The sequence below is a fragment of the Triticum aestivum genome, chromosome 4A, assembly GCF_018294505.1.
Source record: "Triticum aestivum cultivar Chinese Spring chromosome 4A, IWGSC CS RefSeq v2.1, whole genome shotgun sequence".
Lineage (NCBI taxonomy): Eukaryota > Viridiplantae > Streptophyta > Magnoliopsida > Poales > Poaceae > Triticum > Triticum aestivum.
Window position 1 is genome coordinate 394,794,197 of NC_057803.1, and position 72,089 is coordinate 394,866,285.

Consider the following 72,089-nt stretch of genomic DNA (forward strand, 5'->3'; position numbering starts at 1 on the left):
TTCAATCTTGTTCACATGCCTGTGCACAGTCTAGGCAACAGACCTAGGGTTTGTTGCACTGACAGAAGCCCCCGGGCCTGCCCTGAACATGCTGTCGAGCGTCGTCGGGGTAGGGCCTAATAAGTGCACAGGCAAGGGTTGCTAAAGAGGTTGGTCTCTTGAGGGTCTTCTTTCCTTCTTCATTAGCCATGATCCCGGGCCAGTTTCTGGTTTCCCCGTGCGTCGCATAAAGCCAATAGTGGTGGGGTCACTCTAGTGATGGCCCGTGAATGACTTCAACGCACGGGATAGAAACGGCCAATTCACTCTTCCCACCACGCCCTTATCGTCGGCCATGTATGCTATATGCATCGCGCGGGGTAGGTAACCGAGGCGCATGGCGCGGGAGATCATCAAGGAGAGGGCCCGGTCGTGTTGAATTGGTGGAGGAGGACGGTGGCCGCCTGTTGATGGAGTAGCTCCCCCCTCGCCCTGCCTATAAAAGGGAGGGGCGGAGGAGGGCAGAGTCACTGATCTTCGCATTCCTCCTCTTCTTTTCTTCTGCTTCTACCCACTTATGTCGAAGGGAAGGGCCTGGGGCCAGCCCTCGGGCCCTTGGTTGGGTTTAATGTCGCCACACGTTGGTGTTGATGCTCGGGGAGTGAGCCTGGTCCTTGTTGTGGTGACCTTGTTGGTTCCTTTGAGGCTTGGCCGGGAGGCGGGGCTAGAGATCGTTGGTAATCCCAGCATTGCCCCTCCCAGAAATCTTGTGGCTGACGACGACGAGAGGGGCACCTTCCTGCCTGCCAAGGTAGGGAGCAGTGCGCCTCAAGCTCCCTAGCTGTCTTGCCTGCTCGCCATCTCTTCGAGGGAGGTGCCGGACTGGAGTCTCGGCCTTCTCCTGGAACGGTGTTGATGAAGAGGAATCCAGGGGAGAAGGAGAAGATGGGGGGTAGGTTGTCCAGTAGGAGAACAACCACATCGACGTGTTTGTCTCGTAGTGGTGACTTGCTGCCCGTCTATCTGGCTCTTCCCCCCTTTTCCTAACGCTATCATCACCATTTCTTCCTGCCGCTGGGAAAAGGCTTGTCCCCCTGGGGCTTCCGCCTCCCCATGTGGTCTTCTAGCTGGGCCACGACATCCTCCTCTGCCGGTGCCTGTGCTGGAGCTCCTCGTTTAGCCTTGGAGGTGGTGACCAGGGGGTCGTCGAGGTGCTCCGCATGTTTTCCTCCTTTGCAGCCTTGCCACTCCTGATCTTGTCAGGCTGCGCCTGCCAGTTCCTCATGAGGATCAGGGTGGCATTGTGTTGGCGCATCGGCTATCCTCTTCTATTCCCACCGCACTACCTGGGGCAAGAGGGACAGGGAGAGGAGTTTACAGAGCACTTATCTTTTTTCAATCTTAATGTAACACCCACGATGCAGCTATATCTCCCACGTGTCGAGGCACGACTCAGAGGCATAACCGCATAGTGGTTTTGTCGCAAGAGGGGTAATCTTCACACAATCCCATGTATTGAATAAGAAAGGGATAAAGAGTTGGCTTACAATTGCCACTTCACACAAATAACAAGTTAAACATACATCATCCAGAGTACAATCAATGTCTGACTATGGAACCAAAATAAAAAGAAGACAACCCCAAATGCTAGATCCCCGATCATCCCAACTGGGCTCCACTACTGATCATCTGGAAAAGGCACAAAACAACGACCAAGATCTTCATCGAGCTCCAACTTGAGCTCGGTTGCACCACCTGCACTGGTATCATCGACACCTGCAACTGTTTGGAAGTATCTGTGAGTCACGAGGACTCAGCAATCTCACACCCGCGAGATCAAGACTATTTAAGCTTCTGGGTAGGGTAAGGTAATGAGGTGGAGCTTTAGCAAGCACTAAGCAATTATGGTGGCTAACATACATAAATAAGAGCGAGAAGAGAAGCAACGCAATGGTCGTGAAGCTAGAAGTGATCAAGAAGTGATCCTGAAACTACTTATGCACAACCATAACACAAGAACCATGTTCACTTCCCAGACTCCACCGAAAAGAGACCATCATGGCTACACACGCGGTTGATGCATTTTAATTAAGTCAAGTGTCAAGTTCTCTACAACTGGACATTAACAAATTCCCATCTGCCACATAACCGCGGGCATGGCTCTTGAAAGTTTATACCCTGCAAGGGTGTCCCAACTTAGCCCATCACAAGCTCTCACGGTCAATGAAGGATATTCCTTCTCCCAGGAAGACCCGATCAGTCTCGGAATCCCGGTTACAAGACATTTTGACAATGGTAAAAGAAGGCTAGCAAAGCCGCCCGATGTGCCAACAATCGCGATAGGAGTCACACGTATCTCATTCTCAGGGCACACCGGATGAGCACTCCGTACAACTAAAACCAGCCCTCAAGTTTCCCTGAGGTGGGGCTGCAAAGTACTCTAGTTCGGACCAACACTTAGAGAAGCACTGGCCCCGGGGGGGTTAAAATAAAGGTGACCCTCGGGAGCGCGACTCCCAAGGGAAAAGTATAGATGGTGTTGAGGCAAATGGTAAAACCAAGGTGGGCCTTGGAGGAGGAGTTTTATTCAAAGCGAACTGTCAAGGGGTTCCCATAACACCCAACCGTGTAAGGAATGCAAAATCAAGGAACATAACGCCAGTATGATGGAAACTATGGTGGCAAGAGTGGAACAAAACACCAGGCATAAGGCCGAGCCTTCCACCCTTTACCAAGTATATAGATGCACTAATTAAATAAGAGATATTGTGATATCCCAACATATCCATGTTCCAACATGGAACAAACTTCAACTCCACCTGCAACTAGAAACGCTATAACAGGGGCTGAGCAAAAGCGGTAACATAGCCAAACAATGGTTTGCTAGGAAGGTGGGTTACATGCTTGACATGGCAACATGGGAGGCATGATATAACAAGTGGTAGGTAGCGCGACATAGCGATAGAGCGAACAACTAGCAAGCAAAGATAGAAGTGATTTCGAGGGTATGGTCATCTTGCCTGAGATCCCACAAGGAAGAAGAACGAGTCCATGAAGAAGACAAACGGACATAGTCGAACGAATCCTCACAAACATGACGTTATCGGAACTAACAAGAAGAAGCAACACCGGAAAGGAGCAAACAACATGGTGAACAACCATCACATAAACATGGCACGATGCACAACCAAGTATGATGCATGTCCGGTTTAATGAGGCATGGCATGGGTAAAGTGCACAAACAATACTACAAATTAAGTGGAGCTCAATATGCAACGAGTTGCATATTGACGAAACACCACATCAATTATTTAGTTCTCTCTCGTTTATGTACCCAACAATGTTAAATGTTATTAAACATGGCAAGGGGTGAAGCATAAGAAAACTACCTATCTAGGAAAGTTTAAATGAGGCCGAACAACAAACAACAATTCCGGAAAAACCCTCATGTGCATATTTTAGATTTGGTACTATTCTGTCCTAAAGCATATTTTAAAGTTGTTAGACATCAAAATAAAGTGAACCAAGTTATTCTATGCATTTTCCACCCCATTTACATATAAAGTTTATTAAAAATGGAGCTACAATTATTTAGTTATGAATAAAATCATTTTAACATGTCATATGAGCAAATTTAATCAAACAACATTTTAACCATTTTAAGCATGGATGAAAGTTGCCAATTATGAAACTAGACAAAATTCTAAGCATTTTTCATATATAAGTTATTTACATATGATGCACGGATGATGAGTTTTAATAAACATGAAGTGCAAGGGGTTTTCTGCAAAACTGGTAGTCTCTGGAATAAATAACTAAATTCGCAGAACTGGGAAAAACATGATCCAGGCTGCATCTGTTCTCACCATGGGCCTTGCCCATTTGGGAAGCAGTTGTCGTGGGCTGGCTGAGACGGCTCGGGGTGCCAGGCACGCAGATGGGCCGGCTACTGGGCTCGATCGGAAGGGTCAATGCGGCTTCGGGCGTCCCTCGAGGAGGTCGAGACGCGGGCGAATAGAGGAGGCAGGGCGCTCATTTTTCTGACGAAGCAGAGGGAGGCAGCGGCAGCGGCGGAACTGGGCACGGCGACTAGGGTGATAGGGACGGCGTGAAGGAAGGCGATGACTTGTCAAAGCAGGGGAGGTCCGGCGAGGGAATGGTGCCCGACGGCTCGGCTTCCAGGCAGCGACGAATGGCTCGGACGAGTAGAACTTGGCGAGGCGAGGGACTTGACGGAACCAGGCGGAGGCGGCGCTCGATGGCAAAGGCTGGAGGCCGAAGCAGGGGAGGCCGCGATGCAGAGGACGTGGGCGACCTAGTCGGCGCGCTCCTGCTTAGGTGACAACGACGGCTGGGTCCGGCCGGGCACGAAGTTGTGGTCATCGTTCTTGCTGCGGCAGAGGAAGCTAGATCGAGTCTTGGCAAGGAAGATGGTGGAGGTCGAGCGCGTGGGAGGAGTGGATCTTGGGCAGGTGAGGAGGGCGCGAGGAGGCATGGAGCTGCGGGAGGAGGAGACGCGCACGGGAGGGGCGCCATGGGTCTTGGGTGCGTGCTCGAGCTCGAGCAGCGAGGTCCTCTTGCTCGGACGCGGGCATTGCAATGACGAAGGACGGCAAGGTGGCGACTCGGGATGCAGGGTCGCGAGGCGGCGGCGATCGGGCAGACGGGAGGAGCGGGCGCGAGGACTTCCCTCCGTGGAACGAGGCGGAGGTGACGGGAACCTCTAGGAGCTCCATGCGCGGCAGGCTCCTGAAAAACGGCGGCGTCGCGACACCGTCAGAGGCAGCGAGAGAGAAGAAGTGGAGGAAGGAAGGAGAGGGCGACGGGGCTGATCCTGCTGGTATTGCTCCAGCGAGGGGCAACGGGTGGTGATGCAGCTCCGACATGGAGCTGCTGCTACGCGGGTCAACGGGGAAGCAACATCCTTGGGGATTGAGAGGAGGAGCGAGGCTGGTCAGGCACGGAAACAGAGGAGGTGGGTGCCGACAGATCTGGGTGATGTGATGGGGAGTAGTGGCGGCGGCTGAGAGGATCCCTAGGAAATAGGGTTAGGTCCAAAATGGACTATGGATAGACTACATATAAGGGAAGAAGGGTGGTTTTGGATCATCCGATCGAAATCGGATGGTCCGAGATAAATAGGCTAGGAAGTCCAAAAAACAGAGATGTTTTATAGATGTTAGGGGATGATCTGAATGCAACGGTGATGACTGAGCGGTTCGGGTTCGGGGTAGTTTTCGGACACGCACGAGGGGGTTGATGCACTGTGCAAGGAGGGGTCAGGTGGTTAGGAGGGGTTTCGGGGCCCACCGATCACAATAGGACGGCTCCGGGCGTGAGGAGGGTTAGATTGGGCCTGGCGGTTGGTAATGGGCTGTGTAGATGGTCTAGGGAGGAAAGAGAGGGAAAACCCGACAACAATTTTCGGAGACCAAAAACGTCCGATGTTAGGCCGACTATAATGCCGCTATAGTTATCTGTTGCGGCATCAAACGGACTCTGAATGCGATGAAATTTGGCAGGCGGTCTACCAGCAACATAAGAACACCGCATGCCAACTTTCATCCCATTCCGATAACATTTTCCGGCCACTTAAAAAATAATATTTTGGACGTGCCGTGGGCGCGTGCAAATGTGTACAGGCTCGGAACGGACAAGGGAAGGAATTGGAAGACCTGGACGAATGCAAGTTTTGAAAACATGATGATGCAACGCACATGATGACATGGCAAGATGAAACACGCAAGCGAATGACAAGGCAACAACAATGAATAACTGGAAGACACTTGGCGCATCGGACTCGGGGCGTCACACTTAAACCAGTAGGCACTTGCCAAATTTTAATTCAAATAATGTAATCTCTCAAGTCCATATTTGTGTTATGTAATGCTTGTACTTGTATTATCATATTAATGAAAAAGATGAACCTTGGTGGGAAATCGTGCATGTGTATGTCCATGCAGAGGTGAGATGCCTCTTTAATATAAATAAACGAGTTTTTCCCCGGAAGGCTATCCTGCCGGCACCCTTTTTCTGCCGGAGAGCTGCGTCTACCGGGCAATTGCCAAAGGGGCCAGCCCCCGGCGACTTCTTTTTACCAAAGGCCACTGCGATCATCCTGATCGAGGCAACATTCGAATCAGGGATGGGAGCACCTAAGTATCAAAAGAGCGGCGAGGCTTTCTCATGCACAAGTTATAGCTTACAGAACACTGACGGACAAGAGGTAGGACTTATCTGGCTGGCTTTCCGGGGATCGCCGTGTCGAGCAATATCCACATATCCTTGTCAAAGCCAAGTTCACAGCAGGAAGCTGCAGCTTCATGTAGATGAGAATGAACGCAGGATGCGATCCTATCTATATGCATATGCAGCTGCTCATGAAATGCTTATGCAGTGGTCTTGAAATGCTCATGCATGCATGCAGATCTTGGTCGGGGGCCCCCCACAACGCTTCTTTATTTTCTCTTGCACAGGGTCATCGCCCTGGCTTTGTACAAGGGGTTAAATGCAGCTGAGGCAAGGCTTGTACAAAAGGGTGGTTGCCGGGCAGGGCCCGACAGCCGCGCCTTATGGGTAGAACTTGCGGAGATGCTCAATACTCCATGAGTTTTGCAACTGAGTGCCATCTCCAGTCTCCAGACGGACTGTGCCCAGCCTGGTGACTCGTACTACCCAGTAAGGGCCTTCCCACTTTGGTGACAACTTTTTTGAACCCTTGGTGAACTGAACGCGCCTAAGGACAAGGTCACCTTCTTCAAAACACCGGGCGTGAACCCCGCAGCTATGGTAGCGACGCAGGGCTTGCTGATAGCGTGCAACACGCGTAGTAGCCCGAAGACGGTTCCCCCCGAGTAGCATAGTGTCATCATGGTGGTGCTGATCTTGCGCTACTTCAGTGTAGGCAAGCACTCGAGGGGACCCATAAATGAGTTCCGTGGGGATAACTGCTTCTGCCCCGTAGATCAGGGAGAAGGGAGTCTACCCGGTAGCTTGATTTGGTGTCGTTCTGATGGACCAGAGGACTACCAGCAGCTCCTCAATCCACCTCCTGTCGTGCTTCTGCACCATATCAAAAGTTCTTGTCTTGAGTCCACGCAACACTTCAACGTTCGCCCTCTCATCTTGTCCATTGCTCCGGGGGTGTGCCACAGAGGCAAATGAAATCTTGCATCCAAGGGCATGAACATATTGCATGTAGGCGCGGCTCATGAACTGGGTGCCGTTGTCGGTGATGATCCTTGCCGGTACTCCAAAACGACACACCAATTCTTTGAAGAACTTGATAGCTGACTGAGAAGTCACCTTTCTCACAGCAGTCACTTCCGGCCACTTTGTAAACTTGTCAATGGCAACAAACATGAATTCAAAGCCCTCGATTGCTCGGGGGAAGGGGTCAAGGATATCGAGCCCCCAGACCGAAAATGGCCATGATAGAGGGATTGTTTGAAGGGCTTGGGCAGGAAGGTGTGTTTTCTTGGAATGGAACTAGCAAGCTTCACATTTCGTGACTAGCTTGACCGCATCTTGGAGGGCCGAGGGCCAATAGAGTCCTTGCCGGAATGCTTTCCCAACTAATGCCCTTGATCCAATGTGGGAGCCGCACATTCCTCTGTGAATCTCATCCAGCAGTTCCTTTCCTTCTACCCGGCAGACACACTCCAATTTCACACCGTTGGGACTCCTTCTGTAGAGAGTGTCATCGACAAACTGATACATACTGGCCCTCTAGGCTAACTTTTCAACTCTCCGGTTTGGAGAAAGTGGACAATGTTCCTTGCCCAAGTTGGAGCTTGGGGCTCGGCAACGAGGACTAGCGGCACCTCCTCTACTGCGGCAACACTAGCGTCGTTCATGGGGTCCATGGGCCCGGCTGGAGGGGGTGGTCCGGCAGGCTACGAGGAGTTATTTTTGGTAGGGTCTCTGCCAGTAGCGGACGGCTCTACAGGGAGAGGCTTACCATAGTCCAACTGTCTCCTCTTTCGGGCCATTGTTGCTGGGGATACAGAGGGCTGAGTAAGAAGGAGAGCAAAATTCCCTGGTTCCACAGGAAGCTTCTGCGCAGCACACTTTGACAGATGATCAGCTATGTTGTTTTCCGTACGAAGAACGTGGTCTGTTTGCAATCCGTCAAAGGACTCCTCCAATCTCCTCACTTTCTCAACGTATGCCTCCATTAATGGACTTTGATAATCTTTGTTGACTTGTCTCACCACAAGCTATGAATCTCCTTGAATGATCAGCTTCTTAATTCCCAATTCAGCTACAATCCTGAGCCCGACAAGGAGCCCTTCATACTCAGTTGTATTGTTGGTGGCTTCTTCCCGGGAAAAATGCATTTGGACGACGGACTTCAAGTGCTCCTCGGAGGGGGCGATAAGAAGCACGCCAGCTCATGCACCTTGTAGGGAAAAAGCACCATCGAAATACATAATCCATTCTTGGGGCGATTCCTTGCTAGGGATAACTGTCTCTGTCACTTCCTCATCAGGGGTTGGCGTCCATTCTACAATAAACTTTGCCAACGCCCTTCTCTAGATAGATGATGTGCTCTCAAACATCAAACCAAAGCTGGATAACTCCAAAGCCCACTCCACTATTCTGCCGCTAGCCTCAGGGTTTCAGAGTATTCTTTGCAACAGGAAACGAGTGACAATTGTGATCTCATGGGCTTGGAAGTAGTGGCATAGTTTTCTTGAGGCCATGATGAGACCAAAAATCAACTTTTGCATGCCAGAGTACCTTGATCTAGCCCCCTGTATAACAGGGAGCCAACGAAGTACACTGGCCGCTGCACCACTTTCATCCTTGCCGCGTCCTTGGGGTTGCTCTCATTGCCGTGCTCATTGCTGTCCTGATCTTTCTCTGATTCTGCCGGTCTCTACTCACTTTCTGCCTCATCCACTTCTCGCTGCGCTACCAAGGCCGCACTGACCACTTGGTTGGTTGCCGCCAAGTATACCAACAATGGCTCGTGGGGTTTGGGAGAAACCAAGGTAGGCACAAAAGACAAGTAGACCTACGATTCTTGGAAAGCTGCATCTGCTTCTGGGGCCCACTTTATAGGATTGGCCTTCTTCATAATTTTGAAAAACGGTAGGGCGTGCTCGACAAACTTGGAAATTAATCTGCTTAGCGTAGCAACACATCCTGTCAGATGCCTCACATCCTGTCAGATGCCTCACATCCTTAACTATCCTTGGCGCTTGGATTTGCTTGATGTCCTTGATCTTGTCGGGGTTGGCTTCGATCCCGCGATGGGATACAAAGAACCCAAGCAACTTGCTGGAGGGAACACCAAATACACACTTCTCCATATTGAGATTCAGATTGATCTTGCACAGATTATCAATTGTCTCCTCCAAATCCTGAATAAGGGCGGCACTATCCTTGGTCTTGACCACAATATCATCCATATAGGCTTTTATGTTTCTGTGCAACTATGGCTCAAAACCAATCTAGATTACCCTTGCAAAAGTGGACCCGACACTCTTTAATCCGAATGGCATGCAGACAAAGTAGTACGCACCACATGGAGTGATGAACAATGTCTTCTCTTCATCTTCCTTGGACATGAAGATTTGGTGATACCAAGAGTTTGCGTCCAGAAAGGAGAGCAAATCACAACCTAAAGTGGAATCCACAATCTGGTCGATACACAACAAGGGAAATGGGTCTTTTGGGCAAGCCTTTGTTGAGATCTGTGAAATCTATGCAAAACCTCAACTCCCCGTTAGCCTTTCGGACTACTACTAGATTTGCCAACCACGTGGGATGCAGCACTCCTCTGACCAAACCAGCTACCTCAAGTTTCTTGATCTCTTCTGCAATGAACTGTTGCCTCTCCAAGGCCTGCTTCCGGACTTTCTTCTTGACATGTCGGGCATGTGGGCAGACAGCAAGGTGGTGCTCAATTACCTCCCTGGGAACACCGGGGATATTAGATGGTTGACAGGCAAACACATCGATATTTGCCCACATGAAGGAAACGAGCGCGCTTTCTCATTTGTCATCGAGGGTGGCGCTCATAGTGAAAGTACCATCAACGCCAACCAGCCCTGCCAGGACCTTCTTCACTTGAGGTGCTACAACTTTGGATCTCTTATTGTTGGAACACTCCGGCACGTCGTCAACGGGTGCCGTGCACTTGGTGGGGGCACGCTTCCCGGACTCTGTCAGGACCCCGATTCCAAATCACATCGATCTAGCCGGTAACACCTCATATCACTTTGCGGCCTCACGCACGGTATTCCCACGGGTGTCGCCTTACCATGGCCCGGGACCGTTTGCGCCTTTTGGCTCACGTATATGATAGTGTCGCTAGCATCCATATGACAGGGAACCCAGGCTGACATGGCTAGTCATGAACCCAAAGCGGCACTAACCTATGGGGACAGGCATACATGAATCAACTTCGAGCATGTCGCTCAGCAGCATGTGAATCCGGGCTGTAGCACTGGGCTAACAGGACTCCGGTAACCCGGGCTGTAGCAGGCTAGGCAGGACTCCGGATGTCACCGCGTGACATTTCCCCGAAGGGACAAACACAGGAACGAAATGAAACACATGCCGGCCAGTCAAGTGTCCTGAGCAGTAGTGCTGGGCTAGCAGGACTCTGATGAACCGGGCTGTAGCAGACTACTATGGCTCAAGGAAGCACTAGACTACATTTCCCCATAAGAGAGGCTGCCAAGGATAAACAACTAGATTGTCGGTTCCCACACATACCAAGCATTTCAATCATACATACAATATGCCCGATATGTGCAAATACAACACGGCATCACAACATAACTCTACGACTCAAGTATTTATTCATTAGGATCCGAGGAGCGAGATATTACAAACATGGGTCTCATGACCCAACATTCAGAGCATACAAGACAAACACATGCGGAAGCTTAGCATGTCTGAGTACAGACATCTACAAATGAAAAAGGCTTAGAAGCCTTACTATCTACCCGATCCTGCCGAAGGCACAAGATCGTAGCTGACGTATCAAGCTAAACATCGAAGTCCACACGGAACTACTAGCGAGACTGACGTCTCTCTACAAAACATAAAATAGGCAAACATGAGTACAGATGTACCTAGCAATACTAACATCAGAACTAGCTACATATGCATCAGTATCAACAAAGGGGGTGGTGGAGTTTAACTGCAGCAAGCCAGCTTTGACTCAGTGGCTAACTTGAACTACGACTGCAAGTAACTCTTTTGAGGTGGCGCTCACGAGTCCACATATTCACCAATCAATACACCACTATGGATCCGATTCCGTCTACCTACGAGAACGCCATCCATAGCACTCACGCTTATCTTGCGCATTTTAGAGTATCCACTTCCACTTGTCTATGAACTGTTATAGGCAACCCAGAAGTCCTTTACTGCGGACGCGGCTATTCGAATAGTTTTATACCCTGCAGGGGTGTACTTCGTCACACATGTTTCCACCACTTAGCGTCTGCATAGGACATGTGCTCGGCAGACTTCAAGCGAAGGCCGATGTGGGTGTAGACCACGACCTCACTAACCGCACAAGTCTCTAGTCCAGGTTTATCGCCTATTCGGGTTCCATCCGCAAGGAAATCCGGCCGGGGTGTCCTCAACGGCCCCAAACGATGTGTACAGGGTCCCGAGATGCCAAACGGGTGCCCGGCATACCCAGCGACGGTGTATCTACCGCATCATAGCCCACCCCTAGAGTCAGTGCTATGCACGGCCACCAACACATAACCTATAAACACCAGAAACTAGTTGCAACTCCTGGACAGAGGACGAGAGGGGTCAGTAAGTCGAGCGGGGTCATATTTTAGGGCCCAATGTGTGGTAGTAGCTGTTTCATCGATCACAAACACAGAACTCAGTTCCTGAGGACGGCTTCAATGAATCAACCCACCATGTACTCCTACGTGGCCTCTCATCGATACCTTTACCAAATCATGTTCACACACATAGCTCTCAACAGTAGGACATGTTCACACACCTCCGATTCATCCCCGATGAATCAGACCTGACACAACTCTACGCAATAGCAGGCATGACAAACAAGCATGAATGAGTAGGCACATCAGGGCTCAACCAACTCCTACTCATGCTAGTGGGTTTCATCTATTTACTGTGGCAATGACAGGTCATGCAGAGGATAAGGGGTTCAACTACTGCAGCAAGTCACAGATGAATCGTTGTTGTCCTAATGCAGTAAAAGAGAGCGGGAGCGAGAGAGTGGGATTGTATCAGAATGAGTAAGGGGGTTTTGCTTGCCTGGCACTTCTGAAGATAGTATAACTCTTCATCGATGTCATCGATCTCATCATCGAAACCACGTCTATCGAGAGGGAACAACCACCGACAAACAAAGGAGAAACACAATCAATGCCATGCAACAATATGATGCATTAATGTGACATGGCAATATGCTGTTGATTGGCCTAATGCAACTAGCCACAAGTTAAATGGAGTTGGTTTGAACACTAGGTTCAAATTCAAACTCCATATGTGCTTTCTTAAATGCCATTTAATTGAATTGTCCTAAACAGAGGACATAAGTTGCTCTGACATGCATGCAAATCGTACATATGGATAGATTGGATTTTTCTGATCATTTTTCATATATAAATTATTTCATTTGGAGTTACGGTTGAATTTATATGAATTTTAGAAGTTTATACTATTTTCTGGAATTTCCTGAATAAGAATAAATCCAGAAAAGAGTTATTGAGTCACTGTGATGTCAGCGGTCAACAGGCGCGGTCCAGGTCAACCCTGACCTGTGGGTCCCGTTTGTCAGTAGTTAGTTGACTAACTAAATTTAGCTAGCGTTAAACTAATACTAATCCTAGTTTAGTTAGTGGCCTGCCCACACGTCAGTGACCCAGGGGGTCAAACTGGGCCCACCCAGTCAATGGTCAGCGGGGGTCAAACCCACTGGCGACTTGATGCCGGCGAGGCCCGAGACGGTGGCACGGCTCGGAAAATGCCCACAGGGCACGGATGAGGCTGTTCTTGGGCGCGTTGGAGAGCTCTTGCAGGCGCGCGTCTAGTGGTGGTGGAGGCCGGGCCTATGGTGGCCGGAGCCAACGACGGCGAGCAAGTCCGTGGCAGCCGGAGTTCGGTCAAGCTCGGGGTTGACGTTGCGGTGCACGAGAGGACTAGCTGATGGTGGTGTTGGGTTTCTGGGAGCACGCTAAACACGTAGCAGTGCTCGGACGCGAAGGTTGCTAGCCTATTCGCCGGCGACGACGAGCGCGGCGCGGTGAGCTCTCGGGTCCGGTGGCTAGCACGCCTATAGCATGCAAATGAACATGGGAGAGGGGGGGGATATGGTGGGGCTCACGGCGATCACAAAGAGGGGCTCATCTTGCTCGGGGACGGTTTGGCGACGGCGAATCGACGTCGGCGATGACCGGCTCCCGAGGTTGAAGATGGTGGCGATGATGACGCTACGAAGTGTCCCGGTTGGCTTGGCTCGGTGGAGATGACGAGGAAGACGATGCGGAGCTCGTGGGCACAATAGAGGGGCGAGGGAGTAACCGTGGCCGTGGTGGTTCTCGTCGGCGGTCTCGGGTGCGTACGATCGGTCACGGGGGAGAGAGTCAGGGGGGAAGAGAGAGCTGCGAGGGGAACAGGGGGAGAATGTCTCGGGCGTCTCTGTGGCGCATCCAGAAGAGCCGAGGCATCGCGACGGAAGCAGGAGCTGGCGCGTGTGCGGCGACCACACGCCCTCCTGCCCACTGGCAGGAGGTTGAAGATAGTAGGAGGGAGGAGGAGGTGGGCTGGGCCGGCAGAAACTGGGCCAGACTATAGGGAGGCCAGGTGAGGTTACTCTCTCTCTCTCTCTCTCTTTCTAATTTAGTTTCTGTTTTCTATTTTTTTCTACAATTGTTTTGACTTAATTAAAATGCTAAGACATTTCCAAAAATCATGAAACTAATCATCGCTACTGTTTATAATATATCCAACAGTAAACGTTTTAGTTTATGATTATTTGAGCATTTATAATATTTTATAGCTTTTAAATGCCCAAATGCAAATAGAGTATGATTTAATTCAGAGCCCAAATATGTCATGGAAAAATGTGCATCACCTCTGGTTACTGTTTACAGCATTTTCCATAAATGATGAACATTTTTGAAAGCCATTTGGATTTACTGAAAATATTTTAGTTGAACCTAGTGACTTCCTTTGATGCTAGGGGTTTAGGCAATCCCTATTTCAAGTTTTTTTGGAATTTAAACATGATGGCATGATGAACAAGCAAAGTCAAGCAAGTGCTGAACTGGGGCTGTGACAGCTCACCCCCACTAAACAAGAATCTCATCCCGAGATTCAAGCGTAGGGTAAGGTGAAGGGGGGAACACAAGCTGGCATAATCTTCACGATCCAGGTTGCACCTCATAAGGTTGTTGATTCGTTGCATACGTTGATCTTGACATCCTCGCTTTTGAGATCTTCATCCACGCGATGACAACGGAAAGAAACTCTACTAGGATTGATCTTCTCGAAGATCGGTCTATACAATATCACTCGCGGAATGAGATGTTGAAACATCTCGAGTTGAGACACAAAACATATCGAGAGGGATGGAAGAACAATGACAGGGTTTGATTTGGTGGGCAACAATTCCACGCTTAGAAAGATGGTGGATGGTGTCAAGGTGGGGAGGAAATAATTGCCATGATCCCGTAACGGGGCACCTTCGGAAAGGTGACTCGTTGGACTGTTCCCTTAAGTGGCAAAAATAATTACTTTTGATCCATAGATCATTGAAACTCTTCATACCAGCTTAAGGCAAATTACAATTGATTGTTTGAAAGAGCTCGAAGAAATTGCATACTCGGACTAGGATGGATGATGTGGACTACCTTTTTGAAGACAACACAATGGATGACTTTTGCTTATCACTGGAAATGGATGGGACCCATGACAGGACCACTCTTGAAGATGATCCTGGATAGCAACTACCGAGAAGGGCATCCCATGGGGAATTGGCACAATGGCAGTGCAAACTGGGAACAAAATGCAACTGTTGGGAAAGTTCCAACCATCGTATCTTCCTGAGATTCAGATCTGGTTGGTGTCAGGATATTCCAGACTCAGCATGTCCGAAAGAAAGTTTGCAACACAAATCGATGAGATGACGTTGCGAGATTCTCGGGATATGAACTACGATAGGAGGCTCCAAAACGTGAGCCGGTTCTGCTACATACATGTGAGCATGTTGTCCAAGACAAGAATGACCACGTAGTAGTCTTATAATAAAAACACTATCGAGTTCTGGTTGGGAACCATCATTGGGATAACGAAGTCTTGTGCATATCCGTCCGGGCCCTTCAGGGTTAGCGCATGAACTTCTTTTCTTTGAACAAATCAATCAGTGGCTTGGTGTGCTAGGAAATACCGATGGGATGGAGGTAGCTAATCTCTCAAGCCATAGTATACTTCGCACGTGCATGACTGACTTGGGATGATTCCCGAGGAAGCAAAACTAACTTTCTCGAATTCACGACGGCAACTTGCACCTAATGCACGTGAACTTGGAGAAATCCACTTCTTGCACCAAACATATACCTCATGAACGCAACATGAAGGCAATGGTTATAAAGTTCCCAATACTAGCTTAATGTTCAACATGAATCATGGGGGAGACAAAATGTTGCTGATGGGCTCAACAACAACTCATCGGAGTTTCCATATCACTGGACTTCCACCATCATGTGAACACGGTTATAGCATTGGTTAGACCAAAAGATGTAATGGTGTATGCTCGAGGGATCAACCATGAGTAAGACAACATTACGAACATCATTGGTTTTGATTTGACTTGACGATAGCCCATACTCAAGTCAAAGTTTTGACAAGACAACAAATCCAACAAATGATCACGAGGACCAATTGGTGAAGATATCATCTTTCTTCAACACACGCACACACAAAAAGATATCCCTTCACATAAACTAGGTCAAACAAGCTTTTATCTTCCAACTCTCCAAGTTGTTGTTTAGCTTAACCAAGTAGCTCAGGGGTATCCAACACCGATTCTTGGAGAAAAGGCGTGGCTACAAGAAACCAACTTGATCACGAACTCAACATAGCGGTCAGGTGACAACCTGGTAACACTTCCGAGAAGATATTCGGAAAATCACGAACCACCGATATGTTACTAGCCTCGAGAACAACCTTGCTTCTCAGGGAAAGATGATATGATCAAAAGAGTGAGGGATTGACACAATCCTAACTCATGGATCGAAGAGTGGACCAGAAATAAGGATTAGGTAGCACGATCAATCTTAGGATGATGATTTAATAACCAACAAGCTAAGAATGAGAATGTTGTCCATTTACTACCAAGCAACGAGTTGCTCGGAGTATTGATTTCACACATCACAATTCACTTGTCGGCATTCCAGTTACAACAACACGAGGACCGAGGAATGAATGATGATGGTGAGAAGTATCACTGCATCAAGAATTCATAAGAGATGGTGCAATTCCTATAATATCCTTGACATAAATATGGTAACACTTCAAGGTAGAACAGAGCAAAAGCTGGATTGGCATTTTGATCCATGGAATACAACTACTTTGACCCAATCCTAGATATGGACGAGGTACTGGGGTTTGTTTCTCCTAATCATTCTAGAATAGAATGGCTTGATGGACCACAAGAATAATAGGCATCGATGAACACGAATGCACAACTATTCCTGACTATCAAGTGATAGACAAGGGTCGGGATACAGCTGAGGAGGGTCAACTCAAGGAACATATAACTTTCTGAGTTGTGGCTGCATAGATTAGTATGTCGAATCAAGTTCAACATGTTTCTTCCGGATAACCCATGTAGAGAGGTAGGACTGGCAGAGTCACAATTATGAATGGAGAACTCCTCAAGAGTACTCTGATTGTGATCTTTTGGTTCAAATAACTTCTCCCATATTGGCTCATGGTATTGGAAGAACGATGTACCACAGACCTTGAGGACTATCAAAAGATTACTAATAACCTAAAGGAACAAGCAAACACTATCAACACGAGGTAAGTAGAGTAAATCTTGGGCTCAAGAACCCAGAAATAGAATACCTACTACTAAATGGCATCACGAGATGCTTACGAGAATGGTCGCCAGAATCATCACACTGGGAACACAAAACATGGCTAGATTACTAGGTGACTCCCTAAAACACCTAGGGTCATAATAATAGCTCCAACATATATGCGAGGTAGTAGAGTACCTCAACAGACCGTTAGTGTGCTTAAACTGGCCCAAAAGGACATCGGAAATGGGAAGAAGGGATTTGCAAATGCATCAGACTAGTTAGAGACCTGGGATGACTCGGACAACATAACGGTTGTAAATGCTCAAAAGATTTGAGACATCCTGCAAAAAGGTGGCACAACCACTTAGCATCATCATATCAAGGTTTCGGGACCAACTATGAACACACGAAAGTAGTAGAAACATAACTGGGGCTTAAATCCACCAATCCTATAAGTCTCTATCATAGTAACTCGTCATTCTGGTAGATAGATGAGAAGGCCTAGTTCTTAATCCCCGTAGAAAGGAAGAGGTTGACTCAGATCAGAAGGGCATAAGGTAAAGGAGTAAAAAGAGCCTTGTGTTCCCTTCCACAATCAATTCCCTTATATAACTAAAGCATTTCTAGACTCAACTTCGACCAGTTTGGCTTGGTAATCCTACAGGCAGTCAGGCTCTGATACCAAAGCTGTCAGGACCCCGATTCCAAGTCACATGGATCTAGCCGGTAACACCACATATCACTTTGCGGCCTCACGCACGGTATTCCCATGGGTGTCGCCTTACCATGGCCCGGGACCATTTGCGCCTTTTGGCTCACGTATATGATAGTGTCGCTAGCATCCATATGACAGGGAACCTAGGCCGACATGGCTAGTCGTGAACCCAAAGCGGCACTAACCTATGGGGACAGGCATACATGAATCAACTTTGAGCATGTCGGTTAGCAGCGTGTGAATCCGGGCTGTAGCACTGGGCTAACAGGACTCCGGTAACCCGGGCTGTAGTAGGCTAGGCAAGACTCCGGATGTCACCGCATGACATTTCCTCGAAGGGACAGACACAGGAACGAAATGAAACACATGCCGGCCAGTCAAGTGTCATGAGCAGTAGTGTTGGGCTAGTAGGACTCCGATGAACCGGGCTGTAGCGGACTACTATGGCTCAAGGAAGCACTAGACTACATTTCCCCATAAGAGAGGCTGCCAAGGATGAACAACTAGATTGTCAGATCCCACACATACCAAGCATTTCAATCATACACCCAATATGCTCAATATGTGCGATACAACATGGCATCACAACAAGACTCTACGACTCAGAGGATTTATTCATTAGGCTCCAAGGAGCGAGATATTACAAGCATGGGTCTCATGACCCAACATACAGAGCATACAAGCAACAAGCGCATGCGGAAGCTTAACTTGTCTGAGTACAGACAACTACCAATGAAGAAGGCTCAGAAGCCTGACTATCTACGACTCAAGTATTTATTCATTAGGCTCCGAGGAGCGAGATATTACAAACATGGGTCTCATGACCCAACATTCAGAGCATACAAGACAAACACATGTGGAAGATTAGCATGTCTGAGTACAAACATCTACAAATGAAAAAGGCTGAGAAGCCTGACTATCTACCAGATCCTGCCGAGGGCACAAGATCATAGCTGAGGTATCAAGCTAAACATCGAAGTCCACACGGAACTACTAGCGAGACTGATGTCTCTCTGCAAAACATAAAACAGGCAAACGTGAGTACAAATGTACCTAGCAAGACTTACATCAGGACTAGCTACATATCCATCAGTATCAACAAAGGGGGTGGTGGAGTTTAACTACAGCAAGCCAGCTTTGACTTAGTGGCTAACTTGAACTACGACTGCAAGTAACTCTTTTGAGGTGGCGCACACGAGTCCACATATTCACCAATCAATACACCACTATGGATCCGCTCCCGTCTACCTAGGAGAACGCCATCCATAGCACTGATGCTTATCTTGCGCATTTTAGAGTATCCACTTCCACTTGTCTATGAACTGTTATAGGCAACCCAGAAGTCCTTAACCGCGGACGCGGCTATTCGAATAGTTTTATACCCTGCAGGGGTGTACTTCGTCACACATGTTTCCACCACTTAGCGTCTGCACACGACATGTGCTCGTCAGACTTCAAGCGAAAGCCGACGTTGGTATAGACCATGACCTGACTAACCGCACAAGTCTCTAGTCCAGGTTTATCGCCTATTCGGGTTACATCCGCAAGGAAATCCGGCCGGGGTGTCCTCAACGGCCCCAAATGATGTGTACAGGGTCCCGAGACGCCAAACGGGCACCCGGCATACCCGGCCACGGTGTATCTACCACATCATAGCCCACCCCTAGGGTCAGCGCTACGCACGGCCGCCAACACATAACCTATAAACACCAGAAACTAGTTACAACTCCTAGACAGAGGACGAGAGGGGTCTGTAAGTCGAGCGGGGTCATATTTCAGGGCCCAATGTGTGGTAGTAGCTGTTTCATGGATCACAAACACAGAACTCAGTTCCTGAGGACGGCTTCAATGAAACAACCCACCATGTACTCCTACATGGCCTCTCATCGATACCTTTACCAAATCATGTTCACACACTTAGCTCTCAACAACAGGACATTCATCCCCGATGAATCAGACCTGACACAACTCTATGCGATAGAAGGCATGACAAACAAGCATGAATGAGTAGGCACATCAAGGCTCAAACAACTCCTACTCATGCTAGTGGGTTTCATCTATTTACTGTGGCAATGACAGGTCATGCAGAGGATAAGGGGTTCAACTACCGCAGCAAGTGATAGATGAATCGTTGTTGTCCTAATGCAGTAAAAGAGAGCAGGAGCGAGAGAGTGGGATTGTATCAGAATGAGTAAGGGGGTTTTGCTTGCCTGGCACTTCTGAAGATAGTATAACTCTTCATCGGTGTCATCGATTTCATCGACGAAACCACGTCTATCGAGAGGGAACAACCACTGACAAACAAACGAGAAACACAATCAATGCCATGCAACAATATGATGCATGAATGTGACATGGCAATATGATGTCGATTGGCCTAATTCAACTAGCCACAAGTTAAATGGAGTTGGTTTGAACACTAGGTTCAAATTCAAACTCCATATGTGCTTTCTTAAATGCCATTTAATTTAATTGTCCTAAACAGAAGACATAAGTTGCTCTAACATGCATGCAAATGATACAGATGGATAGATTGGTTTTTTCTGATCATTTTTCATATATAAATTATTTCATTTGGAGTTACGGTTGAATTTATATGAATTTTAGAAGTTTATACTATGTTCTGGAATTTCCTGAATAAGAATAAATCCATAAAAGAGTTATTGCGTCAGCATTTGCGTCACTGTGATGTCAGCGGTCAACAGGCGCGGTCCAGGTCAACCCTGACCTGTGGGTCCCATTTGTCAGTAGTTAGTTAACTAACTAAATTTAGCTAGTGTTAAACTAATACTAATCCTAGTTTAGTTAGTGGCACGGGGCCCACACGTCAGTGACCCAGGGGGTCAAACTGGGCCCACCCGGTCAATGGTCAGCGGGGGTCAAACCCACCGGCGACTCGACACCGGCGAGGCCCAAGACGGTAGCGCGGCTCGGAAAACGCCCACAGGGCACGGGCGAGGCTGTTCTTGGGCTCGTTGGAGAGCTCTTGCAGGCGCGCATCTAGTGGTGGTGGAGGCCAGGCCTATGGTGGCCGGAGCCAACAACGGCGAGCAAGTCCACGGCGGCCGGAGTTCGTTTAAGCTCGGGGTCGACGTTGCGGTGCACGGGAGGAGTAGCTGATGGTGGTGTTGGGTTTCTGGGAGCATGCTAAACACATAGCTGTGCTCGGACGCGAAGGTTGCTAGCCTATTCGCTGGCGACGACGAGCGCGGCAGCGGTGAGCTCTCGGGTCCGGTGGCTAGCACGCCTATAGCATGTAAATGAACATGGGAGAGGGGGGAAAGATGGCGGGGCTCACGGTGATCACGAAGAGGGGCTCAGCTTGCTCGGGGACGGCTTGGCGACGGCGAATCAACGTCGGTGGTGACCGGCTCCCGATGTTGAAGATGGTGGCGATGATGACGCTACAGAGCGTCCCGGTTGGCTTGGCTCGGTGGAGATGACGAGGAAGATGATGTGGAGCTCGTGGGCACAACAGAGGGGCGAGGGAGTAACTGTGGCCGTGGTGGTTCTCATCGGCGGTCTCGGGTGCGTACGGTTGGTCACGGGAGAGAGAGTCAGAGGAGCGGGAAGAGAGAGCTGCGAGGGGAACAGGGGGAGAAGGTCTCGGGTGTCTCTGTGGAGCATCCAGAAGAGCCGGGGCGTTGTGGTGGTAGCAGGAGCTGGCGCGCACGCGGCGACCACACGCCCTCCTGCCCACTGGCAGGAGGTTGAAGACAGTAGGAGGGAGGAGGAGGAGGTGGGCTGGGCCGGCAGAAACTGGGCCAGACTACAGGGAGACCAGGTGAGGTTACTCTCTCTCTTTCTAATTTAGTTTCTGTTTTCTATTTTTTTCTACAATTGTTTTGACTTAATTAAAATGCTAAGACATTTCCAAAAATCATGAAACTAATCATGGCTACTGTTTATAATATATCCAACAATAAACATTTTAGTTTATGATTATTGGAGCATTTAAAATATTTTATAGCTTTTAAATGCCCAAATGCAAATAAAGTATGATTTAATTCAGAGCCCAAATATGTCATGGAAAAATGTGCATCACCTTTGGTTACTGTTTACAGCATTTTCCATAAACGATGAACATTTTTGAAAGCCATTTGGATTTACTGAAAATATTTTAGTTGAACCTAGTGACTTCCTTTGATGCTAGGGGTTTAGGCAATCCCTATTTCAAGTTTCTTTGGAATTTAAACATGATGGCATGATGAACAAGCAAAGTCAAGCAAGGGCTGAACTGGGGCTGTGACAGACTCTTTGTCGAAGTCCCTACAATCTCTATTCTTTCCTTTACTTTGCTTGGCAGGAGCTGCCGCTGCTGCTATCTTTGCCGCGACCTCGCCCTAGTACATCTTGTCCGCGCAAATGATTGCATTCTTCTCATCCGATGGGATGGTGATGACTTCCAGTGCCCCAGGAATCTTCATGGTGTTGTAGGCATAATGGGATGCCACCACGAACTTAGCCAGGGCTGGGCGTCCAAGAATTCCATTGTGCGGCAGGGGGGAGATCAACCACATCAAACACTATCCTCTCAGTCCTGTAGTTCAGTTCTCCCCCAAATGTTACCGGCAACGTGATCTTTCCCTTAAGATGGCTCCTTCCTAGATTAACTCCTTGAAATGTGTTGGTAACCTCTAGCTCTTCCTATGATATCTGAAGTCTTCTAATAATTGTTGGGGAAAACAGATTCAACCCAGCACTGCCGTCCACCAACATCTTTGTCACCTTGATGTTGCGAATTGTTGGGGAGACCAACAATGGCAAACACCCTACCACAGTGGTATGGCTAGGATGGTCCTCCTCGTAAAAGATGATGGGCATGTGAGACCATTTGAGCGGCTTCCGGGCCTCTGGCGCTGGTTCCACGGCATTGACTTCTCATGCCCACCGTTTGAGCTGGCGGTGCGAAGTGTGAAGTGATGCACCTCCATCAATGCACATGGAGTCTATGGCCTTTTGAAATTCCCGCTCACCGGTTTCCTCTTCATCCCCTTCATCACTCTCATCAACACAGGTTTCCTTCTCTCGACCTTTGGCTAGCTTTCCTTGCTTCTCAAAGGGTTTGCCAGGGCGGTTTACTTCACCGCCCCGACCCAAACCGCCAGCAACATTCTGACCTTTTTCCTTATCACGCTTCTCATATTCTACTCTCTGTTTCTTAACAAGCTGGTCAACCTGATAAAACTCTTGAAGGTCGTGGCCCTTGGTCAAGGGAATCTTACAGTACGGCCCATCACCTTTCCCGGTTTTCTCGGCAGCAGCGGCTTCCCAACAGTCAGTGCACACAGCAGCTCCCTTGCCGGGGGCCTTAGCTTTGGCCTTCTTGCCAGTACTAGGCGCACCCGATCCTTCAACAGTCATCATTGCCTTATCTCTCCGCTTCTTACCGTGCTTCTTGTTCTTCTTCTGAGTAGCTGATTCATCCTAATCCTCTGAATCAATACTACTGTAGTCTTCCTCTCCGGGCAACTTCCTTCCCTCCTCCATCCGGGCACACTTATCTACCAGAGTGTAAAGCTCCTTCACAGTCTTGGGCAACCATACGTTCATCTTGGAACGAATACGACGGTTGTGCACATTGGACTGGAAGGCAGCTATTATGGCTGCCAGATGGATATTTGGGATATTTCAATGAACTTTGCTGAATCTCTGTAAATACTTATGGAGGGTTTCTCCTTCCTTCTGTTGGAGAAGCTACAAGTCGCCGGGCCTCCCGGGTTCTTGATGGCCGCCCGTGAAGGCGCCAATCAACTCATGGCACAGGTCAGGCCATGAAGAAATGGAGTCCTCAGGTAGGTGCATCATCAAATACCTCATATTGGACTTGAGGGCCAAAGAGAAGTACTTGGAAAAGACCTTCTCATCTCTTCCCCCGGCAGCCTGAACAGCAATGGTGTAGATGCTCAGGAACTCTGCCGGGTTCAACCTCCTGTCGTAATTCTTGGGTATTTCTGGCTTGAACGTGCGAACAGATGGCCAATGGACTTGACGCAGCTCACGAGTAAAGGCAGGGAAGCCAACCTCGAAAGGTAGGCACCCGGCAATATCGAGCACGGGCTCGTCAATGTCCGGGCCGTCGTACCCGTTGGTCCGACGGAAGTCGTCATGATGTCCGGGGCTCATCGTTGGCCTGGATGTGCTTAAGGGTCAGAAGAGGCCATCGAGACGTCGTCGGGGTCTTGATTCTGTTGCGCCTGTGCTGGCTGCTGCGGCGGGGACTGCACCATGGGGATGGCCACTTCCATGCGGTCAGCAGCATGAGCTGGTGCTGTCGCTTGGGGAGGTTGCGACTGGCTAGCTCGTCGTGAGCCCTCAGCTTCAGTGAAACCAAGCAGGCTTTGGATGGTGTCACGCCATTCGTCCATCTATTCAGCCGCTGGCGGAAACCTTAGCAACAGTTGAGCCCATGCCATGGCCTCCAAGGCCGTACTTGGCATGGATAATGATGAAGTCGATCGTACCATCGCTCGGCTCCCGACGGTGCCGGCGGCGGCAATACTATGCCCCCGCTGCTGTTGCGCGGCAACCACTTGGATGTGGTGCGGCGAAGGCGCTCGAGGGACAGAGGCTCCGTCGGGCAGAGCGGCTTGGTCGACCCGTCCTGGAGGGGGCGCACGCACGGTGGCGGCACCCGCGGTGCGAGCGGCCGGAGGGCGGTGTAGGATCGAAAGTATGTCTAGAGGGGGGTGATTAGACTACTTGACCAAATAAAAACTTAACCTTTTCCCAATTTTAGTTCTTGGCAGATTTTAGCTATTTTAGGACAAGTCAAGGAATCATCACACAATTCAAGCAAGCATGCAAAGAGTATATTGGCAGCGGAAAGTAAAGCATGCAACTTGCAAGAATGTAAAGGGAAGGGTTTGGAGAATTCAAACGCAATTGGAGACACGGATGTTTTTCCCGTGGTTCGGATAGGTGGTGCTATCCTACATCCACGTTGATGGAGACTTCAACCCACGAAGGGTAACGGTTGCGCGAGTCCACACAGGGCTCCACCCAAGGGTAACGGTTGCGCGAGTCCACACAGGGCTCCACCCACGAAGGGTCCACGAAGAAGCAACCACCCACAAAGGGTCCACGAAGAAGCAACCTTGTCTATCCCACCATGGCCATCGCCCACACAGGACTTGCCTCACTAGCGGTAGATCTTCACGAAGTAGGCGATCTCCTTGCCCTTACAAACTCCTTGGTTCAACTCCACAATCTTGTCGGAGGCTCCCAAGTGACACCTAGCCAATCTAGGAGACACCACTCTCCAAGAAGTAACAAATGGTGTGTAGGTAATGAACTCCTTGCTCTTGTGCTTCAAATGATAGTCTCCCCAACACTCAACTCTCTCTCATAGGATTTGGATTTGGTGGAAAGAAGATTTGAGTGGAAAGCAACTTGGGAAGGCTAGAGATCAAGATTCATATGGTAGGAATGGAATATCTTGGTCTCAACACATGAGTAGGTGGTTCTCTCTCAGAACATATGAGTTGGAATGGTGTGTGTGTTCTGATGGCTCTCTCCTCGAATGAAGAGGAGGTGGAGGGGTATATATAGCCTCCACACAAAATCCAACCGTTACACAGTTTTCCAATCTCGGTGGGACCGAATCAACAAACTCGGTCGGACCGAAAATGTAAACCTAGTGACCGTTAGAGATTTTCGGTGGGACTGACATGCAACTCGGTAGGACCGATATGGTTAGGGTTTGGGCATAACGTAATCTCGGTGAGACCGATTACACAAACTCGGTGAGACCGAATTTGGTAATTAGCTAACCAGAGAGTTGGTCAGGCAAACTCGGTGGGACCGATTTGCTCTTTCGGTGAGACCGAGTGGAACTCGGTGAGACCGAAAAGTTACAAAGGGGAAACACTGAGTTTACATTGCAATCTCGGTGGGACCGATTCGCTCTTTCGGTGAGACCGAAAAGTTACGAAAGGGAAACAGAGAGTTTGCAATCCCATCTCGGTGAGACCGAGATCCCTATCGGTAGAACCGAATTGCTAGGGTTTGGCAGTGGCTAATGACAAGTGAAACTCGGTGGCGCCGGATAGGAAGAATCGGTAGGACCGAGTTTGGCTTAGGGTTTAGGTCATATGTGGATATGGGAAAGTAGTTGAGGGTTTTGGAGCATATCACTAAGCACATGAAGCAAGAGGCTCATTAAGCAACACCTCATCCCTCCTTGATAGTATTGGCTTTTCCTAAAGACTCAATGTGATCTTGGATCACTAAAATATAAAATGAAGAGTCTTGAGCTTTTGAGCTTGAGCCAATCCTTTGTCCTTAGCATTTTGAGGGTTCCACTTTCACATCCATGCCATGCCAATCATTGAGCTTTCCTGAAATAATCATCTTGGAATAGCATTAGCTCAATGAGCTATATGTTGTTATGAATTACCAAAACCACCTAGGGATAGTTGCACTTTCAATCTCCCCCTTTTTGGTAATTGATGACAACATATAGATCAAAGCTTCGACAAATGATAATAAGCATGAAATATATCGTCGCTTTGAGAAGTATGTGATAAGTAAGAGCTCCCCCTAAATTTGTGCATATTTAAAATTTGCTTTGGACTGCAAATGCACAAGGAGTTAGAGTCATGGGTTACTCTTCCATGTCACATACATCTTGGTGGAGCGCTTAAAATGATAAGAATGAAATACATGCACTCATCACCAAGAATAGTGAATGATCACATAAGATAGATAAGATAATAGCATTAAGCAAGCATTAAGTGTAGCTTATGATCAAACACATGATCATCAATGTCTCACAAATGCATAGTATCTCAAGCACTCAAAAGCAAACAAGTTTGAAAAACCACCAAATAAAGCAAGAGAGAAAAGCAACACTCTCTCTCTCGAAGCCTATGATCTATACATCTTCTCCCCCTTTGGCAACAAGTTACCAAAAAGTTCCTAGAAAATGCATAGCACTAGATCGACGCTCAGGCTTGATCTTCTGGTGGTGGTGGAGTCCGGATCACTCCAAGGACGAAGGCTTCGGTAGATGCTGAAGTAGACGCTGGAGTTGGAGCTGAAGTAGATGCTGGAGCTGGTGGAACTGAGGCTGTGGCTGGTGCTGAGGTGGTGGCTCTTGTGTCAGCAACTGGCACGGCAGATGACCTCGGACCTCGTGGCACTCTGGCAAAGGCATGAGTGGTAGTCCTGCCTCTCCTCTCCTGCATGTCCTCCTGGAGCTGCTCCACTGCAGACTGAACTTCCGTTACTTTGACATCCAAGTCATAGAACTTCTGTTCCATGATTCTCTCTAGGCTCTGCTGATTTTGAGTGAGGGTGGCCAGACTTTGCTCAATCCTCAGCGTGGATGCAATCAAGTAACCAAGCTGCTCTTGTTTGGTCTTCAAGAAATACTCAGATGCCTCCTCTTGAGTTGGCATCTTGGCAGCTTTCTCCTTCCTCGCCTTCTCCTTCTTTGCGTATGCTTGGGCAGATGATGGCTCGTTCTCAGTCATGACAACTTGATTGTCCTCAAAATCTGGACGGATGGGCAGGTGTTCCTTGTCCAATAAATATATGCCCGTGCCCATCTTGGAGTTGATGAGCTCCTGAATTTGAGGGGCATATCCGCAACTCCTCTTCTGATCTGCTGCAGTCCTCTTGATAGTTTCCACTATGAGGCTCATCACCTTGAACTTCTGAGGCACATCAAACACATGTAGCAAGTTGATAGCATGGCCTCTGATCATCTTGTGATCTCCAGACTTGGGCAATAAGGTGTGCCTCAAGATCCAATTGATAGTGGCAGCCCTGACAGAAGGTAATGCACTGAGCCAAACTTGAAGTGTCAAGTGCTTCATTTGGGAATTTCCTTGTACATATTGGACATTGAGTTATGGTCCATCTTCTTCTTGGCATATATGTCCAAGTCATCATCATGCTCCTCTGGGGCATTAATGATCTGTGCCCACTCAGCAACTGTGGATTGGTACCTTGTACCCTCAGACATCCATGTGATCCTCCCATCTGGATAAAAATGTGCTGTGGAGTAGAACTGCATTATAAGCTCCTCGTTCCACTTTGTGAGCTTCTGCCCAACAAAGTCAGCTACTCCACAAGCTATGAAGCTGTCTTGCACTCCAGGATAGTGCTCCTCATTGTCCTTGATGTATGCCAGTCAACCCATCTCATATCACAGACAATTGGCTTCTTATCTAGCAGCACTGTCTCATAAAAATCCTGCTGCTCCTTGGTGTGAAACCTGTAGTCAACGCAGTCCTTCTCCTTGAAGCATACGGGTCTGCTTCTCTCCACTTCCTCAGCCCTGAATCTCTCCTGAGCTTCATATCCTCAGCCACAGGATGAGCATCGTTGTGGTCTGGGATCTTGGGCTTGAGCTTTCTCAGAACTTGCTCTTCATCCTCTTCTTCAGCAACAGTCTCAGGCACTGGGGCCTTGTTCTTCTCAGCTGCAGGAATGCTCCTTGTATTCCTCTTTGGTTTTGGCTTGGAGGCAGCTTTGGGCTTAGATGCAGTAGCCCCTGATCTTATGGCATCACCCATCAGCTTGGGTGCCTTGGGTGCTGGTGCAGCTACCTCTTCTTCCTCTTCCTCTTCCATGATGGAAGCCTTTCCTAGCACTCTGGCTACGGTCTTCTTGACCCTTTCCTTCCTCTTCTTGCCCTCAGCAGCAACTGGCTCTTGGGTGGGCTTCTCAGTTGAAGCTCTTGCCTTTGACATGGGCTGCCTGCCTGCTGGCCTTTTGATTTTCAGCCCTGGCTTTGTGCCTTGAGCTGGCTCAACTCTCTTTGATGTGGCCTCTTCCTCTGCCACATAATCTTCATCTTCGGAATCTGAAGTTCTCTTCTTCCTCTGTCTGGTGGCAGCTTTTGGCAAGTTGCTAGGGGTGCTCCTGCTGCCCTCATCTGAAGAGCTGGAGGGACTAGTGCCCTCACTCATGTGCACCTGCTGCTCTGACATGTTCTGGCTATCACTTTGATCAGACATGCTGCAAACTCTGACTGCTGACCCTGTGAACAGTTTATAGATGAGGTAGAAAAGATGAGCATCACAAAATGCAGAGATTTTTGCAAAAGAATGATCCAAAAACTTAGTTTTAGTTTCCCACTGAAATCATCTCGGATCTACCGATTTTCAAACTCGGTGATACCGAAGCAGTTTTGGAACCTAAACTAGTGAACTCGGTAGGACCGAGTCACAGTTCGGTGGCACCGAGACTGCTAGGGTTTCACAGAGTTCCAAAATCGGTCACACCGATAAGTAATTCTCGGTCAGACTGAGTCTCACTTGTGCAATGGCATAAGCCAAATCGGTGGGACCGAGTTTTTCAACTCGGTGGGTCCGAGATGGTTTCGGCGGAAACCTAACCCTAAAATTTTCGAATCAAACCTAATCTACGGGCGTATTGACTGGATAGGAGTGTTTCAATCGTGGCAAGAATCATGAAGAACACAATGTGCTAGGAATCAGACGGGGAATAGCACTGTGATCGAGTCCATACCCTAGTTCGGCGGAGACTCGCTACGGCGGCAACGGCGGGGCAGAATTCCCGTTGACGGCGACGGAGACCAGCGACTGGAGGCGGCTGGCGGCGAGAAGACGATCCGGAGACCACGATGGCAGAGCAGGCTATCGCGCGGGCGAAGGGGTTCGGAGAAATTTCCAAATTTTGCCCGTGACTATATATAGCCCGACCCTGTCGGTGTGACCGAGTGGAACAACTCGGTGGCACCGAGATTCATAACTGCAGGCAGTTACTGAAACTCGGTGTGACCGAAATGTTCAAATCGGTTGCACCGAGATCGAAAACCTAGATCAACTTAATGATCTCGGTAGGACCGAAAGTGGGGTATCGGTCAGACCGAGAATCATAAAGAGGTTTTGGAAGTTTAAGTCTATGACGAATCGGGGACTCCGAGCGCTCCTCACACAGAGTGGTTCGAATCTGACTTGATCAAATTTTGTGATGCAGCATGAATAGAGTTTGAGACGAGAAAAGCATAGATAGCTAGAGGAGGTTCTTAGGCATTCTTGTCCATCCACTTGGCAAAAGAAATAAAACCAAACAATCAAAACAACAAGTGGATGTCCTCGAATGAGTAAAATATGCAACCAGCATGCTCACACAATAAGATGGCAAATGAAATATGTGACAAGGCATGCACAACCAATTCTAGCATCTATCAAGCAATTTGCGATGACTAGGTCATCTATATATGAGTATATTGACTTAGGAGTCAAGTGAGAACACTTGATCATAGGTCATACTCATCGTTTAAGCTCAAGTGGGGTTACCACTTTTACATAAAGCATTGTTGTGTTCACATCTTTAGAGTTGCTTTAGCTCAAGTCTTAGAGTAAAGCTCCCCCTAGATGTGATATCCCCCCTAAGAGGGATGAACTAACCTTGGGTTTTGTCGATGATGACTTCATGTAGATGTTGAAGATGTGGATGCTCAATGTTGATGTAGATCACTTGGAGCTATCCATTTGAGTGAATTGCACTTTCAATACCTACATGGGTTAGTCCCACAAGGAACAAACAAGGATATCCATAGACATAGAGTGATGCACACAAAGATGATGTCCATGAAAACTTTTAGGTTACCTTGTCCCTTGTCTTACCAACAAGAGGGTTTGTGACTCCTTGAACTAGTGCAAGATGTGGAAGTTGATTGCACTTGTTCTTGCCAAAATGATAAGAGTGAAGTATGTTGGCGGAGTCACCCTCAAGAACTCTCTAGTTCTTCTTCTTTTGGATCCACATCATCTTGATGGGAATCCTTGGAGTTGTAGTCGTACTTGATGAAGTGGAACTTGAAGTAGTCTTGGGAATCCACTTGACTAAGGTCTTAGGAGCTTCTTCAAATGCATCAATTTCCTCTTGAAGCTTGTCCTTGCCTTTTTGCTTGTAGTCTTGTGGTGGAAGATCATCTTGAGCTTGTGTCCCCTTGAAAGAAGTCATACTTCTCTTGTTGAGGAACAAACTTTGTCTTGGGGTATTGATCTTCTTCCCACTCAACTCCATTGGCATTGAACTTTCGTTCAAAACCAACACCTTGATTCTTCCGGTGCATTCCTTGCTTGCGCACAATTTCCTCGAATTGCTTACTCCCGGCAAGGCTTTTGTACACTCCTTTCTCTATAATTCCCTTCAATAAGCTATTTTCTTGCTCAAGTGTAACTTGGCTAAGAGAATCATTAGTGGAATCAAGAGAACTACTAGAAGCAACAATATTGGATTTAGCATGATCATTGTTACTGCTAGAGGAAGAATCTTTCTTGTTCTTGTTACTAGACTTGACTTGAGGCATGTAAGTGGATAAGAGTAAACGCTTGGCAATGTAAGAAGAACTTTTCTTGCGGAGATCATCATTGATTGCTTTTAAGAACTCATGCTCTTGCTCAAGATTGAGCTTTTCAAAGCGTAATTTCTCATGAGCTCTTAAAAGTTCTCGATGATCTTCGAAGATAGTTTCATGAGCTAACTTAAGAGTGTTTAGTTCTTTAGTTAGAGCCTCAATCTTCTCCTTATCATTGTCATTCGTTTTATCTTGATTAGCATGTTTAATTGACGTTTCATCATAGTATTCATCACTAGAGTTGTCAACAAGCAAATCATCACCTAACAAGTCATCTTCATCACTATTGAAATCAACATACTCGGGGTGTGTTACCTTAGGACCTTTGGCCATGAAGCATCTTCCAATTCCTTCATTTGGTGAGTCAAATATGTCGTAGGAGTTGGTTGACACAAGTGCTAGACCGGCAACACCTTCATCTTGAGTATCTTCGGAGTCGGAGTGATAACTTCTCTCGGAGTGGCTGTCGGAGTCGGAGCCGGATACCCATTCACCAACATGAGCTTGATGTCTTCGTCTTGTGTAGCTCCTTGATGATTTTTCCTTCCTTTCCGAATCCTTGCTTCTCCGTGAGTATCTTCGTTCATAACGATCATCTCTACTCCTTCTCTCTCTTGGTGGTGATTCTTTGCTTCTTCTTTTTGGAGAATCTTCTCTTCTCTTGTAGGGAGCCGTACACTCATTGGAATAGTGTCCGGGTCTTCCACAACTGTAGCAGTTTCGCTCTCGACTAGAAGATCTTTTGTCATTGTAGGACCTTGACTTGAAGCTTCTATCTTTGCTTCTACTCTTGTAGAACTTGTTGAAGTTCTTCACCATTAAGCTCAATTCTTCATTGAAGTCTTGTTTCTCACTTGATGATGTAGGGGCTTCACATGAGGCTTTATAGGCACCACTTGATTTGTTGTGAAGTTCCTCTTTATCCTTAAGTGACATCTCATGAGCAACAATTCTTCCAATCACCTCCGTTGGCTTGAGATCTTTGTAATTGGGCATCATTTGGATCAATGTGCACACGGTATCATATTTTCCATCCAAGGCTCTTAGAATCTTCTTGATGATGAATCTATCGGTCATCTCTTCACTTCCTAAGCCGGCAATCTCATTTGTGATGAGAGCAAGCCTAGAGTACATTTCAGCGACACCTTCACCATCCTTCATCTTGAACTTGTCAAGTTGGCTTTGAAGCACATCCAACTTGGATTCCTTGACGGAGTCGGTACCTTCGTGCATATCAATCAAAGTGTCCCAAATTTCCTTTGCATTCTCAAGACGGCTGATTTTGTTGAATTCTTCGGGGCACAATCCGTTGAAGAGAATATCACAAGCTTGAGCATTGTATTGCAACATCTTCAACTCATCCGCGGTAGCTTCACGGTTTGGTTCTCTCCCATCAAAGAAGTCACCTTGCAAACCAACACACACAATAGCCCAAACGGCGGGGTTATGTCCAAGAATATGCATTTTCATTTTATGCTTCCAACTAGCAAAATTAGTACCATCAAAGTAAGGACCTCTACGGTGATAATTTCCCTCGCTAGACGCCATACTCTCCTAGGTTGTGAAACCAAGGCTATGACCACCAAAGCTATGGAGATCAAAGCAAATGGAGACCAAAGCTCTGATACCACTTGTAGGATCGAAAGTATGTCTAGAGGGGGGTGATTAGACTACTTGACCAAATAAAAACTTAACCTTTTCCCAATTTTAGTTCTTGGCAGATTTTAGCTATTTTAGGACAAGTCAAGCAATCATCACATAATTCAAGCAAGCATGCAAAGAGTATATTGGCAGCGGAAAGTAAAGCATGCAACTTGCAAGAATGTAAAGGGAAGGGTTTGGAGAATTCAAACGCAATTGGAGACACGGATGTTTTTCCCGTGGTTCGGATAGGTGGTGCTATCCTACATCCACGTTGATGGAGACTTCAACCCACAAAGGGTAACGGTTGCGAGAGTCCACACAGGGCTCCACCCACAAGGGTAACGGTTGCGCGAGTCCACACAGGGCTCCACCCACGAAGGGTCCACGAAGAAGCAACCACCCACAAAGGGTCCACGAAGAAGCAACCTTGTCTATCCCACCATGGCCATCGCCCACACAGGACTTGCCTCACTAGCGGTAGATCTTCACGAAGTAGGCGATCTCCTTGCCCTTACAAACTCCTTGGTTCAACTCCACAATCTTGTCGGAGGCTCCCAAGTGACACCTAGCCAATCTAGGAGACACCACTCTCCAAGAAGTAACAAATGGTGTGTAGGTAATGAACTCCTTGCTCTTGTGCTTCAAATGATAGTCTCCCCAACACTCAACTCTCTCTCATAGGATTTGGATTTGGTGGAAAGAAGATTTGAGTGGAAAGCAACTTGGGAAGGCTAGAGATCAAGATTCATATGGTAGGAATGGAATATCTTGGTCTCAACACATGAGTAGGTGGTTCTCTCTCAGAACATATGAGTTGGAATGGTGTATGTGTTCTGATGGCTCTCTCCTCGAATGAAGAGGAGGTGGAGGGGTATATATAGCCTCCACACAAAACCCAACCGTTACACACAGTTTTCCAATCTCGGTGGGACCGAATCAACAAACTCGGTCGGACCGAAAATGTAAACCTAGTGACCGTTAGAGATTTTCGGTGGGACTGACATGCAACTCGGTAGGACCGATATGGTTAGGGTTTGGGCATAACGTAATCTCGGTGAGACCGATTACACAAACTCGGTGAGACCGAATTTGGTAATTAGCTAACCAGAGAGTTGGTCAGGCAAACTCGGTGGGACCGATTTGCTCTTTCGGTGAGACCGAAAAGTTACAAAGGGGAAACACTGAATTTACATTGCAATCTCGGTGGGACCGATTCGCTCTTTCGGTGAGACCGAAAAGTTACGAAAGGGAAACAGAGAGTTTGCAATCCCATCTCGGTGAGACCGAGATCCCTATCGGTAGAACCGAATTGCTAGGGTTTGGCAGTGGCTAATGACAAGTGAAACTCGGTGGCGCCGGATAGGAAGAATCGGTAGGACCGAGTTTGGCTTAGGGTTTAGGTCAAATGTGGATATGGGAAAGTAGTTGAGGGTTTTGGAGCATATCACTAAGCACATGAAGCAAGAGGCTCATTAAGCAACACCTCATCCCTCCTTGATAGTATTGGCTTTTCCTAAAGACTCAATGTGATCTTGGATCACTAAAATATAAAATGAAGAGTCTTGAGCTTTTGAGCTTGAGCCAATCCTTTGTCCTTAGCATTTTGAGGGTTCCACTTTCACATCCATGCCATGCCAATCATTGAGCTTTCCTGAAATAATCATCTTGGAATAGCATTAGCTCAATGAGCTATATGTTGTTATGAATTACCAAAACCACCTAGGGATAGTTGCACTTTCAATCTCCCCCTTTTTGGTAATTGATGACAACATATAGATCAAAGCTTCGACAAATGATAATAAGCATGAAATATATCGTCGCTTTGAGAAGTATGTGATAAGTAAGAGCTCCCCCTAAATTTGTGCATATTTAAAATTTGCTTTGGACTGCAAATGCACAAGGAGTTAGAGTCATGGGTTACTCTTCCATGTCACATACATCTTGGTGGAGCGCTTAAAATGATAAGAATGAAATACATGCACTCATCACCAAGAATAGTGAATGATCACATAAGATAGATAAGATAATAGCATTAAGCAAGCATTAAGTGTAGCTTATGATCAAACACATGATCATCAATGTCTCACAAATAATGACGTAGTATCTCAAGCACTCAAAAGCAAACAAGTTTGAAAAACCACCAAATAAAGCAAGAGAGAACAGCAACACTCTCTCTCTCGAAGCCTATGATCTATACATCTTCTCCCCCTTTGGCAACAAGTTACCAAAAAGTTCCTAGAAAATGCATAGTACTAGATCGACGCTCAGGCTTGATCTTCTGGTGGTGGTGGAGTCCGGATCACTCCAAGGACGAAGGCTTCTGTAGATGCTGAAGTAGACGCTGGAGTTGGAGCTGAAGTAGATGCTGGAGCTGGTGGAACTGAGGCTGTAGCTGGTGCTGAGGTGGTGGCTCTTGTGTCAGCAACTGGCACGGCAGACGACCTCGGACCTCGTGGCACTCTGGCAAAGGCATGAGTGGTAGTCCTGCCTCTCCTCTCCTGCATGTCATCCTGGAGCTGCTCCACTGCAGTCTGAATCTCTGTTACCTTGACATCCAAGTCATAGAACTTTTGTTCCATGATTCTCTCTAGGCTTGCCTGGTTTTGAGTTAGGGTGGCTAGTCCTTTGCTCAATCCGCAGGGTGGATGCAATCAGGTAACCAAGCTGCTCTTGTTTGGTCTTCAAGAAATACTCAGATGCCTCCTCTTGAGTTGGCATCTTGGCAGCTTTCTCCTTCCTTGCCTTCTCCTTCTTTGCGTATGCTTGGGCAGATGATGGCTCGTTCTCAGTCATGACAACTTGATTGTCCTCAAAATCTGGACGGATGGGCAGGTGTTCCTTGTCCAATAAATATATGCCCGTGCCCATCTTGGAGTTGATGAGCTCCTGGATCTGAGGGCATATCCGCAACTCCTCTTCTGATCTGCTACAGTCCTCTTGATAGTCTCCACTATGAGGCTCATCACCTTGAACTTCTGAGGCACATCAAATACATGTAGCAAGTTAATAGCATGGCCTCTGAACATCTTGTGATCTCCAGACTTGGGCAATAAGGTGTGCCTCAAGATCCAATTGATAGTTGGCAGCCCTGACAGAAGGTAATGCACAGACCCAAATTTGAACGTGTCAAGAGCTTCATTGGGAATTTCCTTGTACATGTTGGACATTGAGTTATGGTCCATCTTCTTCTTGGCATATATGTCCAAATCATCATCATGCTCCTCTGGGGCATTAATGATCTGTGCCCACTCAGCAACTGTGGATTGGTACCTTGTACCCTCAGACATCCATGTGATCCTCCCATCTGAATAAAAATGTGCTGTGGAGTAGAACTGCATTATAAGCTCCTCATTCCACTTTGTGAGCTTCTGCCCAACAAAGTCAGCTACTCCACAAGCTATGAAGCTGTCTTGCACTCCAGGATAGTGCTCCTCATTGTCCTTGATGTACTGCCAGTCAACCCATCTCATATCACAGACTATTGGCTTCTTATCAAGCAGTACTGTCTCATAAAAATCCTGCTGCTCCTTGGTGTGAAACCTGTAGTCAACTGCTGTCCTTCTCCTTGAAGCATACGGGTCTGCTTCTCTCCACTTCCTCAGCCCTGAATCTCTCCTGAGCTTCATATCCTCAGCCACAGGATGAGCATCGTTGTGGTCTGGGATCTTGGGCTTGAGCTTTCTCAGAACTTGCTCTTCATCCTCTTCTTCAGCAACAGTCTCAGGCACTGGGGCCTTGTTCTTCTCAGCTGCAGGAATGCTCCTTGTATTCCTCTTTGGTTTTGGCTTGGAGGCAGCTTTGGGCTTAGATGCAGTAGCCCCTGATCTTATGGCATCACCCATCAGCTTGGGTGCCTTGGGTGCTGGTGCAGCTACCTCTTCTTCCTCTTCCTCTTCCATGATGGAAGCCTTTCCTAGCACTCTAGCTACGGTCTTCTTGACCCTTTCCTTCCTCTTCTTGCCCTCAGCTGCAACTGGCTCTATGGGCTTCTCAGTTGACATTCTGGCCTTTGACATTGGCTGCCTGCCTGCTGGCCTTTTGATTTTCAGCCCTGGCTTTGTGCCTTGAGCTGGCTCAACTCTCTTTGATGTGGCCTCTTCCTCTGCCACATAATCTTCATCTTCGGAATCAGAAGTTCTCTTCTTCCTCTGTCTGGTGGAAGCTTTTGGCAAGTTGCTACGGGTGCTCGTGCTCCCCTCATCTGAAGAGCTGGAGGGACTAGTGCCCTCACTCATGTGCACCTGCTGCTCTGACATGTTCTGGCTGTCACTTTGATCAGACATGCTGCGAACTCTGACTGCTGACCCTGTGAACAGTTTATAGATGAGGTAGAAAAGATGAGCATCACAAAATGCAGAGATTTTTGCAAAAAGAATGATCCAAAAACTTAGTTTTAGTTTCCCACTGAAATCATCTCGGATCTACCGATTTTCAAACTCGGTGATACCGAAGCAGTTTTGGAACCTAAACTAGTGAACTCGGTAGGACCGAGTCACAGTTCGGTGGCACCGAGACTGCTAAGGTTTCACAAAGTTCCAAAATCGGTCACACCGATAAGTAATTCTCGGTCAGACCGAGTCTCACTTGTGCAATGGCATAAGCCAAATCGGTGGGACCGAGTTTTTCAACTCGGTGGGTCCGAGATGGTTTCGGCAGAAACCTAACCCTAAAATTTTCGAATCAAAGCTAATCTACGGGCGTATTGACTGGATAGGAGTGTTTCAATCGTGGCAAGAATCATGAAGAACACAATGTGCTAGGAATCGGACGGGGAATAGCACTGTGATCGAGTCCATACCCTAGTTCGGCGGAGACTCGCTACGGCGGCAACGGCGGGGCAGAATTCCCGTTGACGGCGACGGAGACCAGCGACTGGAGGCGGCTGGCGGCGAGAAGACGATCCGGAGACCACGTTGGCAGAGCAGGCTATCGCGCGGGCGAAGGGGTTCGGAGAAATTTCCAAATTTTGCCCGTGACTATATATAGCCCGACCCTGTCGGTGTGACCGAGTGGAACAACTCGGTGGCACCGAGATTCATAACTGCAGGCAGTTACTGAAACTCGGTGTGACCGAAATGTTCAAATCGGTTGCACCGAGATCGAAAACCTAGATCAACTTAATGATCTCGGTAGGACCGAAAGTGGGGTATCGGTCAGACCGAGAATCATAAAGAGGTTTTGGAAGTTTAAGTCTATGACGAATCGGGGACTCCGAGCGCTCCTCACACAGAGTGGTTCGAATCTGACTTGATCAAATTTTGTGATGCAGCATGAATAGAGTTTGAGACGAGAAAAGCATAGATAGCTAGAGGAGGTTCTTAGGCATTCTTGTCCATCCACTTGGCAAAAGAAATAAACCAAACAATCAAAACAACAAGTGGATGTCCTCGAATGAGTAAAATATGCAACCAGCATGCTCACACAATAAGATGGCAAATGAAATATGTGGACAAGGCATGCACAACCAATTCTAGCATCTATCAAGCAATTTGCGATGACAAGGTCATCTATATATGAGTATATTGACTTAGGAGTCAAGTGAGAACACTTGATCATAGGTCATACTCATCGTTTAAGCTCAAGTGGGGTTACCACTTTTACATAAAGCATTGTTGTGTTCACATCTTTAGAGTTGCTTTAGCTCAAGTCTTAGAGTAAAGCTCCCCCTAGATGTGATATCCCCCCTAAGAGGGATGAACTAACCTTGGGTTTTGTCGATGATGACTTCATGTAGATGTTGAAGATGTGGATGCTCAATGTTGATGTAGATCACTTGGAGCTATCCATTTGAGTGAATTGCACTTTCAATACCTACATGGGTTAGTCCCACAAGGAACAAACAAGGATATCCATAGACATAGAGTGATGCACACAAAGATGATGTCCATGAAAACTTTTAGGTTACCTTGTCCCTTGTCTTACCAACAAGAGGGTTTGTGACTCCTTGAACTAGTGCAAGATGTGGAAGTTGATTGCACTTGTTCTTGCCAAAATGATAAGAGTGAAGTATGTTGGCGGAGTCACCCTCAAGAACTCTCTAGTTCTTCTTCTTTTGGATCCACACCATCTTGATGGGAATCCTTGGAGTTGTAGTCGTACTTGATGAAGTGGAACTTGAAGTAGTCTTGGGAATCCACTTGACTAAGGTCTTAGGAGCTTCTTCAAATGCATCAATTTCCTCTTGAAGCTTGTCCTTGCCTTTTTGCTTGTAGTCTTGTGGTGGAAGATCATCTTGAGCTTGTGTCCCCTTGAAAGAAGTATCACTTCTCTTGTTGAGGAACAAACTTTGTCTTGGGGTATTGATCTTCTTCCCACTCAACTCCATTGGCATTGAACTTTCGTTCAAAACCAACACCTTGATTCTTCCGGTGCATTCCTTGCTTGCGCACAATTTCCTCGAATTGCTTACTCCCGGCAAGGCTTTTGTACACTCCTTTCTCTATAATTCCCTTCAATAAGCTATTTTCTTGCTCAAGTGTAACTTGGCTAAGAGAATCATTAGTGGAATCAAGAGAACTACTAGAAGCAACAATATTGGATTTAGCATGATCATTGTTACTGCTAGAGGAAGAATCTTTCTTGTTCTTGTTACTAGACTTGACTTGAGGCATGTAAGTGGATAAGAGTAAACGCTTGGCAATGTAAGAAGAACTTTTCTTGCGGAGATCATCATTGATTGCTTTTAAGAACTCATGCTCTTGCTCAAGATTGAGCTTTTCAAAGCGTAATTTCTCATGAGCTCTTAAAAGTTCTCGATGATCTTCGAAGATAGTTTCATGAGCTAACTTAAGAGTGTTTAGTTCTTTAGTTAGAGCCTCAATCTTCTCCTTATCATTGTCATTCGTTTTATCTTGATTAGCATGTTTAATTGACGTTTCATCATAGTATTCATCACTAGAGTTGTCAACAAGCAAATCATCACCTAACAAGTCATCTTCATCACTATTGAAATCAACATACTCGGGGTGTGTTACCTTAGGACCTTTGGCCATGAAGCATCTTCCAATTCCTTCATTTGGTGAGTCAAATATGTCGTAGGAGTTGGTTGACACAAGTGCTAGACCGGCAACACCTTCATCTTGAGTATCTTCGGAGTCGGAGTGATAACTTCTCTCGGAGTGGCTGTCGGAGTCGGAGCCGGATACCCATTCACCAACATGAGCTTGATGTCTTCGTCTTGTGTAGCTCCTTGATGATTTTTCCTTCCTTTCCGAATCCTTGCTTCTCCGTGAGTATCTTCGTTCATAACGATCATCTCTACTCCTCCTCTCTCTTGGTGGTGATTCTTTGCTTCTTCTTTTTGGAGAATCTTCTCTTCTCTTGTAGGGAGCCGTACACTCATTGGAATAGTGTCCGGGTCTTCCACAACTGTAGCAGTTTCGCTCTCGACTAGAAGATCTTTTGTCATTGTAGGACCTTGACTTGAAGCTTCTATCTTTGCTTCTACTCTTGTAGAACTTGTTGAAGTTCTTCACCATTAAGCTCAATTCTTCATTGAAGTCTTGTTTCTCACTTGATGATGTAGGGGCTTCACATGAGGCTTTATAGGCACCACTTGATTTGTTGTGAAGTTCCTCTTTATCCTTAAGTGACATCTCATGAGCAACAATTCTTCCAATCACCTCCGTTGGCTTGAGATCTTTGTAATTGGGCATCATTTGGATCAATGTGCACACGGTATCATATTTTCCATCCAAGGCTCTTAGAATCTTCTTGATGATGAATCTATCGGTCATCTCTTCACTTCCTAAGCCGGCAATCTCATTTGTGATGAGAGCAAGCCTAGAGTACATTTCAGCGACACCTTCACCATCCTTCATCTTGAACTTGTCAAGTTGGCTTTGAAGCACATCCAACTTGGATTCCTTGACGGAGTCGGTACCTTCGTGCATATCAATCAAAGTGTCCCAAATTTCCTTCGCATTCTCAAGACGGCTGATTTTGTTGAATTCTTCGGGGCACAATCCGTTGAAGAGAATATCACAAGCTTGAGCATTGTATTGCAACATCTTCAACTCATCCGCGGTAGCTTCACGGTTTGGTTCTCTCCCATCAAAGAAGTCACCTTGCAAACCAACACACACAATAGCCCAAACGGCGGGGTTATGTCCAAGAATATGCATTTTCATTTTATGCTTCCAACTAGCAAAATTAGTACCATCAAAGTAGGGACCTCTACGGTGATAATTTCCCTCGCTAGACGCCATACTCTCCTAGGTTGTGAAACCAAGGCTATGACCACCAAAGCTATGGAGATCAAAGCAAATGGAGACCAAAGCTCTGATACCACTTGTAGGATCGAAAGTATGTCTAGAGGGGGGTGATTAGACTACTTGACCAAATAAAAACTTAACCTTTTCCCAATTTTAGTTCTTGGCAGATTTTAGCTATTTTAGGACAAGTCAAGCAATCATCACACAATTCAAGCAAGCATGCAAAGAGTATATTGGCAGCGGAAAGTAAAGCATGCAACTTGCAAGAATGTAAAGGGAAGGGTTTGGAGAATTCAAACGCAATTGGAGACACGGATGTTTTTCCCGTGGTTCGGATAGGTGGTGCTATCCTACATCCACGTTGATGGAGACTTCAACCCACAAAGGGTAACGGTTGCGCGAGTCCACACAGGGCTCCACCCACAAGGGTAACGGTTGCGCGAGTCCACACAGGGCTCCACCCACGAAGGGTCCACGAAGAAGCAACCACCCACAAAGGGTCCACGAAGAAGCAACCTTGTCTATCCCACCATGGCCATCGCCCACACAGGACTTGCCTCACTAGCGGTAGATCTTCACGAAGTAGGCGATCTCCTTGCCCTTACAAACTCCTTGGTTCAACTCCACAATCTTGTCGGAGGCTCCCAAGTGACACCTAGCCAATCTAGGAGACACCACTCTCCAAGAAGTAACAAATGGTGTGTAGGTAATGAACTCCTTGCTCTTGTGCTTCAAATGATAGTCTCCCCAACACTCAACTCTCTCTCATAGGATTTGGATTTGTGGAAAGAAGATTTGAGTGGAAAGCAACTTGGAGAGGCTAGAGATCAAGATTCATATGGTAGGAATGGAATATCTTGGTCTCAACACATGAGTAGGTGGTTCTCTCTCAGAACATATGAGTGGGAATGGTGTATCCGTTCTGATGGCTCTCTCCTCGAATGAAGAGGAGGTGGAGGGGTATATATAGCCTCCACACAAAATCCAACCGTTACACACAGTTTTCCAATCTCGGTGGGACCGAATCAACAAACTCGGTCGGACCGAAAATGTAAACCTAGTGACCGTTAGAGATTTTCGGTGGGACTGACATGCAACTCGGTAGGACCGATATGGTTAGGGTTTGGGCATAACGTAATCTCGGTGAGACCGATTACACAAACTCGGTGAGACCGAATTTGGTAATTAGCTAACCAGAGAGTTGGTCAGGCAAACTCGGTGGGACCGATTTGCTCTTTCGGTGAGACTGAAAAGTTACAAAGGGGAAACACTGAATTTACATTGCAATCTCGGTGGGACCGATTCGCTCTTTCGATGAGACCGAAAAGTTACGAAAGGGAAACAGAGAGTTTGCAATCCCATCTCGGTGAGGCTGAGATCCCTATAGGTAAAACCAAATTGCTAGGGTTTGGCAGTGGCTAATGACAAGTGAAACTCGGTGGCGCCGGATAGGAAGAATCGGTAGGACCGAGTTTGGCTCAGGGTTTAGGTCAAATGTGGATATGGGAATGTAGTTGAGGGTTTTTGGAGCATATCACTAAGCACATGAAGCAAGAGGCTCATTAAGCAACACCTCATCCCTCCTTGATAGTATTGGCTTTTCCTAAAGACTCAATGTGATCTTGGATCACTAAAATATAAAATGAAGAGTCTTGAGCTTTTGAGCTTGAGCCAATCCTTTGTCCTTAGCATTTTGAGGGTTCCACTTTCACATCCCTGCCATGCCAATCATTGAGCTTTCCTGAAATAATCATCTTGGAATAGCATTAGCTCAATGAGCTATATGTTGTTATGAATTACCAAAACCACCTAGGGATAGTTGCACTTTCAGGCGGCAATTGGCCCCGGTCCGGGCGCCGTTGCTACGGCTTTGCCCGTCGGCGGGGGAAAGGGGCATAGATGAAGTAACCCCTTCACCCATACCTTGGGGAGCATGGCCGTCAGAGTGCTGTTGATGATGCTCTTCTCCGGTGCCTCCTGCTCATGCGTCGGTTGCGGTGGAAGTGGTGACGGTGGCGTCTGCTCCGACCAGTCCCCCAGCAACGTTCGCGTCCTCGTGTGCCTCCGCACCCCCCCCCCCCGCAGCGCTGGAGGCCACGATCGACGGAGCCTTCGAGCTAGATGGGTGAGCCAAAGGACCGGGTTTCTTCTTGGGCGCCATGGTCGATGGCGTCGTCAAAGATGAAGATGGTGTTGAAGTCGACGCGCTGCACACGCCTTCAGGTTCACGCAAGTGAGCCCCCTACCTGGCGCACCAAAGATGTCGCGGGAAACCATGGCCACCTATGGGACCAGGAGGTCCCTTGCTGGTTTGGCAGCGGGGCGACCCGTTGCACAAAGAGCAGACAAGCATGGGGCAGCATGACATAGATCACATAGGCAATTTTACCCAGGTTCGGGCCACCGCGAGGCGTAAAACCCTAATCCTGCTTTGGTGGATTGATGGTGGAAAGGTGGTGGTGGAGCATAGTACACTTGCCCGGCAGGGGTTGCGTTGGAGCAGCAGCGACTACGTGCGTATGGGGGTGCGAGTTATCCAATCTTCTAACCCTTTCTATGGTTTCCATGGGCCTCCTTTTATATATCAAGGGGTTACCACAGTGGCAAAGTAGTCATTACGCACTGATAAGATTGCAAACAGTGCTATCATACCTAACTCTGCGGGCTGACAGGGCGCATTAAATGCACCACTCAATGTCACATTGTTGGTTGCCCGACAAGGCTTTCCGGGCTATCTTGCCCACTCCACGCCTGCTCGCTTGACACGTCGCAGGACGGATGTTGTCTGAGGGTTTCTCCTGTAGAAAATGGTTGCCACTTAATCACTTTGCAGCTTGACACCACACTAATCGACGACATGGGTTGTGGCAGAGTGGTTGGTGAGGTGGTTTTGCTTCCATGAGCCCCGGCAGGCCCTGCAGGGGTGCCTTGGTTGTCTGCTTCTGGAGGTGGCCTTGCCCCTTGCTGGGCTCGCCTTCCCGGCAAGGGAGGCTTTCTCTTGACGATATCTTGCTTCTCTAGTTTGATCTTGGTCCCTTTGATCTGCAAGTTGGTCCTTCGAATCTCTAGGGTTCTTGCACTCTGATCTGGGCTGGTGCTTCAATCTTGTTCCCGTGCCTGTGCCTAGTTTGGGCAATAGACCCAGGGTTTGTTGCATCGACACTCGTCTACGGGGCTGAAGCGGTCCTCCCTCACGAGGTCAAACATCGCTCCCTGTGGGTCTTGGCGTTTGACGAGGCATGCTAGGACGCCTCATGGGGGATTGACCTCGTTCTCGGGGAGGAGGGCCGCCGCAAAGCCTCGCGCCATGCCGCGAGGTACCAACAGGCACTGTGGCGGTATCACTGCCGCAACATCTGCTCTAGGACCCTCGAGGTGGGTGACCTTGTCGTGAGGTGGGTGCTCTCTAAGGAGGGGCTTCACAAGCTCTCGCATATGTGGGAAGGCCCGTTCAGAATCGCCCATGTCTCTAGGCCTGGCGCCACGTGCCTGGAGACGCAGGACGGGGTCCCCATCCAGAATGCCTGGAACATCCAGCACCTCGGGAAGTTCTATCCGTGATCGGCCAGCGCCATGCCCTTCTCAAGTCTCCGCTCATGACACTCTCATGTAATAACTAGTGGGTTTGTACATGCCCCGTAGTCTCCTGAGTGCTACCCCTGAGTGTCACAAGGGCTCCCACCCATGTCTTAGTGGAAGCCCCATGCTCTGCGCTGGCGGGAAGACCAGAAGACTAGTGTAGGTGCCAGACGCGACTATTCTTTTGATAGCTTTCTGTAGCCGGTTTGCCACTTTTTGGAACTAAATTTGAAGTTCTCGCATCTTTATTTGAGAGGGATGGGAATTTTTTTCCATGTAGTATTTACTTTTTCAAACCTTGCCTTCAGAGAGCGATAGTTGATGTCGCTCTTCCCCGCGCGCCTCGCAAGCAGGGGCTGGGCACGATGTGTGGGCTGGGTCGGCCCACGAACACACCTCGCCAAAGCCTTGGTGCCCTAGCCTTTGGCGTCTTAATCCTCGCGCGAAGCTCGCGAAAGAGCTATTGGGCGCGTGCGTACCAGTGGGGCGCGGCCTAGCGTACCAGTGGAGATCGGTCCTCGTGGGGCGGGGCGACCTGGCGTACCAGTGGCGATTGGTGCTTGTCGGTGTGAAAACCGATGGATCTTGGTAGGGGGTCCCAAGCTATGTATCATGGATCGATGGGTAACAGGAGACAGGGGACATGATGTTTACCCAGGTTCGGGCCCTCTCGATGGAGGTATAACCCTACGTCCTGCTCTTGTTTATATTGATGGAGTATCAAGTGCAGAGTTCATCTACCTCGAGATCATATGTTGTGGTCTAAAACCTAAGGGTATGATGAATAATGTCCTCATCTGTCGACTAGCCTGGCCTCGGCTTATATAACACACCAGAGGCCTAGGATAACAAGAGTCCTAGTCGAATACGTCGGTGGAGAGGAGTCCTTGCTTGATCACCAAGTCTTGTTTAATCTTCCTCGTATATGTCTTCGGCTGTCCGAACTGGCCCATGAGCATACGACCAAGGGGGGCCTCGGCCCAATCCAACTGATTGGGAGATGACGTGGTGAGTACCCCCTAGTCCAGGACACTGTCAGTAGCCCCCTGAACTGGTCTTCAAGTTGGGGACGCTCCTCGGTTCTTCCGAACTGTTCTTCGTCTTCGGTCGTCGGTCTTGAAAATTGGTTCAACAAATCTTCCCATCATTCATCTTGAGGATTGCCGAGCTAAATCTGAAGATCTCACACATCAGGTATCCGAGGAGCCCTTTAAGTCTTCGGCCTTTATCAATGCCTTCTTATTTTTATGCCACACCTCGGGTTTGAAGTTGTTCCCGGGCGGCAGTGTCCTCTTGCGTCCGAGCTCCAATGCCGGACTATATTCGAGCTATCTTTTGCAGACGAGCACCAACACCGGACCGCTTTTGAGCTCCAACACCGGAATGTATACGAGCTCCAACGCCGGACTATGTCCAAGCTCCAACGCTGGACTATATCCGAGGTGTCATGGATCGCCTTGGTTCAAAAAGGTTAAAGGAGTTTAGCCGAGATTAATGTTGGAAATGCCCTCTATGGAGCCAGCAACTGGCGCCCGAGCTTTATGCCGGACTGCTTCCGAGGTGGTGCACCACCCCGACTGTGGGCGTTTTTTGTCAATATTTTTGATTGGTGCAATTTATTCTCTGCCGAGATATATAGCAAGTAGCCCTCAAGGTGTGTATCGGTCTAAAACCCAAGATGCACCTGAAGGATGACATAAGACCGCTGATCCCAATAGCCGCTGAGACTCAGGTTGATTTGCAAAATCGGCCTGAGGATCAACTCCTAGCTCGGCAAAATACTTCGGGACAAAAAAAGCGGTGTGCAAAGTCCTCGAGACTCAGGTTGGGTGCGGCCGACCGATCCTGAGGATCATAATCTCCTCGAAAGCTATATTGCACCTAAATTTTCTTCACTGGATTGCCAACACAGTAGCCCCCGAGACACTGGTCGGGTGGCAACACCAGATCAGGGGATCGATATGCCCCTTTAACATTTATAAATAATGAGCGGGAAGCCCAGTAGCCCCCGAGCCTTAATGCGGGCACGGGTGGCCGAATTAAGGATCGATATCCATAGTAAAATCACAAATTATGTGTAATGACTCTATGTATCCAGGGACGTTACATCATTAATGCTCGGATCCGCATTGTACAAAACTTTGTTGACCGACCATCGGCTTCCACCTCCTTGGCCAGTAGCCGAGGAGTGTTTGTCCTACTTTATAAAGCCTTTACGAGGGCAAAGATTTACGACAAACAAGGCAATCTTGCCATACGGTTTTATAAACAAAGGTACGCAGAGAGATATGTTATATTACTGTTTAACATAAGAAATATCTTCCAAAGAAAATAGTCCCGCTATCGGTTCTTTCTTTGGGTTGTCATGCTAAGCATGATCATGAGATGTCAGCTCTAATGTAAGAGCAAAATATTGAGGATTTAGTTTGGGAGGCCAGTTACTAGCCCCTGGTAGTGTTCAGCGACAGTCGAGGTCAAGCCGTAGACACTTCGGCCAATGTTATGAATGGCCCGTCATTTAACACAGTCATCGGATCGCTGACCAGTTTACGCTTATTGTGACAGTGAGTTTTCGGCTTTATCCACTGAGGTGCTTAACCATGTGAGTTGGAAGCACAATCGCATTGGTTCTCCCATTGCACACCTAGCCGAACAAAGCGGAACGTAGGAGGCAAGCGCAGGAGCCGGGCAACCCAACTATTGACCAAAGACACAATTTGAAACCGATGCATATATAGCAATATCCATTAATGTTTTTGCCGAATCTCTAAAGGTGTCCGGCATTGCACTGCGAGACTTGTGCTAAAAACGCAGAAATGGTTTGAAAGTGCCATAAGCTTGGAAAACCCAAAAACGTGAGTAAAATCTTGACATCCGAACAACATCAACTGTTCGGTGCCAATCCGAAAATTGAAAGAAAAAAATTGTGCTTCTGTCGTGCTTTAACATGACACACCCGATCTCAAGACTTCACACGGGTCAGCCTACGGCTTCAAGCTCATTATCCCAAAGGCGGAGTACTTCTCCGAGATCAGTTTAGCAAAGTAAACTCGAGCGGCTTTTAAAGAGAAGACATGCTATCCGGCTATTGACCATACACTCGAGTCAAAAAAGGAGCGGTAGAAAAAGACTTTACAACGACCAAGAAGAAAACACATTTACTATAAAACAGCTCATATAAATTTTAAGAGCCCCCAAGTGACTTGGGTAAAATTAATTTTATGTATAATCATTGTATGTACCGAAGTACTTATATCATATTTGTGTTCACCCGAACTTTAAACGCGTCTTAACCGACCGTCGGCTTCTCCCTCTTCGGCCAAGGGCCGAAAAGTGTCATGTACTCCACTTGTCGAGAGTATCGACGGAGTTTCTGATGACCGGGCAATCAGGCCATAAGGCTATAACAGACAAAGCGCGCTCAGGGAACTTATGTTATATTACAGACGAAGTGTAAGAAGCATCTTCGAAGAAAATAGTAGCCCCACCGATACCTTTCTTCGGTGCTCATTATTACTATGAGACTTGTGCAATAGATTTTTGTACTCATGAGTTCGATTGTGTGCCGACCATGATTGAAAACAATAAGTGCGCTAGCTTTCGGCTTCACCCAGTCTGAGGTCAGATCTCGGATGACCCGGTCATGACAATCGGAGAGGTGCTCCCTTTACTCCCTAGCCGAACAATCGAGAACGTAGGGGAAAGCACAGGAGCCAGGCAACCCAGGATGCGGAAAACTTAAGTTAATATGGTGCATATTGTGGCGTAATACACGAACAAGGAACAAAGCCGTACAAGTATAACCATATGCAAGAGGAAAAGCTTCATGAAGGAAGCCCCCAAGTAAATGGGGTATTTGAATTTGCGCGTCACAGACAAAGTTTTGACAATGAAGTATGACGCTTGGTCGAACCGGGAGAAAAAAAATTAAAACCGAAAGTTTTTGAGCATGAAAGCGACTTAGCTTGTTAATGTATTCGGCATTGATGACATGGTCCAAGCTTGATGCAGGACAAGGTTCCATCCCCCAAGCCAGTACCAAGGTGGCGGAGCGAAGAGCTCGGCACTCCGAAGTGGTGGCATAGCACGGCCAAAGCGGGCTGATAGAGTGACGCCGAAGCCCCCGATGCGGGTTAATGAAGTGTTGACGAAACCTCCCGTCCAGCTGAGGAGACAACACTGCCCAACTTGATTCATTTACCTGTGCACAAAAAATAGTGCAAACCGGAGATAATGGTAATAATGATGAATAAAATTGTTGCATAATAAATAATTTATGCAAAGTCAGTAATAAAAGAAGTATGGCCTGTGCGCCAAACAGTCGGTGAGGTAGATCTCTCTCGGCGATGCCGAAGTCCCCGAGGCAACCGAACATGTCGATATGGCAACACGGCAAACAAGGTGATCACGCAAGCCGATTTATGCCAATTTGAGACAGCGGCGTTGGCTTGCCGAAGTGACCCGTAACGCAGTCGAAGTCGATCACCTACACCCATAAAATAGTGTGGTCCAAAAAGAATAATATAAATATATATAAAATCCTTGCATAATTGCTTTTCGCAAAAATAATTTATTTAAAGAGATGTGGCCTGTCGCCGAAGTCAATGTTGATGCAGAGCGTCGGCATGACGCGATGAAGGCGTGGCAAAAGCCCGAATTCACATGCCGGTCCGAGTTCCGGATTCGGTGTTTGCCGGACTATATACGAAAACTGACCGTACCACCGCGTGACCATCGGTAATGCGGCCGCCAATTGACAGGCCTGCGTAGAGATGATGGAACAAACCGGAGTAATAATTCTTTGGGGAGAATAGACCCAAACAAGCAAAAATTACTGGGATAAATAGCACCTGGTTTATTTATTGTAGCAATCCGAAGAAAGGTGACTCCCAACATTGGGACTCGATCCGCACACCCATTGCCTGATGGGTGATAAAGTGCCGGCATGGCGATGCTGGCAAAGGTTGGCTTGCCGAGACAAATCCCTCGGTCTAGCTAATCGTGACGAAGCTGGTCGGCTGGTGACATCAAAGTCACTGGAGTAGGTTGATGAAGAGATGATGAAGCCCCCGGTCTAGCCGAGGTGTTGGAGCGGCTCGGTGAAGAGATGCCGGAATCTACCTGTCAGCCGATGTGTCGAAATAGGTTGGCGTGTTTGATGATGATTTGAAGAAGAGGCAGCAAGTTGATGCCGACGCAGGTCAAGACTTGTGATGCGATCAGCGCTAGCTTGATGAAGCTACCGCATGGCGATGCCAGTGTACCCGCTATGTCTAATCCGTGCGGCAGCGACGTTGATGATGATTTATCCTTCACGATGCCGACCTCTTGTTCGGCTTGCTGAGATGATGATCGAAGGAGTTGAGCTCGTCTCAATAAAGCGGCGACGTGTCTAGCGCAGGTCGGCGGTCGTGGAGCAATACTGCCGGACTGGTTTGACACCAGCGTGATGGTGCAGATTACCTTGAAGGAGGCTTAAAATTCTATGGGTACGTGTTTAAAAACAACGCGCAATACCCTAGAAAAAATTTCTTCAAAAGGGGTGTCTGATATCCCGTTCATGAAGAAACATGAACTCGGGCCGGATTCGTATTCGCGCAGAAAACGGATCCGAAAATCGTTGCACTTATCTGAGGTTCCTGGAGTTTGAACGGTCGGATGGAGATGAAATTTTCATGGGTGGTAGATATAGGAATTCCGCAGATGATCAACGGTTGGATCTTCCAAAGGACGTCCGAGCTAGATGCTGGACGCCATGTTCCAAACTCGTCTAGATTCCCGTCCAGATTCGAAACGGCCCCGGTATATCATAGATTGCCGGAGATTCCTCCATCGGAACTCGATAAAATTTTGCATGGTTTTTGTAGACTCAATTCTGCACAATCCCACCGAATTAATCGTCAAAGCGATACCCGAGGAGGCGGTGGCGGCAGATACGAGTTTGCTATCCAGAAAAACAGCACGACCGCTCGAGGGCAATGTTGACATTGAGCCCCCGAGCTCCATGGATGATTCCTCCATGATCTTGATAGAGATCGGAGTTTATGTTTGATGAACGCCCTCGTCCGAACATGGTGATCTGAACATTGGGCGTAGTTCTTGGTTGAACCAAGGTGACCAGTCGAGCTGGTGACGAAGATGCCGAAGTCGCAGTTGATCTATAGGCCAGCCATCGATCTTTTGCCGAACACACAGAGGAACTCTCAATGAAAGCACCATTGTCGGTGTAAAAACCGGTGAATCTCGGGTAGGGGGTCCCAAGCTGTGTATCATGGATCGATGGGTAACAGGAGACAGGGGACACGATGTTTACCCAGGTTCGGGCCCTCTTGATGGAGGTAAAACCCTACGTCCTGCTGTCGACGTTCTAGGAATGGGGGTCCCCAGACTTGCCTACTTGCGGCCTGTGGAGTGGCTCAAAGGGGGGCCCAGCATGACCCATCTTCACCAACACAAACCCAAGACCCTCGCGAGGGGCCAAGCCTCGCAGGGCGGACGACGCGAAGCTTCCTCAGGCACGGCCTCGTCAGGCTGGCTCACGAGGCGGAGAGATCAAGGCGGGGTACCTCACGAGGTGCCCATGACGCAAGCCGTGACAACTCAGGGCGCCAGGCGGGTGCCAGCCCGTGCAGCGTCCTCCTTTCCTCTTTGGTGCAAAGGGGGCAAGCGCAGCCGCGGAGTACCGAGGCATCAGGCAAAGGTTGCCATTTCGGTGCAACGAGACCAAGACCAGGAGGACTACGAGATGGAGGTCACCGTGGAGCCCAAGACTGCGTCATCGCCAGAGCTTTGCGCAGGTGAAGACTACTTTTGTCAGGATAGCTGATACTTGATGTCCCCCTTCAAATTATCCCGCCATTGTTGGCTCCCTTCCCGCTCAATATTTGGGGAGAGGACCAGGGCCTGTATAAATAGGACCAGCCACCCACATAGCTGGGGGAGAGGACAAAAAAGAAGAGGAAGGAAGAGGCTCTTTAGAAGGGTCGGTAAAGGGAGAGCAGAGAGAGAGAGAGAGAGAGAGAGAAAGGTGGCTGAACTCCTCCCAGTAGTTCATCGCCTCAGCGAAGAACAGACCCTCGCGAGGCTGTTCTTCCTTGTATTGTTCATCATCATCAGCCCAAGAGGCAATCCACACACCACACACTGGAGTAGGGTATTACACCACAGCGGTGGCCCGAACCAGTATAAACCCTGCGTCTCTTGTGTTGTTCTTTCCTTAGTTCATATCCTAGCATGGCGGAGGGGTGCAGGTAGGTAGGAGGCAAAATCTCCGTGCGCACCCCAGTGTTCGAACCTCAATGGTCTGCCAGAACCTGAAATCCGACATTTGGCGCGCCAGGTAGGGGTGCACCGGAATTCGTCTTCCACCGCTCCGTGCCCCGTCGCGTCGTCATCACCATGCCCGGCGACCAGGAGGGCAACCTAGACCCATGGGCGGCATGGCCCGCCCACGCAGAGCCGCTTGCCTCAGGCGACCCCGTGCCCCAGGCAGCTCGCAGTCCGCAGGGTGCTGAGGGCCGCGGGCGACGCGGACAGGCTTCGACAGCTCTCACACCGCGGCAGGCGCGGTCGGCAGCAAGGGCCTCCAATCACGCCACGACCACGACACCGTACACCCGCCGGGAGCAGGCGAACTCGAGGGCTGCGCTCACGGTGGCCCGGGAGCTGCTGCAGTGCAGACTGCTCGAGGGCGGCCGCGATGTGCTACTGGAGCGGGTGGCAGAGATCCTGGGCTTCGCCGCCTCGGGGGCTCACCCCTTCCGCACCCAGCTCCCGTCTCCAACCCAGGGCGGCCCGTGCGGGGGCCCTGCGCGCGCCCGCGGGCTCCAAGGCTACTCCAACACCAACGAGGCTGTCAGCACCGGACCGGCGGCGGCGCGGCCCCCGCTCCTGGTCCGCGAAGAAGAAGGGCTCGACGCGACCCACGGCCCCAGTGGACAGCCGCGCTGCCACCCCACGGTAGGCGCATCAGGCAGGACCGCGTGGCGCGTAGAGCACTACGGCGTGGCCTTCGGGGTGGCGGCGCCAGAGGAATACGTGCCCCTCATGATGGATCAAGGACACTCACACGAGGGCGAGCCAGGCTCGCTCCTCAGCCTGAGCCGGGGGGACGAGGCGCCAGAAGCTGAGCCCTTCCAGGAGTCTTGGGACGGTCCCACTGGGCACGCTGGAAGCAGCGATTATCGGGTATCGCTAATTCTTCAGCAGGCATACGCTAACCATGGATCGCAGGAGGTGCAGGTTGCCGCAGCGGGCAGCTGCCCCGCTCCCACAGCCTCCTACCCATCGGGAGGAGGACGCAGGGGGCTGCAGGAGGGGGGCAGGGATTCGACATCACCACCGTGGTGTTCGGAGCAAGGTGTTCTCAGGAGGTAGGCCCTCCGCTGGGGAGGTGCCCCAGGGCCTGCCCCCGGCGGAGGACCCGTGGTTGTCGGGGCAACCGCTGGCGACCGCTCTACCCCATCGGCGGCGTCCTGGTTTCCGGTCGTCGTTGATGGCACTAGAGTGTGGCGCAAGGCGGGGCCCTCATCTGGCGATATGAAGCAAGGCCAGTACCTGTGAAGAAGGCCCAGTGCCTGTGAAGCTCGCCGCCCCGTGACACTCTCACGTAATAATGAGTGGGGCTGTACACGCCCCGGAGTCTCAGGGGTGCCGGCCTCAGGCCCTGGGGCTCCCTCCCACGCCCAGTGGCAGCACTTAGCTCCGCGCTGGTGAGAAGACGTCCAAGACTAGACTAGGTGCCGGACGCGGCCTTTTGTTTGCTTTCGTTGCTCTTCCCCTTGGTTGTCGCTTTTCCCCGCTGGATTCAAGTTGGATTCGAATTTGAGATTTGCGTGTGTTCGGGGAGGGGTGCTTAGTCTCGTTCGAGCAATTTCTCACGTTTTGGTTACCACTTCGCCTCAGCCGCCTCCCCTCGCGAGCCCCTCGCGAGCCGGGTCAGGCCTAGCTTGCGCGCAGCCCAGACTGCCGCCGCCGCGTCCTCTCAGGAGGGTGTTTTACTGCAGATCCTACGGATTCAATCAGGGGACACTCAGGACACCACAACCCCCGTGGGCTGCCTCAGGGCCAGCGCGGAACAAAGGTAAACTAGCCGACCAGCGCGTCTCTTGAGCCAGCCACTTGGCATGGGCGCACGGGCGATGTGGCTTCTACTGATACGATAAACACAAGTTTTACATGAGGGGCCCCCTCCAAAATGCTCTCACAGTCATCAGGCCAAAACCTGAGTTCTATTCATGCAGGGTAAGGAAGCAGGAACGATGTACAGTCAGTCGGACGAATCCCCCAATGCGTCCTCAGGAGCACCACCTGGGCCGTTGCTGGCGCCGCTGAACTCGCCATCGCTGTCCGCGTCGCCGCCAGCGGCGTCAGGGCCGCCCATCGCGCCGCCCTCGTCGCCGCCACGATCGCATCATCGTTGTCTGAGGCAAAGGCCCTGATAAGAGCGTCCACATTGTCCTCCACCCAGTGCGCCAGGTCGCCTCGGACAGCCTGGGGGACTGGGGCGATGGCGGCATCAAAATCAAAATGGGGATCCATGTTCCGGAGGTGACTGAAGACGCGGGAAAAGGCGCGCCTGAGCAGGGCGCGGCTCCTCTCCTCCACCAACCTGTCAGCCCTGGTCGACCGCGCCTCCAGCTGCGTCACCACATCAGTGAAGAACTGGAGATTGCCCGCGTAGTTGATTGCGTGCGGCTCACCGACGGCCTCCTCGCAGATGTTGCCCAAGGCCGCGTTGGCTCTCTCCCGGAGAGTGGTGAGCATGGGGCCGTGCTCATGCTCCAAGATCCGCCGCTGACGTATCTCGTCCGCATTCTGACGCGCGACGGCCTCAGCCTCCTCCACCCGCTGGCGAAGAAGGAGCACCTCAGCCTGGGAGGCGGTTAACTCACCTCGCGCCACCTCAAGGGCGGCCCGGGAAGCATCGGCCCGCCGCACCGCCTCCTCCAGCTTGGCCCTCAAAGCGGCAGTCCTGCCTTCAGCTTTGGCCCGGATCAACCCCAGCTTCTCTTCGAACTCGAGCTCGAGGTTCAAATGCGCCATCGCCACTCGACGTCCGACCTCCTCCAGGACGCGGGCTTCATGTGCAGCAACATCATCCTCCGCCTGCGTCACCAAGCGCTCCCTCGTCTCCAGACGCTCGTACTCCCGGGTACGTTCGGCGGCTTCCAGTGTCAGCGCCTCCTCACGCTTCTGGAGCTCTGCTAAGTCGCCAGAGGCCACCTTCATCGACGCGAGGGCTGCCTCGCGCAGCTCCACCTGATCCTCCAGCGAGTGGCACCAGACCAGAAGCTCCCGAGCCCACTCCTCCGCAGCCGTTCGCCGCCGGTCAGCTTCCCGAGCCTCCTCAGCGGCCTGAGAATGGGCCTCCCGAGAGGCCACCAACGACGCCTTGGCCTCTGCTTCATCAAGATCATGCTCACGGCGCGCAAGGGCGATGGCGCCCTCCAGCTCGCGCCTCTCTGCAGCTAGGCGCAGGCCCTCGGCCTCAAGGCGCGTGTCTTCATCAGCAAGGTCCTCACCAAGAAGGCTCACTGTGTCAGTCGCCCTTTGAAGGAACCCTTGACAGAGAGCGCGACGCTCCCGGGCGTGCTCGAGCACGTCTTCCACACCATCATCCGCCCCGAGCAAGCGCCGGGGGCCGCGAGTCAGCACTCCCCCTCCGGGCTGGGGGCTAGGGGCTGGCACCCTCGCGATGGCCGGGCACGCCGCGTCAGAAGCCCGGCCTAGGGCCAGCCCGTCCTCAGGAGAAGAGCGCAGGAAGCGCCTCAGCCAATCGCAGTTCACGACCAGGCGAGAGGCCCATGGCAGGCTGGCTATGCCACGAGAAGGCCCGCGAAGGAGGATCGCGAGGTGCGCGGGGCCGCGGTGCGCCTCGGGATGGTTTGCCTCTTCGATCGCCCTCACCACAAGGGCTCCGCTGCTCGGTGTGCTCGAGGACGGTGGAGGGGGCGAAGCCAAGGGGGACGGCTCCTCAGCCATCTCCGCAAGCTCGGCTGGAAGGGGCCTGCGGAGCAAGGGTCAGTACAAGTAACAGAAGGATCGGGAGCCGGGAAAGGAAAAGGCTTACTCATCAGTGGCGAAGTACTTCCTACGCTTCAGCAGGCGACAAGGGTAATCATCGCCCAGGGCCTCCCTTCTCTTCCGGAGAGCCTCGAAGTTCACGGGGAAGTGGCCCAAGAGTTGGGCGCATGGATCAACCTTCGACGAAGATGGAGCGGCAAGGCGATCTGCGGCAGAGGCGCCTGCCTGGTGTGCGCTGCTAATCGCCTCCCCAAGAGACGCAGCTGGAGCCTCGGGGGCCCCAGTCGCAGGCACTGAGGGCAGCTGCTCGCCACCCTCAGCCTCAGCAGCACGGGCCCCAAGAGCTGCTTCCTCATGAGCCTCACCCGGCGCTGTCACCGCGCGGGGAGCCCCCTCGGCCTCTGGCGCCTTGTGCCTCCCTGCTCCGCCACTCGAGGATGAGTCGCCTTGGCCGACTGGTAGGGCTGTCACTACCACTGGGTTCTCGCGAGGCCCCTGAAGGCCGGCGGGGCGCAGCCCCCACTCATCAAAGACATGCATCTGCTTCACAAAGTCGCCCCTACTTTGGCAGAGGTACAGCAAGGCCCCTCCCTGCCGGACGCTGCCGGGGTTGGGGTCCCCAGCCAGGGTCAAGAGCGCCGTCCTCAGCACCTCAGGAGTCAGGTCCTCTTCCTGGAGCCTCATACGATCCTCGCGCCCATGGAAGTCCCACATCCGGCGAGAGTGGCGTTGAAGAGGAGCAACGCGGCATAGTAGGAACTCCTTCACCACCTTGGGCGTTGTCACGCCAAGCGACCTCAAGAGCACGAAGCGGCGCAAGACGAAGACGAGCCGGGGGCTCTCAAGCGTCTCCTGGCCCCAGCCCGAATTGGGGACGGCAGGCGAGGTCGGCTCCAATAGCAGGGGGTTGGGCACCCCTGCGTCCACATACAGCCACCGCTCGCGGAACCCGACCGCGGGCAGGGGAAGCTTGAAGTAAATCCCAGAGGCCACCATCTCAGGCGCGGCAACAAAGCTCACAGAAGCCCAGCATTGGGTAGGGTCGACAAGATGCAACGAGAAGAAGTGGCGCAGCAGGGAAACCGAATGAGGGATGCCCACCATAGCTTTGCAAGCAAAGGCGAAGACCGAAAGGAGGGTGATGGATTCAGGACCCAGATCCATCATGTGGATCTGATAGTGGAAAAGCATGACCTTGAAGAAATCAGAAAAGGGGGGAACCAGACCCGCCCACAGGGCGTCGGCAAGATACGGGACCTCGGTAGCTATCCTGTCGATGGAGAAGTGGGACGCGGGCTAGGCCGTCGTTCTCCCGCATTCATTGAAGATGGTGGCAGAGCCAAGCTGACCTTGCCCAGGCCCTCGGCGGGGGCCGCCGACGGCGGCGGGCAAGGCGGAGACACGGGTTTTTCCCCTCTCCCCTTCTTCATCAGAGCCATGGCGATGGGAAGGGGGGAGGCTCGAGATTGAGTTGAAAACAGAAACCGGAGTTCGAGCAGAGGAAGGACAGAGGGCGCTCGAGCGATAAAAGGGGAACGGCTGTGTACGACTATGGGTCCGCCTGGCACGGCGCAAGATAAGGAGGGCGTGGGGGAACAGTGCCGCCCACGTCTAATCAACTGCCACGCGGTGCCCAAGGCCGCAGGCTGTTAGGGCCCACGGTGCTTCGCTCTTGCCCTTCCGCCTCCCTGCACGGCCAAGTCCGGGCGCGCCTTGGGCCCGGGGGCTACTGTCGGCGTTCTGGGAACGGGGGTCCCCAGACTTGCCTGCCTGCGGCCTACGGTGTGGCTCAAAGGGGGGCCCAGCATGGCCCATCTTCACCAACACAAACCCAAGACCCTCGCGAGGGGCCAAGCCTCGCGAGGCGGACAATGCGAAGCTTCCTTAGGCACGGCCTCGTCAGGCTGGCTCATGAGGAGGCGGAGAGATCAAGGCGGGGTACCTCACGAGGTGTCCATGACGCAAGCCGTGACAACTCAGGGCGCCAGGCGGGTGCCAGCCCACGCAGCGTCCTCCTTTCCTCTTTGGTGCAAAGGGGGCAAGCGCAGCCGCGGAGTATCGAGGCATCAGGCAAAGGTTGCCATTTCGGTGCAACGAGACCAAGACCAGGAGGACTATGAGATGGAGGTCACTGTGGAGCCCAAGACGGCGTCATCACCAGAGCTTTGCGCAGGCGAAGACTACTTTTGTCAGGATAGCTGATACTTGCTGTCCCCCTTCAAATTAGCCCGCCATTGTTGGCTCCCTTCCCGCTCAATATTTGGGGAGAGGACCAGGGCCTCTATAAATAGGACCAGCCACCCACATAGCTGGGGGAGAGGACGAAAAAGAAGAGGAAGGAAGAGGCTCGTTAGAAGGGTCGGTAAAGGGAGAGCAGAGAGAGAGAGAGAGAGAGAGAGAGAGAGAGAGAGAAAGAGAGAGAAAGGTGGCTGAACTCCTCCCAGCAGTTCATTGCCTCAGCCAAGAATAGACCCTCGCGAGGCTGTTCTTCCTTGTATTGTTCATCATCATCAGCCCAAGAGGCAATCCACACACCACACACTGGAGTAGGGTATTACACCACAACGGTGGCCCGAACCAGTATAAACCCTGCGTCTCTTGTGTTGTTCTTTCCTTAGTTCAGATCCTAGCATGGCGGAGGGGTGCAGGTAGGTAGGAGGCGAAATCTCCGCGCGCACCCCAGTGTTCGAACCTCAAGGGTCTGCCAGAACCCGAAATCCGACACCTGCTCTTGTTTATATTGATGGAGTATCAAGTACAGAGTTAATCTACCTCGAGATCATATGATGTGTTCTAAAACCTAAGGGTATGATGAATAATGTCCTCATCTATCGACTAGCCTGGCATCGGCTTATATAACACACCAGAGGCCTAGGATGACAAGAGTCCTAGTCGAATACGTCGGTGGAGAGGAGTCCTGGTCTTGATCACCAAGTCTTGTGGAATCTTCCTCGTATATGTCTTTGGCTATCTGAACTGGCCCATGAGCATATGGCCATGGGGGTCCTCGGCCCAATCCAACTGGTTGGGAGATGACGTGGTGAGTACCCCCTAGTCCAGGAAATCGTCAGTGCTCGCGGGGCGCGCTGCCCCATGCAACATCTCCAGAGGCCTTACGACTCGCTGGGAACCTCGCGGTCATCGGGTGCCTCTCGAGGCCTAAGGACCTTCTAATCCTCAAGGAGGAAACCACTGACGGGATCTCTTTGGAACAAGGGGCGCGCAGGACGTCCAGGCTCCAGTGAAGCACGCCCCCGTGACATGGGAGTCTGCCACAAGCACACTAAGCTAAGTTATCCTAAGAACATATCAATTGGTAGCAACACGAATGCCAGGATGAAATTTAAAAACATGAACATAATGGCACAAGCGCCATGGTTAATTACATGCCCCGGCAGGGCTTTCTACTTCTTGATGCAGAAAAAAGAGGTAGCTTCGCGACTGTCACGACTCCCGAGGCCTGGCTCTAGTGCCACACGTGCTCAGTCAGAGTCCTCCTCCTGATTCACCAGAGCGCGATGGCGAGGTAGCTCATCGCTCTCCCCGGTCCGAGCTCGGCGGCGTGCCAGTTTGTCGTAGTCGCCGCCACTCGAACTCTCACTGTGATGAGAAATAACAAGATTGAGTGGCACTACAAGTTGAGGATCGATATTTCTCCACTCTGCGGTCGTAGGAATGATGAGATTAAGCATCAAGCAGATCTTGGTCGAGGCAGAGAGAAAGAAGAGAAACATCAGAGAGCTCAGGCTAGAGCCAATAAGCTGAAAGAGATCAAGGATCGTCGTATCCAACCTGCAACTACTGATGCTCCTGTTGATACAAGTGTCCCACTGCAATAGATTCCTCCATCCCCTCGTCACGAGGAAGTAACTGAGCAACAAGCTGAGCCTGCGGTAGTTGTCATTCCTACCTCAGTCGAACATGAAGCTGATGTAGTGGACATATGTCTGGTCAATCCTGATAAAGCAAATGTCGTGCCCGAGCAAATTGCTCCTGAATAAGAATTTATGAAGAGATTGAGATGGAAAAGGCAGTCCCACCGCCTTTGAAGGAAATTCAAGCTGAACCCTCCGGATCCACCAAGGAGGATGAGAAGGTTGAGGGGGAACAAGTTGCAATACCCCTCCGGTCTTCTCATCTGGTGTCCCTACACAGATGGAGGTTGATCCTGCTCCTAGTTCTTTGGCTTCACAACCAGAACATGAAGAAAAGAAGTTAGAAGATCCCATGGCTCCTGAAGAGAAAGAGAATGAAGTTGTACCACCAGTTTTGCCACACAAGTCGTACTACTAGTGTTGCCGCAACAGACTGAAGGAGAATGTGTTGAGACTCGAGAATCTAAAGAAGTTGTTGTGCCACACACTATTTAGAAGTCACCGAAAGAAAAGGCCCTAGTGCCTGAATCTGAGAAAGCCGATGAAGGAGTTCCAACAAAAAAAATGAGGGTCAATCTAGTGATCCCATGCCACCAGGTCTAGAGAAAGTTCTAAGGCCACTTGCTCCATTGAAGCCCAACGATGAAAATGTGTCAGCTCCTGAGGATATTCAGCTGATGGAAATTAGCAAGGAACAATTACGAAAAAATTCTCAGGAATCATTTCCGCTATTTCCAGCTGAGTATGGCTCCAATGGCCTCACATTTAATAAACATCGTCACTCTTTGAAGCTTGCATTCTTTAGGGTGAGACCTTATGAGGAGAAAGGACTTCTTTGTCACCAAGGTTCTGGACAGAGGAACATGCATCCTATTATGCTCGGATCGTATTTGCAAGCACGGGATTTTCAATCATAAGATTTTGAAGTACGCCAAGCTCGAAGAAATGCCTTGCTTCCACAATGCAATTGATCATATTGAACATGCTCTTTTGAAGGGATTCATGTGTTTCAATCATGGCTGGAATAAGGAAGTCATTCTTCAGTTCAATGCCATGCTGTACATTATAGGAGAAATGGGAAATACCTCAACCTGGACACTAGAGTGGATGACTGGCAAAGAGAGAATTAAATGTTCAACGGATCATTTTTTTGGTGCTGATAAATATCCCACAATGTGAGTTTGAGAAAGATAGAGATCACAGGCTGGATTCCTGGGAAGTGTCCGAGGCATAACTCCATGTCCTGATGGATCCCACCTTGGTAGGCGACGAATGCTTTGAGGTTGACCCAAAGAAGTTTGCTTACAATAACAAAGTATTGTTTCACATTCTGTGCAATACCATCACACCAACAAACAAGCCAAACTCCATCAAAGGAATTGTGGGAAATGAACTTGTGGCAATATCTCAGGGAATCAAGTTTGATTCCTGATCTTTTCATGAGGAACCTGGCTTGTGCTGCAGATAGCCCTCAGTCTTTAAAGCCCTATGCTCCATGGATCATGTTCGCCATTGAGTGGCGTACAAATGAAAAATTCTTCTAGGCTTACATAACGAAGGTATTCATGCCACCAGTTCGTGACACTCTATGCATTGTGAAGGATAACAACAAAGGAAGGAACTTGTTGATGCTGCTGCAGCCGCCTCTGCATTTGAAAATGCTCCGACGATTAAGGAAGCCAGGGTGGAAATCCCTCACGAAGAATATCCATCAATCTATGAGATTTGCATTTGCACGTAGCAGACTCTAGAAAGACACATCACGATGGATAGAAAGGAAAAGGTGGGATTGATGACCGAGCTGAACCTCATTAATAATCGCACTCATCAAATTCTTCTGCATGATAAGGATGCAAGGAAGTGATCGTGGACCTTGTTGAGGAAGAATTACTCTCGCAAGGATCTAACCAAGAAGGGCCTCTTCAAGGAATATGACTATATGGACTTGCTAGCTGTTCCGCGCATCCGAAGACAAACTCTAGTGCTCCCACAATGTTCTGCCTCAACTGATCTGTTGTTTGTCAATCATGATGATGAAGTTGCACACATTGCCGGCACTCATGTTTACAAGCTAGATATTCATCGATCCAAGTCTTCAAAGACCAAAGCTACAAATCCTGCTTCTGCCTTGACCATTATGCATTCCTCTGACTCTGATTCTTCGAGTGGTTTTAATTCGGATTCAGAAGATTCTCCCATGGAGTAATTCCTTGAATGTCTTCTTGTTCCTTTCTTGACACTTTTTGACAAAGAGGGGAAGAATTACATCGTGTGATAGTTTATCGGGGTTTGCAGGGTGTTTACTTTCGCCATTTGGTTTTCCCTCGAACAATTTGCTTAAAGAACTTATTGCACCGCGTGTGGTGCTGAAACACTTGATCGTCATGTAACATTCATAACCCTCGCCTGCAATATCATTTGCTTAGCACTATGTGTCTGCAAGTACCTTTGAATGTGTTTGTTCTGCGAATGATTATCTTCGACAATTATCTATACCTACTAATAAAGTAAGGTGCGTTTCATTGTTTTTTTAATCCGTTCACGTGTATTTTTGTAAGATTTTTTACTATCTGATGTGGTATTAATTTTTTGTGCCGTATGATCGCACGAAATATTACAGGCTGAAGTTTCATACGTAACAAGTCCGTCCTGGGCTTGGCAGCCTTGCGGATGGGCTTTCCTAGAGCCCAAAAAACATCTAGGCCGATAGCCACACGAGTGGGCTTTCTACTGTACCGCAAAAATACAGCTCCACCATAGGAATCGAACCAATGACCTCCGGAGGGATTCTAAATACAACAACCAGCTGAGCTAAGCACATTTGATGTTTAATTATCCCACACTGCTTTTGTAAACCAATTCACACCAATTAATATACCAACCACCGCAGAAATCAACAAACAGATGGTGAAAACGAGTAGCCTCCTCATGTTTGGGGCGATCTAATTACGGATGGGCACTAATTAAAGAAGGATTGCATATAATGAAAATAATTAAAGGAATGATCTGTGGGCTCGGCATGTGTTCGTGCAGGTGCCTCCACCACCGAAGCCACTGGGCTGTGAGCGTTCATATATGCATGTATTCATGCAGGCGACCACCACTGAAGCCACTAGGAGGTTGTGCGTACGCATTCAGTACATGCACATGAACTGGAACCTATTCGATGGTGACAGCCGCCGACAGCGACGATGAGGTACGACACTGCACACTTAGACATGTATGTGCGTCCCTTGACGCCGCCAAGGAGCAGAGGGCACCGGAGTCCAGTCCGAGGCTGCCGCGAGTATTTATATGAATCTATATTGTTGTCGGGGCTTGCAGGTTACATAATTTTATACATGTAATCGATCATTTGTGCTTAGGCTAACTCTCCTTTTTATATTCTATTCAAGAATATTGTTTGCAACGTGGAGAATTTCGTAGAAGATGTACTAGCATTTGAAAAGACACGTCAAAAGGCACAAACCATCTTGATCATGAAAATCCTAAACCATCTAGAATGAGGTGGACAAATACGAGAAGGAGGATAAGAAGTTCAGGAAGATAAGAGAAGCACCAAAATTTCATGCAATACGAACATCCGAAACCTCTCGTTCAAAATTTATTTTGAGGGAACCTGTCGTTCAATCTAGCAAAATCCTACAACCCACGCAAGTATACGCCCTGGTTTTTGACACATTCCATGCCAGTTTTGGTCAATTAGGGATTTATCACCAACCCAATATCTTAATTCGATAGAATCGACCGGGCGATGTGTATTTGATGGTTATGTTCTTTTATTTATCTGATAGCTTGATCCTTGCAGGAACAAAAGTCGTTCAACCAAGAACAGCTCTTTCAAGCTGTAGCACTTGCTCGTTTCGTCTCATGGTATCAAATTATCCTCTATTCTTTTGTTTTGGTGGAAGTTATACTATTTGTTGTGTTATGATTTTTTTTCATCAAAATGAAGTATTATGTGGTGGGTGGGGTGATTGACTACAATTTTTTTAGGATAAACTATAAAGATTTATAGGAGTTCTGGTATTAATTGCAAATATATATTTCTAGGATTAACTACAAAGAATATTACATAATAGTATATTAATTTTCTTACGCGGGGGGGGGGGGGGGGGGGGGGGGGTAAGACAACATGCGCCTCTGGTTTATGCTTTTAGGGAAACGGGTATACCAAAGCAGAACGAGCTTTTAGAATATGGTAATTTGCCATGTTGGTATTGGTCGTCTCAATTGTTGGGTAGTTGATAGCCCCTAAACTGAAGATTACACCCTGTTACAATTGAAGGCGTCCAACTAAATCTTCTTTTGTTTGTATCCTTCTCAATTGTTCTAACTTCTAAGCAATATAAGTATTCATGTGGCAGCATTGAATGTTAAATTATTCAGTTCCAAAGGTTCAATGAGAGGTGTCTCAAGCAGTGGTCGAGCTCATCGCCTTGGGATTTACCACGTTCCGACAAGTTATGATTGGGTTGACACCACGGCGAGGGTGAAAAAGAAGGACACCTCCCCAAGGACGAGGGTGAGATCTGGACGTTGTTATCAAAAAGAGGGCATGATTTTTTTGTTCTCCCGTTGCAATGCACGGGCATTTTTGCTAGTCTATCTTATGGGAACACATATCTGCTTCTCGAAGAAGAATAGAGAATCATCAAATGATGATACCATTTTGACGAAGTACCTCAAGTACTAAATGAACCATAACTATTGTGGTTGGATATGCTCTAGTTGTTATCTCTCACTATCTAACCTTGCAAGAAGATAAAGTCATCCTATGCACAAATGCCTTATTGAAGGCTATCTATATGTCTGACAAAGTGTTTTCCTCACTGATATCCCTTGCATCATCTATATTGCAGGAATACCACATCCGAAGCATATCCACTCCAAGCAACATATTCTTATTCCATATTTCACTAAACATATTGAATGCCTAACATGCAGGAAAACCACATCTTGTGTGGATTCAAATTATGTTCTTAGAATACCTTCATGATATATCCTTGTCACAATTCGATCAACGCTTATTTTACATTGTACATTCTTGAAAGATTCTATGACAAGAACTACCTCAGACACTGTCGAGTGCATTGAAAGAACTCGAGTATATGATATGTTGTCAATGACACTCATACGAAGAGTAATGTCGCTTTTCACCAATCCCTTGAAATCCAAAGCACATCTTATGGGGGAGAATACTTTATCTTCGTAGTTATCTCTTGACTTTCATTATTCTTCACATTACTTTCCATTCATTACCTACAATTCGTTGTGATCTTTTTTTCAACAATCGTCCAAAAGGGGGGACATTGTTGGTGCAATATCTGCCTACCTTGTGTTCTGGAGATTGTTGACAGAAACAGGTATGGACTGATTTGTTTGCTAGTGCATAACAGAGAGAAGAAGTCCTTACAAAACTGAAGAGAATGTTGTCTCCAGTGCTGAGTTCGAAGAACTTCACCGAGGAACATCTGCATTGCAGAGAAGAATGAGCTATATTTTTTGAAGTTCTAGACTCGAGGAGATTGATGTGAAGAGATCGACCCCTCGAAAGTTTTCTACTGAAGCAAAGCTTTTGATTCGGTACTATCATCCTAAGAAATTGACTACAACGATGGAAGTCAAAGACAAAGTGAAGCCGTAGTATTCATTTCGTTGTTCTTCTTTAAGTCTTTCAAGTCATAGGACCTCCGTACTATTAAGAGGGGTATAGGTTCTCGATGCTTAGATTCACTGTGATGCTTAGCCAAAACCTATGAAAGATGCGAGAGAATTCTTTTTGTGCTCCGAGGAAATACTTGCCAGCAAGAGACTGTGATCTTCTTCACTGCAAGAGATTTTCCTCAGACCGAGGAGTTAGCATTTCTTGCTCCTCAAGAAATGTTACCATTGTGCATAAATCCGACCGTTGGAATCGTGTCGTCCAGCCATTGGCTGAGCCCGATGTCTAATTTGGTCATTTCCCATCTAGGAAGGCTGCGGCTATAAACAACCACCCCGCTCCAACTTTGTCCATTGGCTACTCCTCTTGAGATTTCTGAGAAGATTGATTTGAGCAACCCCTCTTCGAGTGATTTGAGTTTAAGATCCACGAGAGAAAAAACCAAGAGCCCAAACTTAGACTGTCGTTTAGCATCACAGTAGTTCTAAGTCAGATTTCTTGTACCTATTACTCTGGAGAGCTGTGCACTCTCTAGACGAACATGTTTCGTCTTTGAGTGTTGAAGAGTTGTTGTCTTCACCAAGCCCGATCTTCAGCAACCAAGAGTGATTATGGTAAGCGAAGGTTGACTGAAGATTTGGAGATCACTAACAAGGATCTACCACGAGTGAATTGAACCTGAGTCTGATCAGCGCTGTGTTGAAGGAAAATAGGGTGAAGAGAGTTTTTCTTCCGTGTTAAGTCACAGCCCCTCCAACCAGATGTAGCCCTTTGGCAAAAGGGTGAATTGTCTACCAAATTTCTCTGTCGGCATCGAGCACCACTAGTTATATCTACTTTACAGTATTTCCTTCAGCAATTATTATCCGTGTTCTGTGCCGATAGAAAGCTTCTCTCTTCGCCGAGCAATCTGTTCAACTTCCTGATGGTTTTGTACCCCTATGCGTAACTTGCCTAGAACGTAGCAATGCAGATTCTCATGCTGAAACTTCTAATGTTGTCATAGATAATGTTGCTACTACTGAAGTTGGTTCAACTAACCCCTCTTTCGAGGATATTTCTACTATTACTGAAAAAAGTTGCAGGTTAAATGGCTTACTTGATACTGGAATGCTAAGGAGCCTAAAAGGGCATCAAACCTTATGTGATGTGCTCAAGAAGTCCAAACTACACAGGAATACTCAAAAGGAAGGATTAGGTTTCAAAAAGAAATTCAATGTGGATGGATCCTATTGGACTCCCGAATAGTATCCTCGTACGACTTGGATTCGAGCAAAGAGTAAAACCCTCGAAGCTGAAACTCCATCTAGTTATCTTTCGCTCGATACTGATGAGTCGAATGACTCAAATTACAAGCTCTTCAAACAACAGAATGGTAAGGTTTTCACTCGATATTTTGGAACTAACTACAGGACAGGTTCACCCAAGAAGCAAATTTGGGTAAAGAAATGCACTGTTGAAAATCCGTCTGTTACTGCTAAGCTGACTATGCAGGATAACTCTCAACATGGAAATGTCTATCATTCTCAGCCTAATCGAATATCATTCTTGAATGATTATCACCCTGAACTGCGTCAGAGGGAGTACATGCGTACATCTTCAAATCATTACGTTCATGTATCTGCAAACAACTTCAATGCCTATTCATATGATTATCATCATAGTGCACAAGTGTCTCGCGGGACATGCCGAAGAAATATCTCTAGCCAGGAAAAGAAAATGATTTCGTCACCTCCCACACAAGTGTGGGTTGTGAAGAATAACTAATCGTTTCTTGCAGGAAATTCTCTCAGGGATATATCATGTTTATCATAAGCCCTGAGTTCAATCTTTGTTGGTTCTTACTCTTTCTGGGTTTTCATTCATAGTGTTTGTGTTTATCCTTCGCTTGGTCTGTGCTTTGAGTCAGTTCTTTTTTTGGAATTTTACTCGGTTCTTCGTGTCATAAACATGCAACTTGACCTGAATAAGATTTCACTCTGATGTCCTTGGTCGCAAATGGAATCTGATTCAAAATTTCATCTATTTTGGCGCATGCTCTTCGTCAAACCTTTCGGCATCTTGTTCAATTATCGAGATTTTCCTAGGAAATGGCTAACATGTGCCCACGATCTCACGATCGTGATATCGTCCATTGAATCTGGAACGTCCCGAGTTTTTCGTTTGTAGATTTTGGAGTGCGCGGTTTCTCCCTCAGGCTATATAAACCCCTTCTCTAGGTCTCTTTTTCCTTAGCTCTTTCTCTGTTCGGCCTCAAACCTTCCTCTCGCTCTCCGTCTGAGCCCGAGCTCGAAGCAGCGTCGACGTCAAGCCTCGCCGTGCAACTCCACTGGAGCTCCGTTACGGTTGGTCGCGCCAGTGCGGTAACTCTTCTCTCCCGTGCTGCCGTAGTTGATCTGTTCTGCCAAGTTAGGGCATTCAGATCTAGAACTTGCCATATTCCTTTCCTGTTCTAGGGTAGTTCATCCCGACGCCATTTATCTTGTGTTATTTTCTTGCGGTAGATCTTTAGGATTCACTAATTCATGACCTGTAATGTTTGTAGTAGTTCCTCGTACTAGTCTCTTGGATCTAGGGTTCACTATGTGTACATGAAAAGTTTAGTTGAATGGTTATGTTTTGTTAAGGCATATTGCAATTCACTCGACAATATATTGCATGTGTATGCCATGAATCCCGTGCTTCTTTTGAAAACTTATCTGGTTTGAGTTAAAATGCTTCCGTGCATGTTTGTGACTTCTTCCTGTGTTTTATTTCGGATTTGCGTTTCTCTCTCAGGAGTGGTCATGGAAAATAGTTCGGATGAGCATTCTGCGTCCAAGGAAGAAATCCCTCAGCAGCCGTGTGTGGCTAACAAAGCAAAGGTGGCTGAAAGAAAATCAACGAAGCCGCCTAAAGCTCCAAAGAAGAAGGTCGAATCAGAATCTGCTGAAGAAGATGATGAAATTCCCTCAGCACACAGTCAGCCAGAGGATGAACTTGTTACCAACTCCAAAACACTCTTCTTTGATGGAAATCGCAGGAAGGGTGATCGCGGTAGAGAGAGGAACACCGCAGCTGAGATGTCTGGTCCAGAAACCAACAAGACTCCACCTGGAGTAGAAATTGCTCAAGAGAGGAACAACAGACCGCAAAAGATTCACTATCACTGGGCGAAGAAATGGTTCAACCATGAGAACGTCCAAAGAAAATACCAGATTCTCTTTGCATTTACTCCTTCGTGGAATGACTGCATTACGGAGGGCTGCCTAGGGCCTAACATGCAGGAAAACCACATCTCATGTGGATTTAAGTTGTGTTCTAAGAATACCTTCATGGTATATCCTTGTCACCATTCGTTCAACGCTTATTTTACATCATACATTCCTCAAAGATTTTGTGATAGGAACTACCTCACACACCGTCGAATGCATTGAAAGAACTCGGTATATGATCTATTGTTAGTGACACTCATACGAAGAGTAATATCGCTTTTCACCGATCCCTTGAAATCCAAAGCACATCTTAAGGGGGACAATAGTTTATCTTCATAGTTATCTCTCGACTTTCATTATTCTTCGCATTACATTCCATTCATTACCTATCATTCGATGTGATATGTTTTTTCAATAGTCGTCCAAAAAGGGGGAGATTGTTGGTGCAATATCTGCCTACCTTGTGTTTTGGAGATTGTTGACAGAAACATGTATGGACTGATTTGTTTTCTAGTTCATAACAGAGGGGAAAAGTCCATACACAACCGAAGAGAATGCTGCCTTCGGTGCTCAGTTCGAAGAACTTCACCGAGGAGCATCTGTATTGCAGAGAAGAACGAGCTATATTTGTTGAAGTTCTAGAGTTGAGGACATTGATGTGAAGAACGAGCTATGAAAGATGCGAGAGAATTCTCTTTGTGCTCCGAGCAAATACTTGCCAGCAAGAGTCTGTGATCTTCTTCACTACAAGAGATTCGCCCTGGACAGTGGAGTTAGCATTTCTTCATCCGCAAGAAATGTTACCGTTGTGCGCAAATCCGACTGTTGGAATCCTGTCGTTCGACCATTGGCTGAGCCTGATGTATTATTTGGTCATTACACATCTGGGAAGGCTATGGCTATAAATAGCCACCCGCTCCAACTTTGTCCGTTGGTTACTCCACTTGAGATTTCTGAGAAGATTGATTTGAGAAACCCCTCCCCAAGTGATTTGATGCGAGAGAAATATCTTTGTGCTCCGAGCAAATACTTGCCAGTAAGAGACTGTGATCTTCTTCACTGCAAGAGATTTGCCTTAGACCGAGGAGTTAGCATTTCTTACTCCACAAGAAATGTTACCATTGTGTAGAAAGCCGACCGTTGGAATTGTGTCGTCTGGCCATTGGTTGAGCCTAATGTCTAATTTGATCATTTCCCATCTGGGAAGGTTGCGGCTATAAATAGCCACCCCGCTCCAAGTTTGTCCATTGGCTACTCCTCTTGAGATTTCTGAGAAGATTGATTTGAGCAACCCCTCTCCGAGTGATTTGAGTTTAAGATCCACGAGAGAAAAACCAAGAGCCCAAAATTAGACTGTGGTTTAGCATCACAATAGTTATAAGTCAGCCTATTACTCTTGAGAGATGCACACTTCAGATTCTTAAGTGTATAAGTTGAACTTGGCAAAGATACATTAAAGAAATTGTTACTCAGCACATTGTTGCATTGAATAGTTACATAATGAATTTTAAGAGTTCCGTTTAGAAGTATAGGTGCTGTAGATTTCTTTCTTTTACCTGGCTTGTACTAGTTAAAGCTGAAATGATGTTCTTGCAGATCTTGTAAGCTTGGCTTGGCTGTTCAGATTATTGACTTCTTATTGGCGATTATTCAGAAGTGGTTTGTCTCGGATTTTTTTTAATTCTTCACCATGATTATGTGATTTTTGTTATGTGTAGATAAACAATGCAGGCATTTCAGGCGTAGATCGAGATCCAGTTCTGGTTGCGAAAGTTAAAGAACAGGTGAATGCAGCCAAAATATGTGATGTAATGCGTATTGATTTGCAGTTTGTTAGCAGTTAATATATATATCTATTTCAGAATCAGGTTGAGTCAACAAAATAATAGTTGTTTCTGTAGTTGTTGGTTGCTATGATGCTATCTATCAACCATGGCAGACATAAACGTCATCATTTGTTATAATAACTACCGGAGTGTACTCTACTTTGAGAAAACACATCACACCTGATGTTGTGATACATGATGTAAATAGAAATTTGGATTGTAGAAACCATTCATCAACCACAACATCGACATAAGTATCATTCTATTGTAACTACTGAGCATAGTTTAGTTTGAGAAAACACATCATGATGATGTTGCAATACAAGATGACAATCAAAGTTTACATTGTAGAAAAGCATCCATCAAAGTTGACAATCCTAAAATTGTACATTAGTGATAGCATGCTTATTTAGTGTTAAATATTAGCATCCCCTCCAATCAGACGTATCCCTTTGGCAGAAGGGTGAACTGGTCTACCAAATCTCTCTGTCACCACCGAGCACCACTGGTTATATCTACTTTACCGCATTTCCTTCAGCAGTTATTATTCGTGCTCTGTGCCGATAGAATACTTGATCATTTTGTTCTGTTGTCATCATCCTGTGTATCTGTGTTCATCCCTCTCATTATCATTGCCTTTATTCTTTCCTTACCATCTTGTTCTTATGATTCACTTGTGAATTCGTTCTACAACATTTTGTTCAGTACCGATCATGTTGTGCCTCATTCTGTTACATCTATTTGCATGTTGCATCACACTCAATGTAATTAAACATGTGACTATAAAGCTCGTACTGTTGACAATGCTTTTCTCAATGAATATGCTTCCGAGGAAGAAGATTGATTCAGTATATTTCCTTCGATATTCTATTCCGCTGCTGTGATTGGGTTTTGTTTCAAAGCTTTCAAAAGAAATTTGAATCTCCCATTCACCCCCTCTGGTCGATATTCTCTCGGTCCTAGCAATTGGTATCAGAGCAGGTTCTCCCTATCTCTGTTTATTATTGGTCTAACATCCTTGGAGTTTTGAGTATGTCGTTTGTAGGTTGATCCTCGCACTCTGAAAGGTTTCCCATCTTCAATGGAAATGACTATCTGTATTGGGAGGACCGAATGAGAATCCGAATTCAAGATATCAACTATGATCTGTGGCAGATTGTGGAAGATGGCTAGACCATTCAGCAACAAAATGATCTGAGTTCCGATGATAAAGCAAATCTGTAGTTGGATGCTCAAGCAAAAGATATGATCTGTGGTATCCTATCAAAAGAAATTTTCTTTCAGTTCCACAGGCTCAAGACAACAAAGCAAATTTGGGATGCTCTGAACAGTGCTCATGAAGAATTTGTTGCCCAATCAGATCCTCACATTCAAACATTTGTGCCATGTTCACTAGATTCAGATGCATGTGTAAAGAAAGTGTAATGGAACTCACTGGTCGATTGACAAACATTGTAGAAAGACTTCATCAGCAACGAGTAACTGATATCGCCGATAGAGATGTAGTCAACAGGATTTTGAGCACACTTGATAAATCCTTCGACTCTATTGTGTTTGAAATCAAATAAAGTCCTGACTATGAAGAGCGTCACTATGTTGAGGTCATGACACTGCTGTCAATTCATGAAGAAAAGATAAAACCGGAAAATGCCAATCAAGAATCTTCTTTGGAAAGTGAAGGAGAAATTCTCTCACACTATGGCAGTTCTGAAGAGGAAGAAGAAGATGTCGAGAATCAACACACCATCACCCAAGAACTTGAAATGCTCACACAAAGGCTAAATGATCTAAAAAGACACAATATTTGTCTTATAAATGATGATGAGCATGACACTCCATAATCATCGAGAAGAAGATTGCCTCCAAAAGATATGAAATGCTTAAAGTGCAAATTATACGGTCATGTCATCGTTGATTGCCTTGGTTGGGAAGGAAAACCTAGCAGCGGATGGAAATTTCTTCACTGTAGTGGTTTTACATGAGTGGATCATCA